Genomic DNA, 71,887 nt, shown 5'->3' with positions numbered 1-71,887 from the left:
CCCCCCAGCAAAGAACAGGGGAAATCCCACTGTCCCCTGCAGGCACTGGGCGCTGCCTCGGGGTGTCTGACACGGGCGCATTCCAGAAGCTGAATTTGTCCCTATTTTTTTTCATAGAAACAGCAAATACCCGGAGTTGGAAGGGACTCATAAAGATCATAGAGTCCAACGGGGTGCACGCACAGCCCAAATGCAGACTTGTGCCGTTTCTGGCACCGTTGATATACCAGATGTTAATTTAAAAAGAAATAGATAAATAAAAAGAAGAGCTGGAGGGGGTGAGAGAAAGGGAGATGAATGAGGTCTGGGGTTTCTTCTTTTCTCCTCTCTAATAAGAAACCGGACCGCTGCACGCTGCCATGCCCGAGCCCCGCACTCTCCCCGACTCGCAGCCGCGCTGCGGCTGGGAAACAGCTTTCTCCCCGTCCTTTCTTATAATAATAATTATTATTATTTTCTTTTAAAGCAAATCTGCAGTTCCAGAGGGGCCGGATAACGGGATCCCTTCGCAGAGCTCGCCCCGCAGCATCTCCCCCCGCCCCGGCCCGGCTGCTCCCCCGCTGAACCTCAGTGCCGCCGCCGGGCAGAGTACAGAGGCTGCGGGAATCCGGGCACAGAGGGAGCCGGGAGCTGCCGTTCCCTTCGGCTTCCCATTGTACTCCATCTGGGGAGGGCAAGAGGGTCTGATTTAATTATTTTTTTCACCCCGCGAAAACTTCTGTCGGGACGACACAGTGCGTGTAAGCGCACATGGGGAAAAAAAAAAAAAATAGATCGATGTGTGTCCGCTCAACTCAAAATCATCGGATCCGCGGGTACGAATGGGGCAAAGAAACACAGCCCCAACGCGGGGAACCGCAGCCGCAGTGCCGTCCCCGATCCCGGCGGTGGGCGCATCCCTATGGGCAACGCCACGGGTGGGAGAGGATCGGAGCTCTGCCTCGCGCTTGCTTCCACCCAGCCCTTCTCATACCCGCACCCTACAGCCACGCACTGCCCCGCGGGGCTCACGCGTAGCCCCATCCCCACGCAGCTCCATCCCCACGCACTGTCCCGTCCCGCTCACGGCTCCATTCAAGCGCGCCGCCCCGTCCCAACCGACGCTCATCTCCATCTCCATCTCCATCTCCATCTCCATCTCCATCTCCACCTCCATCTCCATCTCCATCTCCACCTCCATCTCCATCTCCATCTCCACCTCCATCTCCATCTCCATCCCCGTCCCGCGCACATCCCCGACGTGCGCTCCCCCTCTCGCCGCTCGGCCCCGCACTCACCGCCCCGCAGCCGCTCCACGAAGCCGGTGACGGTGCCGACGGGGCGGGCGGCAGCGCCTCGTCGGGCGGCCAGGCGCTGGTAGAGGGTCACCATGTAGCGGTGCGGCACCACCGTGCCGTTGCGGAGCGCCCCGTCCCTCCGCGGCGGGGAGGAGAAGGGGGAGGCGGCGGTGGCGGCGGAGGAGGAGGAGGAGGAGGAGGCGGAGGAGGAGGAAGGCGCGGCTGCCGGGGGTCGCTGGGGAGCGGCGGCGGCCTGCGGCCCGCGGCGGAGGCGGCAGGCGCCCAGCAGGCAGAGGCAGAGGGCGGCGGCGGCGGCGCGGAGGCGCATGGCGGCGGCGCGGCGCTCGACGCTGTGCTGCTGCCGCCGCCGCTCCCCGCCCGCTTTTGAACATCGTCTTCGCCCGCCGCCGCCGCCGCCGCCGTCGTCGCCGCCGCCGCCGGCCGCCTCCCGCCGCCGCCCGCGGCGCCCCCTGCCGGCCGCCCGCCCCCCGCCCCGCCCTCGGCCGCAGGTGAGAGCCGGGGGGGCCCCCGCGCCCCGGTCCGCCCCCCGCGCGCGTCCCGTGGCCGCGCTCAGTGCTCCCGACGCGGCGTGCCGCGGGTCGGAGCGCGGCCCTCCGACGGCTCCCCGAGCTGCGGGGTCGCTCTCGTCGGGCCTTATTTTGGGCGGGGAGCGCCTCCGGCCTTTGCTTATTTCCTTTGGAGCGCTGCCCTCGCTCCCCGGCTCCGTTTCACGCCCCGCACCTCTATCTCGCGGCACACGTTCCGGGTAGGGATCCCCGGCCCGCGGTACGCAAGGTGCTCCCCCCTCCGCTTGGGGCGATGGGGCGGCCCCGAGGAGCGGACTCCGAGCGGTAATTCCGCCCGGCGGTGGAACAAAGCCCCGGGCGGGTGCGGGGTGATGTTTCCCCCCCGCACCAAGGAGGGTTTCCTTGGTAAAATTCAGATGTTTCCTCGGGCCTCGATTAAAATAACAACTTGGGTATTTACCGGGATGTTATTTCAAGTCTCTTAAGTCCCTGCTTATGTCTGTTGCGATTTCTCCGCAAATACAAAAACAAGTGCCGCGATGATTTATTGGAAGGAATGTAAACGTTTGGCCAAAACAAACACGGCTTTTTTTTTTTTTTCCTCTTCCCTTCCTCCCTACCCCCCCCCCCCCCCCCCACCCCACCCCCAAAGAAAAAGCCAAACTCTTCTCACAAGCATTTATCACTGCAGCCTCTCACGTTTCTTCCTGCTGTCATCCTACAGGTGCTCTGTCAGCCTGTGGGTTCCTAATGCCAACCAACATCACCATCCCACAGAGGTTGAACGCTCAGAGCAGCCATTCCCCAACAGGGAAAGGCAGAAGAGACCCATGCTGTCCCAGTCCCACCTCCACCAGTGGCACCATAGAATCACAGAGTAGCTTGGGTTGGAAGGGAACTTAAAGATCACCCAGCCCTCTGCTGTGGGCTGATAGCCCCCCTCCTGACTGGGCTGCCCAGAGCCCCATCCCACCCAGCATTGAATGCCGTCAGGAATGGGGCACCCACAGCCACTCTGGGCAGCTGTGTCAGTGCCTCCCCTCTCTTTGAGTAAAGAATTGCCCGATGGGCTGTGCCCCAGGTGGAGCTCCCAGCTTCTCATGCGCTCTCTTCCCAATAGGAAAGGAATGAAAGGGCCAGGGGAAGGATGTAATGAGCTTCAGAAGTCCATCTTTGAACGTTTGGGCTCAGTGCAATGGTGTTGGAGCCTCCTTCCTGGATTCCTCCAGAGCAGACAATTTCACAGAGAATAGTGAAAGGTGAAAGATGGTGTCAATGGAGGCACACATTCATTCAAGGTCAGGCTGGATGGGGCTCTGAGCAACCTGATGGAGCAGGTGTCCCTGTCCACTGCAGGAGTTGGACTACATGGTCTTTAGAGGTCCCTTCCCACTCTAAGAGGTCCCTTCCAATGATTCCACACTCCAGGCTCCTCCAAATTCAGGGCGCTCAGATCTGCCATCGCATTTTTTCAGTCTATCTGCTAAAAATTAACACGATACGGACACAACAGAGCACCCGAGTTTTCTTTTTCTCCAGTTTTCCAGCCCCAGAGCAGCACCACACAGTGCCACATTCACTGGGGCACACATACCCACATCAGCACATGGCCCCACGGGCACGTGTGCACACAGCAAATCCTGCCTGGCTGTGCAATCCCATAGCCCACCCTCTCCACTGCCCAGCATCCATGGAGGTGCCGGAGTTTCCCATCTGTTCTCCATTGCAGCTTTATCCAAGCCCTTTTGGGTTTTCTTGAATTTCCATCGGCCCAGCCCAGCTGCAGAAGCTGCCTGAACCACCCCAACTCCTGCCCTGCTCAGAGCACACACTCCCAGCTCTCCCAGTGCAAACTCTTCTGTGCATAACTTCACTCTGGCAAAGGGCCACCTTCTACCAGCCCCCTTCCAAAACCAAATTAGCACGCGGCTGCAGCAGCAGAAATTGGAGAGGAAAGGCTGTAGTTTTATTTTACAACTCAATTAGCAAGTTTATACAGAAAAAACACCCATATAACCACGGGAGATTTTATGTCCATTTGACTTCACCAGCGAGGAGGCTTGTTCCTCTCAAGGGCACTCCCCATTGCCCACGGTGGCCCACCACCAGCATGGTGAGACCCATTCCCTGCTCTCTCTTCCTACTCCTACAAATCCTCCTGGTAACTCCAGCATGAACTGACAAACTGTCCAGGGGGGTGGTGGAGGCATTGTCTCTGCAGGTGGAGATGTGGCACTGAGGGACATGATCACTGGCTATGGTGGGGATGGGTGGATAGTTGGACTCGATGATCTTAGTGGTGTTTTCCAACCTTAAGGATTCTATGATTCTATACTGAATGAACCAGAAGTCTAGAACCTAAGGTGAAGCTAAAGGGCCACATCTGTTTCTGTGTTTCCCCAAGAACCTGTCTCCAGTAAGGCATGCCAATGCTTGTGTACCAGGGATCACCACAGCCTCTCCACAGCACAGTTCTAGATGGGTTTTTGGAAGGAAGGGTACCTTTACACGTGGAGCAAAACCCCAGATGTTTCTACGGAGGGCTGAGTCCCAGGTAGGGTGGGCTCTCCCCTGCCATCCTCTTTTTCACCTGTGGGCAAGGTGCCAGCCTGGGACTCATCCAGCACAAAGGGCCCCCCTAGAGGTGCTCCTGACCATAGGGAAGAAGGAGTTATGTGACATAATCAGAACAGAGCACCCCACCAGGTCCCAAAGGAGGAAAATGAGGCAGAAAAGAGTTCCTCAAAGAATGACCATGAACCCAGTGCCATAGCCATGTTCCCTGAGTGCTCTGTCTCCATAGCTGTTCACCTTCATCAGCACTGCTTGATGGAACAAAATTGAACTGTAGTGACAACTTCCCCCAGGCCTCAAAGCTGGGGTGTTTGTGGCTGTTTCCATCAGCCAAGTCAGCGGGGCTCCACCAAATTTTCAAGTCTTGAGCAAGTTTGCAGTGGTCACGATGTGTAATGCTTGTGGTTATTCGGAAGAATATGTTCTCATGTGGTGACCACACAAGAAGTCTCTTGGGGCTTCACTTAGCAAACTTCTTCTATTGAGATGGCTACAAGTGACAGCAGGGCCAGCTCAGCAAGTAACCAAGAACAGCATCATTTTCTTTCCAAATCTTATCATAGAATCACTCAGGTTGGAAGAGACGTCTAGGATCATCTTGTCCAACCATCAACCCATCACCACCATGCCCACTAACCATGTTCCCAGCAAGTCTTTCCAAAACTTACCAAAACTGAAGCCAAGCTGATTTTTTTCTGATTGTCTGTACAGGGATAGCCAGGGAAGGTAAGACAAATTAAGGTACAAAGTCAATGCATGCAACGTCAGATGGATCCAAAGTCCTGTAGGATGTTTTGCTTCGGGCCCAGAGAGCACACACTGCTCTGAGTTGAATGTCCACCACTTTTTATTTGACCACTATGCTCTAGCTAAGGGCCAGGAGATTTAGAGAAATACTTTGCCAAGAGTTCAGCCATCTCTGGAAAAATAAAGCCCTTTGGAAGGCTTTGGATGTTGTGGATGCCCCATCCCTGGAGGTGTTCAAGGCCAGGCTGGATGTGGCTCTGGGCAGTGGTTGGCGATTCTGCACATAGCAGGGGGGGGTTCAAACTAGATGATCAATGTGGTCCTTTTCAACCCAGGCCGTTCTATGATTCTTATCTTTTGGAAGGGGAGCGAGACCTCCAAAGGTGGTTCCTACAGCACTAACCAAGGAATCCAGCTGAGAGATATTTTCCCTTTCGGTTACCTTCCCATACCTTGGTATTGTTTATTCCTTGTCAAACATGAGTTTTGCTCTCATATTCAATTCAACGCTCCTATTTTCAGCTATAGATCAGCCCAGTGGAGCTACATCAGCTGAAGTCCGTAAGGTCAACCCAATAATTCTCTATATGACAGGGATCTGGCAAAGCAAGTCTGTCCCCTGTAAGTAGGGGATATTCTCTCCTTGTTGGAAATATCCCTTCGGGCAGGAATCAACAGGTGGATCCATCCCTTCTAAGCACAGCTAACAGCATGAGGTGTGAGGTATAAACAGGTGGGAGCTCTGGTCCCATACCAGTCATGCTGGGGACACTGATGAGATGTGGGGGGCAGCGGGGGCAAACAGGGGGCACACATACATGCCACTCCCTGCTTCATCTGCTGCTGGGTTGCTGCAAGGGACCGAGCACCATCACCAAGCCGGGAGCAGCGGGAAGGGTCCGGCTTGCAGCAGAGCTGACTGCCGGGACAGGAGCACCATCTCCTGGTGAAGGGATTCATAGCAAAAAACCTCTGTGTTGGGTGGTTTGTGGGGCGCAGGTGGAGCGTGGAAGGCAGCAGCAGGTTGCGGCTGTATCAGGTGAAGCTCCATCTTGGTTTGCGTTGCCTCAATTCTGTCTCAAAAAGCCCTCAAGTTAACAAATACACGACAATAATTATAATATCACATCTCTCTCAAGGCTCTGAAGGTAACTTGACACAGTTTTACCAAATCTAAATCAGAACAAGATTTTGCCTGAGAGTCTCTGTCCGGGTAGATATGCAGTCCCTGCCCATGTGGTGCTCCCACTAAAGCAGAAGGCAGACCCCTGAACAGGGACAGCTGTGTGTGCAAAGCCAAAGATGCACATTGCAGGGTGGGATGTAAAATGCCCTGTTAGCAAAGACCTCTCTCTCCTAATACAGTACAGTGGCACATGGTCATGTGTACATATCTACAGCTTGCAGCCTGCAGAATGATCCTAGCTGCCTATTTAAGCACCTCAACAGAGCACGTTCCCATAGAAGACAACCATCAGAATAAAGTACACAAGATGCGTATTCCTGATATAGCCAGAAGAAATCCTTGAGCACCACACCACTGCTATGAGTCACATCAGCAATGTATTGGGAGTTCTGTCATTCTTGCATTAATCCCATACATTAATCAGTAAATGAAAAATATGGCATTTGTGGCTCCCTGCGCTGCAACCAGAGTGGAAGTACAGCAGGAAATGATTTGATGTGACTGTATGAGATGAAATGATGGCCTGGAGGGCAGATAGCAGTTTACTAACCAGCACTTTGCTTTTGAAATAAGGAGGTGATAAATTCTGCCTATGTCCATTCTGTGGTGCCTCACCCTATGGCACAAACTAAGCCTGGGCTGGCAGTTTTAATGAGAGCCAAAGGCACAAAGAGACTTAAGGGCCTTCCTAGGCTTTGAAGATTTAGTGATGTGGAAATTGCAAGTGAATCATACTCTGCATCTTCTCAACAGTTCATCTCCTGTACAGTGAACTGTAATGTGTGCATAAGACAGGCTGTAAATGTAAAGGCTGTTAAACCATCCAGTGAGCTCTCCAGGTGGACATGGTTGTGGAAGGAGAACGAGCCATCTGGGCTACATCTATACAAGCAAATTAAATGTAGGACCATTCTTTGGTACCAAGGTGGTTGATATGGACAAGCCTATGTGCTCATGCCTGAGCTCCCTTAGCCTCCAGAGCTGCTGACCAGAGTGCTGGATAGGAACGGTCCCTGGCTTGTCTTAAAAACTGAATTGTCCAGGAACTGCTCAGCACAGTTCTAGGCTGAAAATCATATAACCATAGAATCACCAAAGTTGGAAAAGACCTCCAAGATCATTCAGTCCAACCATCCACATATCATCAGTATTTCCCACTAAACCATGTCCCTCAGTACAACATCTAAATGTTCCTTGAACGCCTCCAGGGACGGTGACTCCACCACCTCCCTGGGCAGCCTGTGCCAGCTCCTGACCATCCTCACAGGGAAGTATTTCCTAATGTTCAACCTGAATCTCCACTGGCACAGCTTGAGGCCATGAAAACACATCAGGAATCCTTTTAATAAAGTCACAGCACTGACAGAGTGCCAGTCCTTGCTCCCAGGCACTGTTTGATTTACTCATGCTAATGGTGCTCTGGAGATGCTAGAGACCAAGGCAGGTTAGCTGATGGGTTTCTGTGTTGAAAACCTAGATCATTCCTGCCTATGCAGTCTTGCAGTCATTCTTTCAAAGCCTTATTCTAGCAAGACTGGTGTGATTTTTAGGTATCTGATCACTAAAGGCATTTCTTTTGATGAAAGAGGTCCAGACAGGGTCTTCATAAAGGGAATCGTTTCCACACAGATGCTGAACAACAAGAGTAAGCACCAAAACCAAGCAGACTTTGGGCTCCTGTTTAAATCCAATCAAATAAATGAACATGGACATAAATATGATTCTGTGATTCTATGATAAATACCTCCAGAGCTTACCTGGTGGGAGTGATGAAAACCAAGGTAAACAACAGCTTAGGTTAAGCATGGTGAAGAAGTACATGAAAAAATTGGCGAGATATTTGGGAGTCTAGCTGTAAATGTGCTGTTGCTGACTGATCTTCACCTTCACCTTTGGGGAAATACTCTTTTCATTGCACATTGAAAAAGGGAGGAAGGGAGAAAGGAAGGAAAGGAAGGGAGGGAGGGAGGGAGGGAGGGAGGGAGGGAGGAAAGAAGGAAGGAAGGAAGGAAGGAAGGAAGGAAGGAAGGAAGGAAGGAAGGAAGGAAGGAAGGAAGGAAGGAAGGAAGGAAGGAAGGAAGGAAGGAAGGAAGGAAGGAAGGAAGGAAGGAAGGAAGGAAGGAAGGAAGGAAGGAAGGAAGGAAGGAAGGAAGGAAGGAAGGAAGGAAGGAAGGAAGGAAGGAAGGAAGGAAGGAAGGAAGTCTGTAGTTTCTACTGCCATTTTTGAATAATATAGAATTATATACACATATATTTTGTATTGCATGGTTTCTTTTATTTTACTTTATTTTTAAACTGAGGCAAACCAGAAAACCTCATCTTTTCTTTCCAGCTGTCTACCATGAATTTTATCCATGATTTACATTGGTCTCCCAAACTTCAGAGACAGGGAATTTTAATTCTAGGACCGCAACAGGGCAAGAGCCAGGTTATCTTTCATCAGGGATTACCTATGGTTTTTATTGGATTATTCCTGACATGGGATCATCATATTACAGGTTAACTGTTTAGAGGAGGGAAAAACATGAGGTATAATGAAGAACAGCAATATAACTCTCCTCCCTTCTTCCCAGAATAAATTGATCCTCAGTTTAGGAGGTGTGTAGATTAGAAGGCTGCTTTGACAGGCTATCAACAGCCTTACCACATCATATAACAACAATGAAATTTAAATCTAGCATTTCTGTTACCTTTGAAACTCACACAGCATTCTGGACTTAATATAAAATCTCCTAGTGGTTTGCATCTGGGTTCTGTAATTGTCATCTTAAAACAAATAGTGGTAGAAACAATAAAGTGACTGATCATCTCACTGGAATCCTATTACTCCAGTGCAGTAATTAAATGATATTGTATTTCTCTCAATATGATGTAGGCTGAAAAAGTTTCATTTCAGCTTTTAAAATGTGTTTTCATAGCCAATTTATTTTGTATGGAAGCACGTTCCCTTGTCCTTGCTTCCCCCCAGCCCCTCCATTTTACTTACTATACCCTATGCAGGGCTTTGATTTCTCCACATCCATGGATTACAAGCAGAGCATTTTGCCAGGGATCCAAAAGTTGGCGGATAATTCCCCTGAGACCTATAAACTCACTGCTGCAGGTCTGTTAGCTTGGGGGAGATGAAAAGAAAACCTGAGAGCTGCCAAGAATCACACCCAGCCAGGGCTGTGCTCCCGGCCAGAAGATAGACGGGACTCTGAGACAGCTTCCAGAGCTGGGTCCCAAAGGGTGAGACGCAGTACGGGGCTGCAGTTAGCACGAGCAACCTGTCATGGTTTATTGGTTAGATTTGAGTGCTCTCTAGTGGACAGAAGAATTAATCCAGAAACGAACAGCTCACCTTCCCTGAGCATTCATCTGGCTGTCTGTGGCATGGAGTCTGCAATACCCACAGGCTTATGCTGAATGTCTGGGCAGGGTCTTCTTGACTTTACTTCTTCCATGGGACATTCTTCCCATTGTGAAGGAAGCACATGCAGGAGCTTCTCCAGCTTGTGCAGCAAGAAAGAAGGGCAGATAGGTATGAAGACAGGAGAGTAGGAACAATTTTTGGTTCTTACGAGGGATTTAGTGAAAAGTTTGGGAAAATGATTATACCAACTCATTTACCAGCCACCACCATATTACTGAACCATATGTTAAAAAGGTATCCCAAAGTCATGAGATCTGTAAGGGTACTGTAATGTAATTGTCATTGCCTATACTAGGTATCACAGTTCTGAGGTCTGAAAATAACTCACCACATTTTCATTTTATTTTTGTGAAATAATAAAGTATTTTTGATGCTGATGGTGAAACTGGAATAGCCACTTCACCGATGAAGCTGCTACATGATCTACTGAGCATCTCTCCTTAAATTCTGTGTTTAAAATCTGCCTTTTCCATTACATTTGTACTGTGGAGAGCTCTTAATGTAGATTTTCAGGATGAGACCATATTTCAGCATGAGCTCCTCTTATATGGACACTTCTGAATGCTCATACATCTTCAACACAAATGAAGTTCCTTTATCCATCTACTGAGCTTAATTACTTCTCTCCTGTTCATTTTTCTCCACTTTCTAGAGGTTGTTGACTGAAATCATACTGGCCTCCTTTTCTTTGAATACTTTCTTCAGTTTGGAGCTGTCACAGAAACATAGAATCATTAAGGTTGGAAAAGACCTCTAAGTTCATCTAGTCCAACTGTTCACCTACCACCAACACTGCCCACTGAACCATGTCCCTAAGCACTCCACCTACCCTTTCCTTAAACATCTCCTGGGTTGGCAACTTCCCTGCTTCCCTGGACTCCCTGTTCCAGCCTCTTCACTCTTTCTGAGATGAAATTTTTCCTAATATCCAACCTGTCATATGAATGGATAAAAATAAATCAACCAACCAACCAAACCAGTCAATATTGAAGAGTTAAAAGGCAGAAAGAAAGACTAGTAGTCCAGAAGAAGGTAGTGCTTAAGGCTGAGAGAGTTTTTTCCTCTCTCCTTTGCTCACTCATAGATGAAGATAAGACATGCTTTCCCAGCATGTCTCCAGCTGATGATCAAGGGCGTGAAGGAATCCCACTGCTACTGTGACTGATGGGTTGAGTGCTTGGTCTGAGCAACACTCACCCATGGCAACATTTCTGCCAGGGGGGAAAAAAAAAAAAAAAAAAAAAAAAAAAAAAAAAAAAAGATTAAAAAAGTCAGTTCAATGGCTGAAATTTTCTATGTAGCACCCAAAGTAGCATGGAAATGTTGCTTTTTTGTAAGAGGCCATAGGCACAAAGTGGAACACAGATGGGTTATGGGCTCTCTTGCCCTGGGTGCCCCTACTTGAGAAGGAGTTGTGCCAGATGGACCCAGGGGTCCCTGCCAACCTCCACCATTCTGTGATTCTGTGAAATCGTACTCCAAACTTTCAGAGATAAGTTCTTTGCTTCTGATAAAGGCAAGATAATTGTTCATCTCCAGCAAACAGCTCTATGTACATCATACAGCTTGCTTCTGTCAGATTTGAGGTTGTTTGTTTGTTTGTTTGTTTATGATTCTACAATTCTGTGATGCTTTTGATGGCATAGGATGTGCAGCCCATCACATCCCTGACTCCTTCAGCTGCCCATGTCTGGAACAAAACCACTAATCTTCCCCTGGGTGCTGCTTCTCCCTCTGGGTACCAAAAGAGGTTTGATTTCCATTTCTCTTTCAGTAAGACACAAAGCTGAGAGGAGTGGCTGACACACCTGAAGGCTGTGCTGCCAGTCAGCGAGACCTGGACAGGCTGCAGACTTGAGCTGAGAGGAACCTGATGAGGGTCAGTAACAGCAAGTGTAGGGCAATGCACGTCAGGAGGAATAACCACAAGCATCAGTACAGGTTGGGGGCTGAGCTGCTAGAGATGAGCTCTGTGATAAAGGACCCGGGTGTCATGGTTGGCTGTGAGCCAGCAGTGTGCAACTGTGGCCAAGAAAGAAAATGGTATCCTGGGGTGCATTAAGGGGAGCGTGGCCAGCAAATGGAGGGAGGAGATCCTCCCCCTCCTCTGCCCTGCTGAGGTAACATCTGGAGTGCTGCGTTCAGTTTTGGGCTCCTTAGTTCAAGAAGGATGGGGATCTCCTAGAGAGAGTCCATCAGACGGCCACAAAGATGATTTAGGGCCTGGAGCATCTCCTGTCCGAGGAAGGGCTGAAACCCCCGCGGTGACACAGCTTAGGACCGCAAACCGGAGAGAAATTACTCCAGTTTCACTGCCAGCTACTCTGCGTGCCGGTGTAGTCGTGGCCGAGTGGTTAAGGCGATGGACTAGAAATCCATTGGGGTCTCCCCGCGCAGGTTCGAATCCTGCCGACTACGTGGCAACGCGTTCTTTTCTCCCGACGCTTCCCAGCGCCCCTTTTGCACCGCAGCCGACACACATCCGGCCGGACCGCAGCCAGAGGGAGGCGGAACCCCGTGACGGCCGCTCAGCTGCCTTCAGCGGCCTCTGCTCCCGGGGCGGGCCGGAAGGAGCCCGATCCCCCGCCATGCAGCACAGCGCGGCGCCCGCCGTGCTGGTCACCACCAGGTACCGGCCGGGATGGGGCGGCGGGCGCTGGGAGGCCGCTGAGGGTGCGGTGGCTGAGGGCGCGGTTCCCCCGGCCCTGGGGGGCTTGGGGCCGGTGCTGTCCTGCTGTCCTGCCAGGTCTTGTGGCGTTCCGCGGCCGGAAGAGCTCCGTGCTGTCATTACAGTCGTTGTAGCTGGGACTTCTAACAGCTTTGAAATTAAAAGCCTGGCTGTGGGCATGTCCTTACCAGCTCCGTGTCTCCGATGCTGTGACTTTTACCGTGATGTTTTCATCGCAGTGCGTTGTGTGTGGTTGATGTTGGAAGCTAAATAAGGCCGTTCAGAAGGGTTTTTCTTTTATTTATATCACGAGTGAAAAGCAGATTAATTTATCATTCATCCTGTGTCTGTGGCTGCGTTAAAAGAAGTCAGTCCGTCTCAACTACCAGCAGACAGATCTATTACTGCTCTCACAACCTTGAGTAACCGCACATCTGTGGAGCGTTTCCTGTACCAGTAGATAGAGTAAAAATAAAACAAAACAACTCCAGAAAAGCAAAAGCCAGATACGGCTTGCAAAAAGGATTAGGTAAAAAAAAATGGGACTCTGCCCTTCTTTGTTGCTGTTGGATTTGCAGAGAACTCTGGAGACGATCTCTTTCAAAAGGTTCTTCAGTTGAAGGTTCAGATTTTGCCTCCCTGGGAAAACTGGAGTTTCAAAAGCACTTGTCAAGTTTTGTCATGACACGTCAAGACTAGAAGGCAGACAGACCATAGATGGCTTTAACTTGCTCAAGAGGCCGAGATTAACCAGATTTAAGGACATTCCTGATAGGTGTTTGTTTAATTTTCTTCAAGAAGCTCCATGGATGGAAACAGCATGGCTGGCCCAGCAGTTTGCTCCAACATGTCTTTAATCTTTACTCTTGTTCCCTGGATGGCTCTTACAGACATAAAGTTGTCCCTGCATCCAGGCAAGTTCCTTATTCCTTTTCTGGCTTCTTTCAGCTCTTGTTTCTGCCTTTCCTGGAGATGCCCAAAGACAAAAGGGAGGTGGATAGGGCTTGAATGGTGACCAGAGCTTTGTTTCAGAGCAAGACGCAATGGGAGATCACAGCATCTTCTTTTCTGCCTTGCAGGGTAAAGCAGCGTTTGTTGGGACTATAATATTCAGAAGCAATATGTGTTATCTCATGTTGTGATAGATGATGTCTGTGCAGTGTTGTATTGCTGCGCTGTAGGGTCTGTCCTGTGCCCTGTTGAAACGGGAATACTGACTTTCTGGAGCTTTGAATTGGATCCTCAGAGAGGGTCATTTAAAAGTGTGTGTGTCGGTGCCTGAGCTGCGTGTGTATTTTCCTTCCTAGGCAAATTCAGAATACACACACTGGGCTGGATTTATCAGTGCCGGAATACCAGGAGGTCCGTGGGAAGATGATGTCTGGCCACGTGGAGTATCACATTGTCGTCGTTACCCGACTGGCTGCCTTCAAGTCAGCAAAGCACAAACCTGAGGATGTTGTTCAATTTATGGTAAATGCTCAATCGGTGCCATGTTAGCAGTCTTTTTTTTTTTTTTCCTCTTTCTTTCAATCCACTTTGATTATTTTGGTTCTGGCATCAGCACCTGTACTTTTTAGATGTTTTGATGATAACTGTAATGTTAGAATGACAAATGTGGTTACCTGGTAGACCATTAGCCTTAGTATATATAACTCATGCTCAATGAGACATAGCTGGTAAATGGAAATGCACGCAGTCTGAACTGCAGATAAAGAAACATCTGTCAATGCTCTGAAAACATCCATGCTGAGGAGCAAATCTCTGTCATTTGTTGCACTCCTTAAGTGATAGACTATGGCAAAGTGCTGGCAAGAGAGACTGTTCTCTTCTCTTGTTCTGGAGGGAACGAGTGGTTCTCTCTCCTGCAGTGCTTCCTTCTTTCTGGCAATGGCAGTTGTCATGTGGCCATTCTGTAGTGACAGCTGGTCCTGGCTAAAAATGGTATTTGGGGGTTTCTTGCTTCGTACTAATTTACACCTGTTTCTTGAGCCTCTGAGTTGCATAGCACTCATCAGTCATTGGTGAAGGACAGGGAAAGGGCGAGACGGGCAGATGAGAGAAGGGGATGTGGAATTGCTATTTCTGCGTGGTATTGTCTGCTTGTATTATGCACTATTTCCATGAAGCTCTGTGAACCTGACTAAACTCAAGGTTTTAAACTGGTTTTTGTTATCTGATACTGTGCTTCACTTAGAAAAAGGAGTTGAAATCAGTTCTTCTACCCAGAGGAGCAGCAAACTTCCTACTGTGCTCCCCCTGCGTGCTGAGGTTATCCACTCCCATGGCTGTTCTCTCTGAGTAAGAATTTTCCGCACTCAGCTTTCTTCTCAAGTGAAGCGAACCTTTCTGATTTCTTCTCAGGTCAGAGCTCCTGACATTTTGTTCTTTATGAGGAAGAAAACTGTGGTGTAGCCTGATGGGAGTAACATTTGTCTCATCTGATACTTTTTTTTCAGCTGACTAAATCTGATATATTATATAGTTTGGTATATGAAAGTAATTTAAAACTCCGAGCTGAGTGGTGAGAGAATGGATGCTTTGCGTCAGTTCATTCCAGTGAGTCTTCTGTATGTATTACTGGAAGGAGCAGAGGGATTCACCTGTCCTAGTTTCTCTCTCTGCAAGTTAGATATTTTAATCTGAGTCTATCACTGCTTTTGTGGTCACTGGGGAGAAGGGGAATGGGGTGACTCATCTTCTGGAAATGCCTCTACTATTTGACTGTAAAGGGAAGGCATTCTGCATGTTAGACAGCTGGGGTGGGGGGCTATGACTTCAGGCTAAAATGCTTGAGGCTCAACTGAGTTGCATGTCACTCGCTCACTGTCTAGACTATCTGAGGTGCCCTGGGGTTTTTCAAAAAGCCCTCACAATGCTGTGAGTCGCCCATAGGTTTTGTGTGATATTTGGCTGCCCCACACACGCTTGGGTACCCCATAGCATCTCAGATGGCATAGATGCCTGTATTTAGGCAGAGCAGTTTGTTTTTTCTGTGGTTAGATGTCTACCTTTGACCAGTATTTTCCCACTGCACAACTGTGGTACTGTTGAGAAGAATACAGCAGAGCATCTATGATGTGGGTGAACTGGGTTTGCCTACTGTGCATGGCTGGTAGTGCCTGAGATGCCTGTGTTGGGTGATGCATTTTGACACAGTATGTAAGGGCTTTCTTTTTTCCTCCTCCTTCCTCTGTTCCTTTCCCTTGTAAATTGGTGTTCCTTGTCTGACTGCTTTTCTGCCTGCTTCCAGTTGAAGTCAATGTCTTCTACCTTCTCATGCCCTAGGTGGCAGCAGTGAAACTCTCTGTGCTTTGGGCTACAAGCAGCTGCAGGCAGCCATGTGCTTGTACAGTATTTTTTGCACAAAAAACATCTTCATGTCCTCTGGGAAAAGATGGTGAGCAGGACAGAAGCATCCCCTAAGCTAGCTCTGAACTCAGTGCTGTAGTTTAGACCACAGTGGATCAAGATGTGTGAGGATTCTTTTACCAAAGCTAAACAAACAGCAGAAAGAGATTTCATATCTGACCTGGGGAGCTACTGTCCTTTGCTGTGGGTTTGAGCAATCCAAAGTTCTGTGTTCCTTGGCCGTAATGGGACTGTGCAAAATCAGCATTTCACATAAAATATTTGTGAAGCATTAACAGAAGAAGAAATCCACATCCTGGCAACCTTCAGATCTACGTTCTGAGAAACAGAAGGGATTTTTTAATAATAAAAAAAAAAGCCATGTGTAAAATACAGCAGATGGGTTGTAGAATTGCTTAACCTTGAGGTTATTTTGGATAATTAAAGGAGAACTCAGCTGCATTTCTTTCAAAGGTCAGAATCCTGTTTTCCTACTGAAACAACAGAATTGGTTTTATCTTTGGTGCTGCATCAAGTAGCAAGTAGTCACTGCTGCAAAGGTAACCTTTAGTTATTGTCTACAGATGTTCCATTTCTGTGAGAAGAAAAGGCTTTGTTTATCTTAAACGCATTTCTTGTAGCCACACCTCACCTTCTTTAGTAATAAGCTTCTCTCTTCCCAGCCTAATTAAAAATCCGCCCAACAGATAGTGCCTTCTCTTTCTATTTGTGCCTGGTTTAATTACTTCTTTTTTACAAGTAGCATTTGTTAGTCAAGTTCTTTCTTTTTCCAGGCTGAGCAAATAAGTATTGGTGTTGGATGGGCACAGCACATTTCGAGGAGAAATTTACTACAGAACTATCTTCCTCTCATAAAGCAAAGGAGTAAAAGCGTGTGGGTGTGTTTTTATTCTTGCCTGTTGTCATATATTGGCCTACTTTCTGTGAACCTTACTATCCCTGAGCTGGGGCTGCTGTTTCCTGACCACACAGGTATGTTGGGAAGATAAATTCCTTCACGTTGTGACTTCTGTGATGGTATAGCAGTAGGTTCAGCAGCTGTTAAGAGTTCGTGTTGATTAAAGAAGAAATACTGTAGTGCTCCTTTTCTGCTGGGTGAAACAGGTAAGAAGAATGAGCAGGTGGTCATGTAATTAAAATCTACTGTAATGCATAACCATGGATCACCAAGCAGCATTAATTCCAGTATTGCTTACCTTGGAAGCAAACAAGTGAAAGCTCAGTTTGTGCTGTCCGTGGCTTTTGATTCCCGTATCCAAAGCTGCAGGATGTTTTAAGGGATAATACTGCTGTACTTCCATTTTCTGACAGTGTGAAGAAGTCGGCTTTTAAAAAGTAGTCACAGATACATATTTCATGAAATACTGTAAAATTAAGTCGAGTCGTTAGTGTGCACTGGCTGGCCAAGGGGGCTGAGTTAGTTCTGTCGGAGGCCTCTGTTTTGCTGAAATCCTCACTGTAAATAGAGAGCAGATGAAGACAAGTTTGAGGCATTAAAAGGAGCTTAGGGAAAGGAGACATTAAATCCCACTAATACTGAGTGGAATCAAATTCTCCTACGCACATCTGAGAGTCCCAGGCTCGTGTCCTACAGGCATCAGTGCGTACTTTGATGCGCGAGGTTTTTGTGGGGAGTTGGGTAAGGCACATGCATGAGATTTGAGGGATTAGCAGCAAACTACAATCTTTCACTTTGAACTTCCCGGTGGTTTTCTTAACCTTCTAGCTATATGTGATCATATTTGACTTACTTATCTGTTTCCTGGTGCAAAAAAAGAAAAAGCCACTCAACCCATCCCTGTCTCTGCTTCAGCTCTAAGTTGAATGTTAATTGTTACAGGCAGACAAGGTCCTGACCTGGCAGATATGCACATGCTTTGCTGTATCTGTGTGATTAACCCTTTGGAAGTTAAGTAAATCGAGCCTTTGATACTGCAACTTGACAAATCTCCCTTAAAGTCAGTGCACTTGAGCTGGCTTCAGCAGGTGGGGGCTTAGGGCAAAGGCAGGGAGGGAGGGGGAGAGGATAGTTGCAGGATCCTTGAGGAATTACAGGTAATGTAAGACAAATATTTTAACATCTATCAAATGGGATCTCGTTAACTGAATAGCATTGATAAAACAGGTTTTAGAGCAACCTCTTGTTTTTTAACCTTGCATTTTGTACTATAGAATCCGTAGCCTCTTTTCAAAGGATTGGGAAGGGTAACCAGCAAAAGGAAGATTTAACTTGCTGCATGCCATTCCCTTGGAAAATTGTCAGAAAACATCGAATTGTAAACCAGGGTTTGAAGCAGAGCCACTGGAGGCAGGGACTTGCTGGGCACAGCCTTGGGCTTAAGTGGGGAACGGTTTGGGCTGCAGGTTTCATATCCTGTGTGTGTGGTAGGTTATCCCAGCAGAGGGCATCCCCACACTGCAGATGTTAGTCTGCATGACGTGTTGCAGGCTTTTGGGCATCGTGTTAGTGTGCTATGAGTATAGCATTATTGCACTGTATATCGTGTTGCACGGTGCTGTGTAGAGCCCAAGCAGATTCACAATGGCTCAATTAGCAATAGGATGTGAGGGTGTGCATTTGCTTTAAGTTCAGTGGTGTAATCAGACATAAATTGAGATTTATGAATAATGCACAGTGTTTGATAGAGGAGGGATGATAATTAAGAGGGGAGAGAAATATGTTTGTATGTCTCATGGTAGTCAGAGGCTGCTGAATTGAGTGTCAGATCCTGCATGCAGAGTGCAGTGTTGCCTACACTTACACATGAAGCAAGTCTAAAATCCTAGTTTTTCATTCCCCAGTCAACTCAGTTCTGTTTTTGTGGTTCTGATCTTTCTTGCAGAGCTGCTTGCCTTTTACTGGTGGACGCTGAACCAGGAATGATCATCGTACATCTGAAATGCAAACATTTTGCAAATTATCTGGGTTGGTTGATCATTACTCTGAAAGGCAGGGAAGCATGAAAGCTAGAGTGGCTATTATTCTTTATGGCTGTGTGTAGCTCAGTGGACTAGCCTAGGTGTGTCTGTGAATGTCAGGGCCTGTTCTCTGGCCAGGAGGCCAGCTAGAAGTCTGGCTGGATCTGTAGTGTGAAACCTTTGTTTTTACCATTCACAATGACTGCAAGTACCAAAACTGGCTACTGAGTGCTCTGCACCAGCCTAAATCTTGGACTGAAAATTTAGCTGAGGGAATACTAGCTGCCTAGGCAAAACTGGGCCAGATGCTATCAGGTTCCAGTAGACACTATAAGGTTCCTATCAGACACTATCAAGTTTCACTGCTGCAGAATATACTCTGATACTGTTAAGTTTGCTTGCATAGATACAGTTTATGGGTTCTGAGTTAGTGTCTAGCTTATTTCCCAGATACTTTCTGTGCTTCCTGTGGGTTAACCTTCTATTATTGCTGTGTTGGTAGAAGTACTCTGCTTTCTTCTATCCCAAGATGGAAGATGTGGTGGTTGTGTCAGTCCATCTCTTATATCTCAGTGTTAATTGGGATTCACTCCATTACAGTTCACCAGGGTATGTTACAGGAGGATAAATGTTCCACCCTAGGAGAGGATCTGACTCTGCTTGCGCTAGATTTTGGGTTGTTTTTTCTTAATCCAACTCTGTATTCATTGAAATATTTTAATAGATTATGGAGCATCAAGATGAATGTATTGTCTGTATAATACCACACTACCATAGCATGACAGTCAATTCCGTTATGACCAAAATATCAATACAGACAGTATGTTTTCTTTTTGTGGGGGATTTTTTGTGTGTGTTGGTTTCCAGTCTTGAATTCTGAGCTGACTGTGGCATAGAAGCCAACCTATTTCTAACCAGCATTCCCATGGTTATCACTTTCCTGCGGTATCTTGGGCCTTATTTCTCCTCAGACTTCCTCTTTTTGTATGCAGAGGGAATGACTCCACTGTTGGCATCTTCTCCCTATGCAAAAACCTGTAGACCATGTAGTTTATTTTTATTTTCTCACAGATAAGGAGTCAGAGATCAGCTGAGGTCTTCACCCTTGAATTTTTTCCTGGATAAATTAAAGAGTCAGGGATCACCTGAGGTCTTTGCCCTCGAATTTCTGTGTTGGGTACTGTGCAAACATGCCAGTTTTTTAAGCCTTCACAGTCAGAAGCACACTGAAACCCAGCAAGGCTGAGAAATGTGTTTTCTGACATGGTGGTAGAAAGATTCATCCTGCTTTCTCCATGAGGAACATACCTGGCTATGACTCCTGTCTTTTGAAGCTGGCCACCACATAGCTTGCTTTTAGCAAACAGGAATTTTAGCTGTCAGAGGAAAGTATCTGGAGCAGTGATCTTCCCAGTATTTAATTAGCTGCTGAGTCAGACAAATGGACGCTGGGTATCTGACAATGAACTTCTATTTCATTAGGGAACAGGTTTTAATAACAGAATTAGAAGACCAGACCAGCAACAGTGCTTTGGGATTGACTGTGTAGATAATAGGCTTTTACTAGGCTATATGTAAAGCTCTTTGGTAATACGTGTTTTTCCACTTCAGATTCCAGGGTTAATGCTTCACAGTGCTTAAACTGCTGCTTGCTGCCCATGTCTCCCCCTTGCCTTTAAAGAAACTTACCCAGACAACACGTTCTATTTCAGGTGTCCAAGAAGTACAGCGAGATAGAGGAGCTCTACCACAGGCTGTCAGCACGGTATCCACATGCTTCTCTTCCACTCTTGCCTAGAAAAGTTCTCTTTGTGGGAGAATCTGACATCTATGAACGAAGAGCAATGTTCAATGATATCATGAAATTCATCTCAAAAGATGAGGATCTAGCAACGAGTCCTGAGTTACTGGAATTTTTAGGTAACTAAAATATGTGAGTGTCCCCTCTCCCAGAAACATGCTTACTACAAGCCTTATTAGGTACTTGCTTTAGGTAGTCAAGAGCTAGAGAATGCCACAGTAAAGGTTATCACTAAAAATATTCTCTTGTGCACCTACAGTGCTACACAGCCATAGAACCAAACAATCATTAAGGTTGGAAAGGACCTCTTAGATCCCCTAGTCCAACCACCTCCCATCCCCACCATGCCCACTAAACCACGTCCCTCAGTGCCACATCTCCACATTTCTTGAACATCTCCAGGGACAGTGACTCCACCACCTCCCTGGGCAGCCTGTGTCAATGCCTCAACACTCTTTCTGATCGTGTTTGTTGTTATTTTCCCCTCTTTTCAGTGGATACGTCTCCTTTGGAAGTACTGATGCCAAAATGGTCACTATGCAGGTGTCATTTGCACAATCTCTGATTTCCCTTAGGCATATATTAAAGCTGTGATTCAGAACATGCAAGTTTCAAAGGCTAAATGATCATACATTGTTAGCAGAGGGATGGTCCCTGAAAGTACAGTGCAGGGCTCCCTTAGTGAACAACTGCTCCATGCTTTGTCTGTTTTTCATTCCTAATAAAACTGCTAGGTCTTGCTGAAGGAGACCCTAAAGCAAATTACTGACAATGACTTTTTGAGTAAAAGTCTGATGCTTTCTTAGCTAAAACCATTCTCTAGCTTTTTTTTTTTTTTTTTTTTCTCCTTAATTTTCCTTAGCTTCACATCCAGTTCTTGTTGCCTCTTCCAATGATTTGTACAGATCCTTTCTTGCATTCTTTGGACATAGCAGCGAGTCAGTGAATGAATGGAACAGATGGGCTCTCTGCTCTTAATTCATCTGAGTGTTGCTGAACAGGGAATACACCAGCAAGGTGCTGTGCATGATTCTTAGTGTAGTGTTAGTTTTAAGGAATCAAACCAAAGGTGCAAGGCACTTGCAAGTCAACATGTGCAAACTGTTTTGCAAAAGTGTGAAGTGTGGACTTCACACAGGTGGGGAGCTCTATGAGACTAGCAAGTGTGCATCCCTGTAACCAAAGCCCTGTCAGTCACGAAACCCATCAAAATCTGCCTTAGAATACTGTGTCTCACCCTACCAAACCAGATGAACTTCAGTACTTACGCTACAGGTCCTTAAATTATTGGAGACATAGTCAATATATGAAGAGGTTTTTGGGGAGAATTAACATGATAAAACATAGATGTTTATCTACATGGATAGCATGTAGATGCTGCAACATGCAGCATCCTGACCTCCACTTTCTGCCCTCACCGACAGTCTCCTTGCCTATAAGGGGAGCGTAAGACCATTTCTTCAGTGTAGACATGCAGGTTTAGTTACTGTGTTCTGCCCTACCTGGTTAGACACATACAGTCATGAAAGCAAGATGAGATGAGTCTCACTTGCCGTGTTAAACAGTCAAAAGGATGAAGGTAGGAATTTTATTTACCAGTAGTGTTTTCAAGCTAGCCTATTTTTAGCTAGTCTCATTATTTTGGTTTCCTGAACATCCAGAGACTCCACAGAACAGAATAGTTATGAGCTCTTCTCTTGCTCTTAGGTTTGCCATATAACAAGTTTGGTCAGAAAACTTTCTCAGTGTTTCAGTTTGCTGAGTTTGTTCAGTTTGATGGACCTTGCATAGTAAAGAGAGTTAGAACTTCAGATTTCATTTCTGAGTGTAAATTGAAGAACTGCTTTGGAAACTGTTTTTCATGCTGTCCAGTGCTGTATTTTAGTCCAAGTTCATTAAATCAGTAACTAAAACTGCACTTTATCTCTTCTAGTTATATGAAGGTTAGTTATCTACAGCAAAGTGGAGCATTTAGGCCCCCTCTGTAGCCAAGGGGAGAAACAGGCACTTCAGAAGGAAGCTTATTGTCAAACAACTGTATTTAGATGTGATGAGTCACCAACTGGAAATTCCATTGTTTCCACCGACTACAGAAGGAACATAAAGGAGATTAGGCATACGCTGCTATGTTTTAGATAAAGTTGATTTCCTCTGTCTTTCTCTGCTTGACAGCTTTAAATCAGTAAACAGATCAGAAATATAGTGACACGGGATTGAACGGAACCAGGGACAATTGGGAATATTGGGAGAATTTCACAAAAGCTGATTGTGTATTTCATTCCTCAAACGAAATCACAAGGAACAGGTGCAAGCCATGAAGTAAAACATGGCTGTTGTCCTGTGTTTTCAGTTTTGCATCTGTAATTGTATTTTGCAGGAACAAAATCTACTGGTGTCATTGACTACAAGGGTAAAAATGTTCCTGACAACAAAGAGAAAGAAGATGAAGAAAATGATGCATTGGATTTTTTTAAAGAGGAGAAGACACCTGACTTGATTTCAAAGCTTGCAACACTGGAGAATGCCAAGAAAGATGAGAAAAAGGAAGAGGAAGAGGAGGAAGAAGATTTAGACCCTCTTGGTATAATCAGGTATGGATGTCGTGGCCTTCGTTGTTACTTAATTTTTTGCCCAATTTTCTAAAAAATAAAAATAGAAATAAGGCTATTCCATGTCTCTGTCCCCTCATCTCAACATTTTGTAACAGAGAACGCTTTCAGTTGTGCTTGACAGAGGAGGAGAGGCCTCTGCTGTATTCCAATAGATAGATTCCTATAGATTCATAAATAAGTACCTTTATGGAGAAAAGAAAATTTGTAGGACCACTTCAGTGCATTCCTCGTGGAATCCAAGGGAGAAAGACATCGTGAATGGCTTGGCTACAGCCTCAACTGCAGTAGGTGCTCTACTAAGACACTGCAGGGTGCTTCCACAAATTGTAAAGCCACCAGACACTATAGGACATGCCACTTTGGAGAGCATGAGGGTTTACCATGTCTGGAACTACTTCTGTGCTGACTGGTGTCTAAAATGATGTGAAGTTATAACAGCACAAAGACCAAAAGAACCAACATTTCAATCATGAGATTCACGTATAGGCTATCTTTCCTTTTGCCCTTCTCTGAAGATATCACATCCTAAATGAATCTAAGACATAAGCAATAATAGCTTGAGAAACTGAGGAATTGAATCAGAACTTGCTAAAGGTTATATCTGGGTTTGTGTCCAATAATTTCTAGATGGATATTTCCACTTCAAGATGGAAATTCTCACTGAATTTCCAAAAGCATTTCTAACTACTGAAGACTGAATGTAAATTTAGTTTTTCCATGTCTGGGATCTTAAGTTGTGACTGTTTTTTTAGAGTGTCTCAGACTTCAGATGACCAAGTAGAGAAGCCCAAAGTAGGTAAGTTCTTGACCTTCAGTAAGTTGCTGATGGATTCAGCTGAGTTGATTGAGCCGTCCACAATCACTAGCCTCTACTGAATGTTCTTTTTTTCTGAAACCAGTGTGGGCTTTTGAAATGCTTCTTTCTAGAAGGCAGTAAGTAATAGGAATGAGCCAGAACACTCTTTTATTGATTCCCAGTTACCGTGAATCGTTTGCAGAGTGGTCATTCACACCAAGTACTATGCATGGGTCTCCCACACTAAAATTCAGGTTGACTATAATGATTTTGCTTCTTCTATTACAACCACATTTAATTGCTGATGTCCAGATTGCATCCTTTTTACCTGAGATATTTCATCCTTTAAACTTCACTGGGGAACTTTAAACATTATTCTTTTGACAAAACATGTGCTTAATTACTCAGAATTTCTCCTTTGTTGAAGAGGTGTTTTAAAAAGTTAAGCAACTATTTACAATGAGAAGTCAGATAACGCAGTACTTCCCGCAGAATGGTCTTTAGTTGGTGGTGTTTATAAAAGAGACTGTCCTTTTTTGGATAGGAAAATGATCTATTGGGTTAGCAAACACAATGTTGTATTTTCAGAGTTACAACAAGTGTAAGCTGTAAAGAATTTGCTGTGCCAAAACAAGCAAGAAGTTTGCTTTTCTGCTCTGCAGAGTTTGACGTAGCATTTGAAAGTCTGATTATTTTGGTCTTTTAATGCCTTGAAGGATGAAAAGATCTGGTATTTAATCCTCATTTAGTTTATTGCTTCCATTCCTTTCGAGAGCAGAATTCTTAGTGAATCAGAATAATTTTGTTTATTTAAGAAGAAACATGGCCTTCACTGGTAGAGTTGCAGCATGACACATCATGCAGTCTGATGGTTTTCTCTCTAAGTCAGTGGTTGGTTTCCTGTATAAAAACTTCTTGGTATGTGTTTATTTTTTTAAATCTCATATGTACAATGTCACAGTAGAAACAAACATGGAAATAAGAATCCTGAATCTCATTTTATATTGTTTCCAATTCCCTCTAACTCATCTAGCTTCCATGGAAGATATTTTTAATTCACATCAGTGGAGATCAGGTTGGACATAAGCATTGCATCCCAGTTTTAAGCCCTCTGGGAATTGTAGATGTCTGTGTAAGAGGACAAAGAAAGAAGCAGTTTTCAGTGAATGGGTATTTCTGGAGTGAACATTTTAGGGTTTCTTTCATGCCCTTAAAGTTGTAGGTGCATGCATGCTTTAATCAAGGAACTCGAAAGACTTAAAGCACGTCTGAGAAACCAAAGCTACAAGTTAGTTTGGGATGGGAATGGATAAAAAAGGAGGTGGTACAGACTGGATAAACATGTTTAGTACTACACAGTTCCCTGCTGCGTGGGTAATTCAGATTTTAAAAAATCCACAGTTCCTTTCCTTGTATTTAAAAAAAAAACAAAACCTTTGAAAAGATGTAAAGTCAAAAATAAAACAGTGTAGTCCATTGCAAGCCGTATCAGTGGCCAGAGTGCTCTGAGTAGCAGAGCTCTGACCTATATTGAATCATGTGCTTGGCAAAATCTTTACATTTTTTTTATTTCTGGAGAAGGATGAAACTGCTCCAGTAGCAGGGGCCTCCATATATTGTCAACACGCTTCATTTGGTAACAACTTTTCCTCCTGGGCCAGAAGGCTGTATCTTGGACTTGGCCCAGCACTGCTGCTGTGCTGCTGATCTACCAGATATCCAGTTCAATGCACTGGCTTAGGGGTAAAATGCTAAACTAGGGTCTTGTTTTTTCTGCTGCTGTATTAATGACGATCATCCAGATGGAAGCTGGTAATGGCCTGGTTCCTTTGCCTGGAGGAGACATCCCAGTTGTACTGATTTTCTTCCCTGCATTCAGGGCTGTGGAGAGTTGATCTTGTCTGGTGGCAACTCACTTTGCCAGTTCTATGCTTTTCAGCTTTTCTTATGCACAAAAGCTTACTTTCTGTATTTGTACAGTGATCATCATCCATGTCTGGGCTGCTTAGCAACAGAAAGATTTCTTTTATCTGAATTAGGACTATCTCAAATATTTACTTCTGATTAAGTTTACACCCTGGAGTTGCACCTTTTAATGCACTATCCTAGAATGAGAAGTGCTCAAAATTACATTATATTTTTGGGATGCAGTGCTAAAATTCACCTGAAATGTGATCACAGGATGTGCAGTGTCACCTTGTCTTCCACTCTCCTTGAGAGTTAGGTGTATTGTTACTCTGTGTTATCACTCTGTAAGTTTTCCTGGATGTTTGTAGAGACCTTTTCTGCTTTGTGCAGAACAGCACTCAGAATACTGAGCAACAGGAGATCAGCTGTGCAGTGGGGAAAGAATCTATTGTACTTGCTTTTGTAGCAGTGGCACTTTTCTAGTTCAATTTCATTTAATTTGGCATTGTAAGCATACAGTTATTTATAACCATAAGCCTCTCTTAGCCATAGCATTTATATTAAAGCCTTTTTTTTTTCCTAGTAAGCCATAATGCTTATAGTATCCCTTTACTAAAATCCTTTTGATTGCAAAATTAGATATGTGTTTTATTTCACATCATGGGAGAAATATTAGATACATTAACTTCTCTTTGTTCTCCTTAAAAGTGAATTCAGTACTGCTATTTATCAGTCTTTAATCCATCTATTTCAACATTTGCAGATGCATATTATTAAGTAACCAATAAACTACAACAGTGCTTTTAACAACATGCCTTGGTTTTTAGAGGTGCATAATCTTTTAACATTGCTGGCTCATGAAATACTTTCTGTTATATTCCCCTGTCCTTCAGAAGAGGTTTGCTGTACCCAGCATGCCCACTGGAAATAGGCATTGTGCCATCTCCTGGGTTGTGATTAGAATGAGTTCGGAGAAAGCAATCTGTCCCATGCCAGGGGGTCACCAGGAACTAGTCTAACAGCTGAATTGTTGAATTGAGTTCCTGTGCTCAGGCCCAAGATATGAAGTGATTACCAATTAATAAACAAAGTATAGCCCCGAGCCGCTCTTCCCCCAGGAGTTAGCTTTCTGCCTGCTGTTGTGTCTGCTCTCTATTTGCCCTAAGGGTTTCCTAGGGTTTTGCTTTCTGTAGGGAATTCAGACAGCCAGTTATGTCTTTTTTCCTTCTGTTTGGTCCAAGAAAGACCACATTAGACATTTCTAGCTCTGAATCTTAAAACAGCTGTAGGAACACATCACAGTAGCTGAGCTGAATTTCATCTCTTTCCTCCGTGGATGAACTGTGCAGTTTAATTGTTTGTAGGCTGAAGACAAGAGCTTTAAAACGCAGTTTAATACTGACGTTAGTACTTGTATTCAGTTTACTCCCATGAACTTGAGACACTAGTTGATTAAAATGACTCAGAACCAGCTCTTCTGAACAAAGCAGTGATGAATTTTGTCAAAAGAACAGGAGTGCATCATGAGTTAAAGCATGTGACAGCCGTGTGCATGCATTTCTTCAGTTAGTTAAGTTCTGAGCTACTGTTTGTTCACCAGCTTGGGGGAACCCACCTTCTCCTGTACTTTCCTGCCTCCATATGCTCTCTGCACCCCTCACCAGAGCCACGCACAGTTCCCTCCCTTCCGTCCTTTCTCCTTTGCCTCCCTAAATCTTTCAGTGACATCCCATCCTCCCTCAGCCTGAGGTTTTTCCTGGCAGACTGCACAGAACCATGAGGTGGGTATTCCCCAGGCAAGAGCTCTTCTGTCTCCTCTTTCTACTTTTGTTATTATTTCAGCAGATTTCCCCTCATGGCTTCTCTTCATCTCCTTTTGTACCTTCCCAGAGGAATAAAGGCACATGGGTAGATGGAAGCTTCACATCTGTTGTGGATAAACACAGATGTAGCTAACTCCTGACAGCAGTTTGGAAGGGATGAGGCCATTGAGAGCTGATGTTCTGTGGGCTTTCTGCCAAAAGCTTTTAAAAGCTGTTCATTGTTGCTGTGGTCAAGCTCAATCAGCCGTGGTGCCAGTGGTTTGCCATCACTTGGTTTGGTTGGTAAAGAGAGTTTTGAAGGACTCGGGGCCTCTTTTTGCTGCAGACAAAGTGGGCGATTGCTCTGAGCAGCAGATTGGTGGGGAGGAAGCAGTTGGGCCACTAGCCCTGACTTTGCCAGAGCCCTGCAGAGCCAGGCTGGCTGCTAGAGGAGGTAGGTTGGTGTACGAGCCAGCAGTTATTTCTGGCTTGTGTCCTAATGGCCACCACACTAGAGTTTGTCCCTTGACATCTCACTGATGCCTTGCTTTCCCTTTTCTTTCCTGTTGTGGCCTAGGCTGTCCCCAGCCTTTTTTGTCTTCGGGGGAGAAATAAGTGGCAAAATTTGATCTCACTTCCTATACCAGAAACTTTGGGCAGCTGAGAACAGTTCACAGAGAGACAGAAATCAGTTCCATAGGAGTTCTGCATTTTGTGCCATGCCAAGTGGTTTCATTGATGGCCTGCCCAGAGCTGTGGTAGGTAGCTGTAGGCACTGTGCCTGGTGATAGATTTTTGCCTCGAAGGAAAGCAAGAATCTGCAGGCTGGAGGAGTGTCAGGGCACAGCTGCTATCCATTGGGCAGGTGGCCTGGAGCAAACCTGTCAAAATTTATGTGTTCAGCTGTTGTGCCTTCTGGTCCTTGGTCATCGGGGTTGTGCTCTGAGGTGGTGCTTCCACTCCTCAGGCATTCTGCTACTCCTCAGCCACTTGTAAATTCACAACTGTATTTTGGTCTGGCCATGTGAGTTCATGGCTTCCCCTCTGAATCCAGCAGGATTTGGGCACAAAAGTAGAAACACTTGCCTGGCTGTCCTAACAAGCTGAGAGAGAGTGTACATGTCAAAGAAGAGCGAAGCTACCGGTTGTGTTTTCTGTATTGAAATTCAGATAGATAAAACAATGAACAAGAAACAGAAAGAGCCTTGTTTTGCTAGCAGTGTGTGCATCCGTGCTCACAGCTGTGAAGCCTTTGGATATTTAAACAGGCAGATCTTTATATTCTGTGAAATGAGTCACAAGTTTAGGTTGCAAGCCATGCTCAACTGTCACTTTGCCAAGTGACACAAGTATTTGTTTCAATTCCAATCCAGCTGCTATCCAATTGGCAACTTATCGAATCTCAGTAAACAACCCTTCTGGTCTTCCACTGAAACATCTCTGGCTGTTGAATTTTTTTCTTGTAAACTGAGGTCATAGTCTGATACAGTGATCTTCGTCATCAAAGAGAGGAAAAAGAAGAAAAGACAGCAGAAAGTGTGGATCACCCATGCAAATAAAGGATGACTCTTATTTGCTTTTCATGAAATTATGTATTCTTGACCTTTTTAAGGGCAAACTTACAGCCTGTCTGTGGAGCTGGTGTAACTAACTGGATAGGGAATAAAGCAGGATGGCAGGATGCTGTCCTTGCAGAAATTCAGTCCTTCCAGTTTGCCTGTCCTGAACATTGTTTTTGTCTATAGACGCCTGGTGAGCGTTCATTTCCCATATGCAGATGATGCAGTGGGCTTTCATTTGCCTTCTGTCTCCAGCCCCATGTTCTCGGCACAGCTTCCCACATTTCTTCTGTGCCAAACTTGCTGTCCTCCCACAGATGAAGGGTTGAAGGTGATTGAAAGAAAGCAGTAGAAAACAAAAACACGTTCAGCTATTGAATCTTGCAGAAGCATCCATATTAGTTCAGTGTTGCCTGCTGTAAGTGTTTGCTCTGGGGTCCAGGAAGATGTTTTCCTTGGAAGAAGTCTACCAGTGGTCCGTGTGGTGGAGCTGGGAAACTTCTAGCTGTATTTTCCAACTGGGGGCATTGGGGTGTGTGTGTGAAAGACTCAGCCCTCTTCTCATTGCTGCTCTCTGGCAGGTTGCTAACTGCATGAAAGTGCACTGAGGAAAGCTGAGATTTTCTCAGTGTTTTTGTACTTGTTTCAGGTTACATCCATAAGTGCTGTTTCAGCAGAGCATATTTGACAGATGAATGTGAAAAAAAGCTCCTGTACATCTACTTCTGGTGATCACAAGGAGCTGTACATTGGGATCAGAGCTAGGGCATTCTGACAGAGAGGTTTGCAGAGGCGTAACTCGCAGATCTGAAGATGGCTGCTCAGTGTTTTCTTTTATTCTAGAAATAGTCACTTTTCCGGCCCAGGGGAAACTTGGAGGAGTCCTCCTCCATGTCAGCATTGTCCTTATCTGCAGTCATATATCCTGTTCTAGTGTTAGATTTTTGGCCCTACACGATTATGCAGTCATTGTTTCCCTAGGTTTCCTTTTGCATGTGGAAGCAATTGCCTCAGTTAAACTTCATCGATGAGTTTCTGTCATGGCTGGCTTGCGTGATTCCAGTACACACACAGCTGGAACATGAGCATCCTTTGGGAGGGAGTTAAAGTAATTATTTTAATGTGCTTCATTTTTTTTCTGATTAGAGCACTGAATATATGTAAATAGGTTTTATAAATAGTAATTTTGTGTTCATACCATCATCCTAAACCCAGAGGACTGCAAATAACTCTATATATAGTCTGTGTAACGTTACAGCTGTGCATGCCAGCCAGCAGCTTTCTGGTGCAGAGCACAAGTGTAACTACACCTGGGGTAAAATGCAGCAAGGGCTTAATGGCTTCGTGCAACATCAAGCAGTAAGTGGGGAATACATCATTCAGCTCGAGTTCAGCAGGAGGAATTGTGCTGATGTGGATGTAAATATCCAGCTTGGAAACTTGACACACACTGTTCTGTAAATACAAGAATTTTGGAGCCAAGTAATGTCAGGGAACTGGTATGAAATAACATTGCCACTAGCTGGCACCAACTTTCACGTAATTCCCATAGTCCTTTCAGTGAACTCTCAGCTTTCGATTTTCCCATCCTCTCTAACAGCAGTGTGCTGTCATTTGTAGCAATGCCGAGTTTAGCAGCAGTGAAGGCGTGTAGAAGCTGCCACAAGCTATTCTGCAGGCATACTAAGCAAGCCCTTAGTTAACTTAGACAGATTTCGTAGGAGGCAGGAGATCCTTTAGAAGGGGCAGAGGATAAATTTGCGACTAGAATCAAAAATGGTGGTGGTTGTTTTGTTTTTTTTTATAATTTCTTCTTTGGAAGAGGACTGAACATGATGTAATTGGACAGATTTAAACATGTTTTGTTGCATGGACTTTACAATAATAGGATGACTCAAGCCCTTAGAATAAAAAAGCATTACCTCATCGATTAGCCTGTGCCTTTCACCAAAGCACAGGAAATCTTTAATCAGCAGCCCCGGAGAACTGCTTGTAGATGGGACAGACTGCTAATGAGGAATGGATTCAGAGGTGCACTGTTGTTTTTCTGTTCACTGAGTGTAAGAGAATTGCTTGCTCTGGAAGAAGCTGTCTGGGGCGGGGGTGACAGAGTGCCCAGTGAGATGGGAGATTTGCTTCTCTTTTCATCTGATGCTGTCAAGTTCGTAAATCAGCAGACTTTATAAAACCACTGTTCCCTTCTCCTCATGGATTTGCTGCAGATGTTTCTGTCTTGGTTTCAAAGGATCAAAGAAAGGGCTTTTGGGAAACCATTTTTGGAAGTAGTCTGTAAAACCTTCCAAAAATTCGTGAATTAGCCATTGTAACTATAGGCTGGTACTAATTAACACACTTGGGGAATCACATCCTATTCTTCCTGCCTTTTGCAGTAGCTGGCCAGCTCTGGAGTCATATGAAGTGCCAGCAAATAGAGGAATGTGCTTACAGACAGACACATGTCTGGGACTCAGCAGCTCTTCATTCTGCCCTTGAATTTCTCAGGTCACATCTTGGGCACAGTGATTGCAAGTTTCATCTCCATTATCTCTTTGATAAAAGAAATAAAACTGATTCCATCAGTCTGCCTGGGGAAGAGTTCATCTTTGCAAAGAAATGTAACGTTCAGGTGATTGTTAGTGGCATTGTCACTGAAGTGAAAGAAGAGCTTTCTATTCCTTGCTGTAAATTCTGCATAAGACTCAAAACCTTTCTTTTCCTATTGCTTGAGATGCGCAGTTGTGTCCATGTCCAGGGGCTGGATTTGTCAGCACAGTGATGTACACAGCTGTGGAGGCAATCTGACTGTGAGCAGACTAGTAAATAAAACTGGACAGGGCATGTAGTCTTGTACTCACTGAATGATGACTAAATTATAGCTAAAATCTTCTGCTCCCCAGACTAAGCTGGCCACCTCTTCTACAGCCAGAGCAAACCAGCTACATCCAAAATGGAAAGGACCCTGAGCGTGTACTGAACCTTAAACTGTGTCCAGAGACACAGTTTAATCTGGGAGAGCATTAACTAACCTGGGACAAATTCATGCCAGGAAGCATACAACTCACTGGATGACCGTGGTGTGCCAAGGGTGTTTTGCAGTGACTCTGCAGCCTGGCTATGGTGCTTCATATCGGGCAGTGGTCTTTGCGTGATGGAGGGCACAGCTCAGCAGCTGGCTCAGGGCTGCATGGGTGCAGCCTGTGTTGGAGAAGAGTTTAGTCATCGTACAAGCCATGGTGTGTCAGTGGGCTGGGAAATGGTCTTGACTTGGGTTTCTGGTAGGATAGGCTATTTTCTGAGGTCTGCTCTCTGAACCATGATTCTTCTGTAATAACTGCTACTGATTTAGCACAGTTCACAAACTGATCAGAGTGACCTGAATGGAAGATTTCCAAACCTCTTCTGTGCCTTGCTTTATTGCTTTTTGTCTATAATAGCATCTGAGGCATTTCTGAAGGCATCATTAAGCACAAAACACAATGTCTTGCCCTCAAAACCACCTTACAACATTATCTAGACCCGTTTGCTAAAGATGTCTCATTTTTCATCTGTGTGATGGGTTATCTGCCAGCATTATTGTTCCTGTGTATAACAGTCTTGTCCTGCAAACTTTTTCCCGTGCCATCCGTCTTTCTTGTCTTGGTTGTGAGTGACAGAGGCTTGGCCTCACTGTTCCTGTAATATATATTTTTAAAAAAAAAAGATATGTTCTTATGAGGCTTCTGAGGGCTAACACTCCCTTCCTCTCTCGGGGGCTGTTAAAGCAAGCCCTTATCTAATCTGAGTTGTTTTTATTTGTTCAATGGTGCTGCCAAGAGACAAGGGCAGTGCCACACAATGCAAGATGCTCAGACAGGAAGGGGAAGCATGTGGTCCAGAGCTGCTGGCCAAGTTCTCAGAGGAATTAGTTTCAATTCTCCTTCAAAGGCATCCTGTTTATGCTGTAACCAGCTCACTTCTGTTTTCTGGAACCTTGTTTTGTTCCCAGTCTGTAAAAGAAGAGTGTTGGCATTCCCTGCTGCAGAAGGATGCAGTGAGAGTCAGCTCTGAATGGTTGTGTGGTGATTGGGTGCTATCCAAATGTTGCTGTCTGCTGGCAATAAGCATCCTCTCCATTGCCTTTGGGAGGTGGTGGGAAACATAACCCGACCTGTCGTACCCCTTACTGTGCTACCCTCATGGAGGATCATGCTCAGTTTGCCAGGCTCCTGCCAGCTGTTGGCATAGCACCATTGCTCAAGGGAGGGGAGGCTTCGTGCTGCTCTGTGCCCTAGAAATGGATGTTACTGATGGATGATATGAAGATTGTCAGGATATCCTTAAGCCTTGTGGACAAATGGAGGATATGGTGGAGGACAGTCTCCCTGCTGCTCTCTGCTTATCTGTTCTCTGGGCTGCTACCCAGGACCTCACACAAGGACGTTTCCAAAAGGCAACATGGAGAACACTGCATCAGGTTTGTCTCTGTACACAGTCCTCTGACAGAATCTCATCAAGCTTTGCACCTTCAAACACCAGCACACACCTTCTTCCTATGCCTCGGGCACATCATAAGCACCCTGTGTTTCAAGCTATCACTCCGCAGGGCTCTAGCACAACCCTCATGTTATTTCAAGCACTTTGAGGACTCAGTGCCAAGTGCATGCAAAGCCAATCTTGTTTTGCTGAGCAGGGTAGGTGTACGTGCTGCATCCTGCATGAGGGATTCTGCCAGCTGCAGAAGGTGGGCAGCCTCAAACCTCTTCCTTTCACTGCAGAGATCTCAGGCAGGTAGCAGTGTCCTCCCTTGAGGGTGTGAAGGAAGATGAACAGAGCCAGAAGCAGCAGACAGGAGAGTGCAGAGTGATTTGCTGAGAGGCACAAGGCAGCCCCAGGAATCAGCGCCCAGCAGTGTGTCAGCACTTGCTGGACTGCACGTTTACAGCTCAATATGTTGGTTCTCTCTCCTAGGCATGCGGCATGTGAAGGAGCTGTTGTATCATTCCTCCTTATGAACCCAGGTCCTGAAGTATCCTGGGGATATGTTTTCAGTCTGAAAATCATCATTCTTTCCTCCAACATTGCCACAGGCATTGTAACAGCAGGGAGTAGAAGCTTCAAATGTTGCACAGTTATTTGTAATTGCTACTCCCCTGCTGTCAGCAGCATCGTTTATCACTCTTCCACTTGCCCCTCTTCCTGACACAGTTCAGTGATAGAATTCCTGCTCCCTTTCTTTTTTAACAGCAGATCCCCCTTACCAAACTTCAGTTGGTTTCTCTCTGACTAACTGTATGGCTTAATTGTACTAGATTCTCCACAGATAAAAAATGGCATAACTGATATATTTTGAGTCCTGTCAGGATTTGTGAGTCAGTGTGCTGGACCAGAAGATCAGGTTGCATGCCCAGGTTCACACCTGAGTTAACAACAGCTAATTCTGAAAAGAGCTCTCTGGGGGCTAATCTGGGGACCCTCCCTGCTTTCCAATTCTTGTCCCTACTCAGGGCTGAAGCTACGTAGAATCACAGAATATCCTGAGTTCTAAGGAACCCACAAGGATCACTGAGTCCAACTCCTGGCTCTATACAAGACCATCCAAAAACAAACCCTATGTCTGAGTACGTTGTCCCAAGGAACTGTGGCAAATGAGCCCCTAAGTTGCACTCCTTGTTCTATTTTGTTTGCTGCAATGCATGGATCCCCACCATTTCTAAGTTGGGCAGCCCCAGTAGCTGGCAGTAGCACATAGGCAGCTAAGTGGGAGCAAGGAGCAGGGCCTGTAATGAACAACTTGGGTGGAGCCGTGGGCTCTGGTTGTATGGAGGCAGTTCTCTGGGGATATAAAACGATGGAGGCCTTGCTGAGATCATCCATGTGCAATCTCTGAAAAGCACTGTGGGAGTAACAAGCAGTGCTGCAGGTGAGCGGAGTTCTGAGAGATTTTTGTCAGTAGGATTTTAGAATACTGCTGTGGCAGTATTCTACACCAGCATACACCAGCGCTGAGCTGGATCTCATGCATGAGCCAGAATGCTTGTAAAGGCTCTTGATGTCTTTTGCATTCAGTGAGGTGTTCGTGGATTGCTCACCTTTACCAGTTTTCTGTCATTCAGTGCTGACCTCTACAATGTGCTCACAGTGCTTCCCAAGCAATGCCCCCCCCCCATGGCACAAAACAGGGAGCTGCTGAGTACACTGAGCACAGAGCTGAAATCACTTGTGTTGCAAAAGCTTGGGTGCTGAGAAGTCAGGGCGGTTAGCATCAACCAAAATCATTAGCTATAGAAATGTACGTAGGAATACAATTTTTAAATTGTATTTACATACAATTTAATATATATTTAATACTGACATGTCAGTATGTCAGCTATTTTTCTGTTGCAGCAGAAAGCCCCTCGGCAGCTGCCTCTGCACAATCCCAGTGTCTCGCTTAGGAGGGGAGGTCTGTGTCTCTGCTCCCCAGTGCCTGCAGTCTGACCTCCAGCAACGTCTGCAACATCAGAAGGAGCAATTGCTTTGTGCAGTAGGCATATCTATGGCCTAGGAATATTTCACCCAGAGCAATTTTATTTTACCTCTGTTGAAAATAAAATAAAAAAAAATACTAAACCATCTGTAGATGGGAAAGCCACATTTTATTTTTATGGAAAAGGCTTTGATCTCACAATCAGCAGGAGGGGCAGCAGAGGAGCACGGGGCTGTATTTGCAACAGTATCACTTAGCTCTGACAGTGGCTCCCTCTCTCCCGTGTTGCTCCCCATGGAGCCAGCTCCATGTCGTGCTGGTAGGTTTGTGTTACCCACAGCACCACAGGCAGAGCAGCACAGGGAAACAGTGACCTCTGTAACAGCAGGATAGGGAGTGCTTGGGGAGGGAAAATAATGGCAAACCAGGCTGAAACCTGTCTTCATTCCTCAGGCTCAGTGGAGATGCTTCTGCAGTGGTCTGCCTTTGAGAACTAATCCTGCTTGGCTACTGGTGGGGTCTGCTGAATGCTTTGGTAACCAGCACTTTGGATGTTGCAAGGGGGGATTCACCTGAGGCAGCAGCGGAGTGGGAAGTATCTGCTGCTGAGGAGTACAAAATGAGGCCACGAGGCTGCCAAACACAGGTAGATGGCAGGAGGGGCCATATGGTAGCATTCTGTTGGCAGGGAAGATAAGGTAACACAAAACAAAACCTTTGCAGAGTAGATATAGAATAGCTACAGGCTGCTTATCCTTGGGAGGGAGCACCAAGGTCTTGCAGGTCCTGATTGTGAGTGCCCAACACTTCTGGAGATGCAGCATCACCTCCTCACCTGTTCTGTGCTTTTCAGAAATTATTCACGTGTATCTAACAAGATACTATGGTGATATATTCCCATGTGATGGCTTTTTTTTTTTTTTTCATCATTTCAGCGTTGAAGAAACCAGTTACTTCTCCCAAACAATTGCTGTTTGCATTTGTCACTTTTAATTGCTGATTTTTAAGAATTCTTATGACAACATTCAAGGTAACTTGCTCTAAATTCAGACACCCCTGGGTGTCCCAGCAATCTGTTTCCAAAATTTAAAGTTCAAAAGTATCTGAAGTATAGAAATTCAAAAATTGCCAGCGTAACCACTGGTTATCGCCCACATTTTGGGTATTTCATTTCCATAAATTCCCCATTTTTCAGGCCCTTTTTCTTGTTTGCTCCTGAATTTGTTGAGCGTGTGACAGATACATGTTCACCAGCCAATTTTTTTCACATCCTCTTCATCAACGTGGTTCATTTTGATTGTAAATGTCTCATAAAGGGACAGTGTTGACAGGTTGATCTCATTACAGTTGTCATATTTACATTCTTGTCATGTGGCACATTGCATTGCTGATCTATACTGAACATAGGCACCACTTTACAGGCATGCAGCAGAGTACCTGCTCACAGATTTCCTGTTTCAGGAGCTACAGACCAATAGCAATTATTAATCAGTGCAAGAGAGTGTTTTTTTTTTAGTTAAGAGTGTAATTTTTATAGGGTCAAAACATAGATCTGGGGCACCTTAAAAGAGAGAGATCAAACACTAATATCTAGTAGAGAGCATTAAGCCCAAGCTGTTCTTCCTAAGGTTTTCCTTATAAAGCTTTCTTTCTCGTTTTTGTGTTTATTTAAAATTAAACATGAAAATGAACTTGTCAACATCCTTGTTTATTTTTGGTGCTGAGCAATTACATCTGGTTATCATCTTTGATCAGCTTCAAACTCTTCCTTTTCTCTTCCTTTGATGATTTGCCTATTGTTATTTATGCTTAATTTCATCCTTTTCTTTCCTTCCCCTCCCTCCTGTTTTTCTCCACTTTCCCACTGCAGCATCCTGTTTCCCCTTTACTTGCAGCCTATGGGCTTTTTCACAAGCCTGATTTGTCCAACAGTGGAAATCCTTAGAGTTGAAGCGGAAAGAGACTGGAGTGGTCTGGAGGAAAAAAGTACATGATGCAGATGAGGGGAGTAGAGCACTAAAGATGACCAAGAGGCCCAAATGTCCATCTGGAGGATAATGCAGTGCTGCAGTTCCTGGAGATGCAGCAAGAAAATGCCTGATACTGGCCAGAAACTTGGAGACATGGATTGAGGAGGGATGACAAGGGGAAAGAGACAATACTGGACAGAAATTCTGAAGACTTGGCATTGGGAAAAGACAAGGTGCTCCAGGAGAGGGAAGCAGAGAAGAAATCAGTATTTCTTTTCTTCTGTTGATTTGAAATTGCATCCTACCAAGTGTACAAATAGAGAATTAAAGGCATAAAAAAAGTGTTATGTGCCAAGCCCTGATGCTGGTTCTTACCTTGCTGCTGTTTTAGTAATCCATAGGCTGCTAAGCAAGACACAAGTTTCTCTCCTCCTCATTCCACCACAGCAGCATAACAAAAAGAAAGCCTTCTGGTTTCATCCTTCCTTGCTCGATGCACCTGAGAGCCTGAGTAAGGCTCTCTCTGCAGAAAAGCAAGTCTCAGCAATACTGCCATGAGCTCCATGTCAGTAGATGGTGGGTAGCAGTGCTCCCGTTGTCCTGGTCTTGTTTTGGAGGAGAAAAGTGGAAAGTCTCTGTCCTTGGATAAGGTACCATTATTAACCAATCCTAATGTCATAAAAAACAAAGCAGCAATATGATTCTGGCAATGCTCTTTTAATTACTGACTGTATCTCATATATCTTTGGCTTTACCCAGCATCATGGCAGTGTTCATCAGCCCGCTGTTCCTTGCCATGTGCTGTCCTAACACTAGCTGTAATTTGAGCCCTCTGTAACCTCCCTGAAGTCTAAAATGTGTTGGGTAGATATATCGAGGGTGCAGAAAGATGCTTGGCCTTTTTATTTTTTCCCAAAACACGCTTGTGCATGTTGCCTGGTATCGCATATTTGAAAACATGCAGCATTAACATGGATGTTAGAATAAGAACTGTTTCACTGCTGTCAGGCACCCTGAGGGAACCATTCTGCTGCTTTATAGATAAAATCCCAAACTCTTGTGAGTATTTCTGAATTTTTCACAGCATTATTGGTGCTATTGGCACCCACTTTATTATGGTTGTCTTGTTCTGAACCAGTGACCTTGCTGTAGTTTAATTTGGTCATATTGAAACTTGTTTTTTGTTGTCTGTAAAATGTTGAAAACAACAAAAGCTGTCAATCTGTGATCTTGTTGCCCATTTTTGGATTACACTGAAAAAGGGTATCACCAGAAAGTGTAAGGACAGACTGTAGAAACTGTGTGGCTTCTTTTATTTGAAGAATAGGTTCTCCTGGGTGCAGGGCCCAAAATTCTCTTCCCAAGAGCAGGTCCGTGGATGGGAGCTGAAGATGTAGTCCTTCATGCTTTCTTTCTGTCTGTTGCTCTGTTGGAACAATAGCCCAAAGCTCACCTAATGGAGCAGGAGAAGCTTCCCTTGCAATTTCATGTTCTTCTTCCACATGATTGCTAATGGGAGATTTACTCCATCTATTAAACCCTATCTTATTTTGGGACATGCCAGGGCCATTTAAAGCACTGTAAGTCACTACGATGCCTACAAGAAGAAGATTACTGTGTGAGGTGAAATATCCCTGTGGCCAGCACTTGTCACGGTTGCTTAATGCTTCATGCCAGGCTGTGCTGAGCTAGCTGCCTTCAAGTTTCTGTGCTGCATCCCTTGCCCAAAGCAGATGAGAATGACCCCTTTTGTCCTGTGTGTTGTTATCAGGCAGCTAAGGAAAATGAGCACCGCTGAATGAAAAGAAACCAGCAGATGACATTTTGTTTTCTGGGTGTGCTAATGTAGAGGATCTTTGTTTTCCCAGAAATGGTTTTCAAGAAGATGTGCTAATATTGCTGCTGCTTTAGCAGGAGATCTTTTGTTCAAGCTTGAACGAGGATGTGTGGGAGCTGGGGTGCATTTGTATCACTGAGCTTCCTTGTAAAATCTCATGGATTCCTAAAATGTATGTGTATTTTGAGTAAATCTTTTTTCTTTTTTTTTTTTAATGTGTAACATTCCTTTCCTGGAGCATAATCTTATTCCTGTAAAAAGAAAGAGTCATATTTTCAGGACAGTAAGTTCAGAGCGTTTTTGTCTGTCTGTGTTCTGAGATTGCATTTACTCTGAATGCACAGAAGGATGAGTACACACAGTAGGATCAGTACTGCATATATTTTAACTCAGTAGTGAGAATGGGTTGGGGACTTCTGTGCCAACCACAGCAGCCATGCAGAGTTGCAGAGCACAGCTCTGTGATTTAAGCTATCTGTCACCAAGAGTTAGGTATGGAGATCCAGCATTTCAAAACACAGCAATTGCACATGGAGTGTCTTAGTCATCCTCATTGCTGTTCTCTGCAGCTGACCAGAAAGCTTTTCTGCATTATTGATGTGCCAGTGAGACAGAGAGGCTGCCAAACAAGTGACCTGCATTGTGTCTGTAAACAATAACAGGAGAACTGCTCTGAATAAATGGGCTACTTTTGAAAGTATCTCCTGCATCCACAGCTCTGCTGACATTTTCACTGGTGACAATCACATGGAGGCTGGGAGTCTCAGCTGCATTTTCAAGTGTACCAATAACCTGACTAGAAGCATTCACATTCCCTAATTTTTGGTCATCCAGTTTTTGTCCACATCAATTCAGAGGCTAATCTTTGCTTACATTTATTTGTGAGACAATTTTGGCTCAAGGCAGCAGACTGCAGTGTTACTAGAGGCACTCTTGTGGTGCTTCATGTATAGAAAATAGCGTGTCCAGTTGGGGAAATAAGCATAGTTCCAGAAATCTCTTCAATTCAATGGAGGTTTATGACTGGTTTGGTTTTCATTAAGATTCTTGAAGTTAACTGCAGTGATCTTTCCATCGTTCGCTTGTTCCAGCAACACAGAAATAGCAGTGATATGGATCACTTTATGCCAGCTGGATGCAGGTATTTTCAGCATGTCTAAGATTGGGAGCATCACGAGCCTCAAGGTGGCCATCCTTGCAGCATGCCCACCAGCATGTAGGCTCATCACCAGTGCGTGGGCAGGCAGAACCACGACTTGCAGCACACGCTCAGGCCAGCTAAGCCGATTGTGAACGCAGAGCCCCAGACAGATTTCCAGGCTTCTCACACCCCCTTTCTCGTCTGTTAACCTCTGCTCCCAGCGTACAGCCTGGATGGGCACTGCTAAATACAGAACCGTGGGAATCTTGTTTCCCGGTTTGAGACTGACCTCCACGGAGGCCCTGTATGGATATGCTGGAATGACTTGGCAGCCCAGCTGTGGCTTCCTTAGAAGGGCACTGAGGGGAAATGACTTGGAGGCAGAAAAACAACTTCTTCATGTTCCTGCTGGTAGCAGTTGGGCCCTGTGGGTTTGGTCTCATGCCCCGTAACTGTCAGTGGTGTCTCTTGGCAAAATAGAAAGCAAGACAGTGTCTGTAGGCTGGTCTGATGACTAGATTCAACAGAGGGTTATTACTAAGGCCCTTGAGTCCTGTTCATTTTGTTTTACGTCTTATTCCTTTATGGTGTTGTTTGATGGTTCTCCACCCTTCCCTTGATGTTTCCCACCATGCTGATACTCTCTGCTGCTATGTCAGCTAATTGTCAGTTAATTGCTGATATACTCCTTGCTAACTTCAGTGGGGTGGAGAGCTGTTGCTTGGACATCTGTTAGCTCATGTGTAAGTTCCTTAGGCATCAGGAGAGCTGCAATCACACTTGCACAAGCAAGGTATCTTGCCAAAGGCTTTTTGGTACTCCACAGGTTGGCAAATCTTCATCTATGCTATCAGTCACTTCAAAGAATACAATGTAAAGCACAAAACCTGCAAAGATTGTTCTGTCCCCAGTAGATTGGATTGTTTTGTGTCTACTAATTCTACTTTGAATCAATTGGCCAGCTCTCTACAACTCATTTTTAATGTTCTTCTTGTGTTCTATATAACTAATCTCATTTTTTACCTTTTCCTTTGATGTTTAAGCTCATCGGAGTGATAGATTTCTTGCCATAGTTAATAAAGCAATAACTTTGAGTGGAAATATGTACTGAAAGCTCTGGCTTGTAGGTAATACTACTTTACTTTGTGTACATTTTTGGAAGAAGGCTCTTTCACAAATGCTTTGGTTTGAGACAAGTGCTTGGATCCGACTTTTCAAAAGCTCAAATTCAGAAGTCACTTAAAGCATATCCATAAAGAATATACATAGAAAAAATTAAAGCCATGGAAGTGTTTAAAAAAGGAGGGAGGTTGTACTTTAAATAGATCAGCACACTATCACCATCAACTGCAGATACCTTTGGTGTATTGTTGCTGTATTTCCAAATAAGTCTGTATTTCAGTTCTGCATGAGGCTTGCTGTTAGGCCTCTGAAGTGTGGCCTTTCCTGTTGCCAGGAGACAGTGATGGTAGCAAAGTAACATCATCCATTAAGTTCTGTTTTGTTGATAATAAACTTGTGGAAATAACTGAAAGTAACTGGACTTCACTCTGCATGTAGCTGTATTCAGACAAGAATTTTACAAGGTTCTTTTATGTAGCTGGAATGTATGTGTAATCTTTTGACCTTAGTTTGCAGTTTTGATGACTCTGGCATGTTAAGTGCTGATAATTGGGTTTGCTCTAGGCTGAAACATGACCCACTCTCAGCAAAGAAGATCAGATCTTCCGTTTAAGAGGCTCTCTAAGGGGCTACCTTAGAGGTGCTGAGACCATTTATGCTAGGAATCAAGATCTCTAAAATACGGCCAGTTCTTGGGAAGGATGTGCTGTCCTGAAGAATTCTATCCCAGCTTAGTTTGGATTGGACTTTTCATCCAAAGGTTTCTGTTCTCAAAATTTTCTCTAGCTGCCCTACTTGAAAGCTGCCTTGCAGTGGCTAGTGGAATGTAATTCCTATATATGAGAGCATTAGATGCATGTTTTTTGTTCCTGTCCTTGTTTAAGCAGTGTTCGAATGATACCTCTAATCCAAAGCAGTTTTCAGCCTCCTTCTCTATCCAATGGGAAGGGAGGGGCAGATCTTCAGTATCCAAATATCAGTGTTGAAAGGTGAGGGGATTAGTTGTCCTGTGGGAATGTTCTGTCTCTTTCCATTGAGTAGAGAAGAAGCCTAAAAATCTACTTTGTCTCACTGTCCAAGTGTAGAAGGCTGAATTTAGAGGCAGTTAATCCTACCCTTGGTTTGGGGAAGTACTGAGTGACATTTGTAAATTCTGCAGGTTGCAGTCTATCCAAAAAACTGTCTTCCAATCCCTACTTTCTTCAACCTAAGGGTGATGTAAACTCTTTTTTGAGGAGGAGGGTGTTCTCATAAAATGGCTGACACTGTGATGAAAAGTATTACGTAGATGTCAAACACAGAGTCAGTGACTGGAAGCAGGGCAAAAGGGATCAGTGCAGTTTTTCAAGCCATCCCTTCTCTGTCTCTCTATGACAGTACTGCTGAAGTTGCTGCTCTTCCTTATTTTAAGCTTCCTCTATGAGAGAAGTAAAACTGTTAAAAACAAATGTGATCAAGTGATAGTTTTTGAGGTATGGCATTTTTAGCCCTAATCTTCCACTTCTCATTGAGTTCCTTGGTAGTACCTAAGTGTGAGTACAGTTAGAGTGTGTCATGCTGACTACCCAGCTCCACATCTTGTTTCTGCCTGTGACTAACAGATGTGTATATGTACCTTCCTCTAATACTTTCCCAGACTCCCATCTATTTTCAGCATATGGGACTTTCTTAGCCATAAATCTTTCTTGTTAAATGAAGAATTGCAGTTGATCTTCTTGTCTCTTATGTTTTTAGAACTAAAAAAGTAAAGAAGGCATCTGTTCCTCCAGCCAAGGAAGAGAACCACAAATTAATCATTTTCGAAGAGGAAGTAGACCCAAATGAGGGATTGTTTGGCCCAGAGAAAGATTTCTCATCACTTGGTCCCAAGAAGAAGATAAAAGAGAGTAAACCTTTGCTATATTTGTGTATAGAGAGTTTGTTTTGTCTAAAGCATGTGTATGATTGTATTTTTAAAATACAGTGATGCAGAGTATACAGATTAGATTATGTCTTGGAAATGTTAAGGCAAATTTTATGTTAAAGCGTTAAGTCAAAGCTAGGGCAGAATCATCTAGAATCATTTAAACAGGATAAATACAGTTTGGACTATACTGTTGTAGTTCCCCTAGCTGCTCACTGTTTACATTTTGGGTTTGGGTAATATAGATTTTTTGTAGTTGGCTGTCATGACAGTGGCAAGAGTAGTGTGACCTATGTGCAAGAAGAAAAGCAGATTTACCAGTTCCTGAGAGCATAACATATTACTGATGTGTTTCCTAGTACTTTGTGGATTGGAAATCATTGTATCAAAGGAACTGTCTGCATGTTTTTCATCCCTCTATTCAGATTCCTGGTTAGTATTACTGTGATTATTGTTCTGTGTAGTACAGTTTAACTACACCTTTTACTGGTTTCCCTTTCCAGATGTCAAATTATTTGAAGATCCAGACCTTGGTGGAGTGGTGAGATTGGGCGACTCACTGCTGCTGCCAGCTGCCTGTGAGAAAAGGGAGCACATTCCAAACACAGGTCCTGAGGAGGACACTGAGGAACTGCTAAGGTATCTGTTGTCTAACATGGCACTTCTGCTTTCTCTGAGCAGTACATGGGGGTTAAAAATAGCTTCCAGTACAAAAAGCAAAAAACTGAGTTGAGATTAACACCCAGGAAAAAAAAGAGGAATTCTGCTTTAGAGAGGCTCTTACACTTGCCTGCTCCCTTGTAAATGTAGCACAGGAACATCAACACCACATGTTTTATTCCTGACTTGACTCTCACAAGGCTAGTTTGCCTGCACTGATAACAAGCAGGATGCCAGTTCTCTGAAAGACTGGCATCACCAGGGAATCTGTGCTGCAGTAAAAAGTCAAATTCGCACTGTCTGGATCTCAGGCCAACATCTGAAGGATGAGGCCAACCTATTTCAAGCAGCAGTTCTTCCCAGCAAACTTCTGTTAGAATGTATGATTTCAACAGTAGGTACTAAACCCAAGGGAGAAAAGCAGTGTGTGGTTTCCTCTCCTGAAGCAGATAATTTTGCAAGTATTGCTTTTTACCCATACAAAAGTGCTAATGATCTCAGCACTAATAACTGGCTTAATTTAAACAGAGGTTAAATTGGGTTAGGTGCCATCTCACATTATATCCTGGCAGCCCACCTGACGTTTATGAAAGCTGATAGGGAAGGACATGACCTAATTCAGTACTGTGGTATACTGGAAGCAAGCATTCTGTGCTTGCAGTGTTTTCATGTGTGCGTTCTCTTCTGCTAGCCATCTCACCATGCATTCAGATAGCTTATATGGCTAGAAGTGCCTGTTTTCATGCAGTCATTGTATTCATTAGTTGCTAGTGGAAAGAGTTTCTCCAATTGAGTGTTAATGTCCTTTGCACTGTATGTTTTCCCTTTCTCTGTGGTGAAGAAAGGTCTCTGAAGTCTACTCCAAGACCAATAGACTATGCTTTTAAATTGGTTCGGGGTCATCAGTGTTAGCAGCACACCCAGATGATAACAGAAAACCATGAGAAAAGATTCTGTTTCTTATAAATTCTAGTTGTTTTCATTTATTCATGATTTGTCCCAGTGCTTTCGGTAGTTGGCAAGTCATCAAGATCCAACTGGAAGCGAATACATGTAATGAAGCAGAAAATCATGCCTGCTGTTCAATGGGAAAGTTGCTACAGGAGTTTAGAGGCAACTCCTCACTGTGCCAGAGGAACAAGCAAACTTGACCTATTTAGATGCCTAATACTCTCTGAAATTGCCCTGATAAACCTAGCTCACAGTGTTATCTGTACATCCTAGAGTCTGTGGTAGGTTCAGAAACCTTAGACATGTTCGCTATGCACAGATGAATTAGCTAAATAAAGCAGATATGGTAGCTCTTGACTGACTTAGTGCACATCTGCGTGTACCACACAGTCTACTCGTATACATGTGATAGGTCTGAGAAGTGTTTGCCTTACTGGAAAATGTACTTTCCAGTGAATGACGGGCAGAAATAGGGGAGCACTGTACAAGACAGAAAAGGGCAGAACCTTCTCCTTGCAAAGCAAGAGATGGGAAAAAGCTGATGGTCAGAGGGGAACACAGGAGCAATCTAGTCCTTTGTGATCCTTGTAATACTTGAGCAGTTGTAGGAGCAGTTGCACCACAGCATTGCCTGTACAAGAGTAATCTCCCCCAGCAGTGACTTGAAACTTACGAGGAAGTGACTGTTACAGAGACAAATGAGCCTGCAAAATGTGTGTGGGCTCTGCATGTCACAACATAAGGGAGAAGAGAATATGATAAGTGCTCTCATTGCAGATGAAAGACTGTGCTATCTCTGGATGCATGCTCAAATAAAAGAATTACTATTTTAAGTAGAATTATGCACTTTAAGGAGTGTTGAAGTTTGAGAAAGACCAAATTCTCTGCAAATGCAAGGAAAGGTTTGTGGTTTTTTTATGGCAAAACACCCACATGTTTTCAAACAAATATCTTCCCTCTTCCGGTCCACTGACCAGCATCAACTGGTTCCTAATTTCTCTGCCAACCAACAAACATTTTGTGATGGTGATGGAGAAACAAGGTGAGCTACCTCATTCATCATAGACAAAGGCACTCCTTCCTACTCTTGGGTCTGCTGTAATACTTCAGTTAGGTACTTGTATTTACACATCTCTCCAGAACTTGTGGAAAAGAGATAAATTGCTGTGGCAGGAACCAGCAAGGTCAAATACCAGTGTACTGCCTTCACAGAAGAAAGGCACATCCTTCATAGGATACACTTTGCAAAAGAGAGTGATAGGTAACCACATCTTTTTGGCTGATCTCTTCTCCACAGTGTATTCCTGTGGAACCCAAACATCTCCTGAGGAACCCAAACACCTCCAACAAGTCCAGGGTTCCATTGTTTTCAACTCTTCCAAGGTACAATGTGGCCAACTGCAGTGAGTTGAAAGGTTAACTGACCAACCCTTTCTCAAGTGTTAGAAAAATTACCCTTGGAAAGGGATTTAGGATTGTGCTTTTCTCATTTCCTGGCTTGCATCACACCATATTCCTTCTGGAATCACATCCAGATTCCTTCTGGATGCATTCAGCCTTTTATTACCAAAGTTCCTGCTACAGAAACCAGTATCCTGCAAACTCATACATGATGCCATCTTGTTTCCTTATCTCTGTCTAGCTAGCAGCCACAGATGTGCAAAGTAAGTTTGCATGCAACAGGACTGCAGCTGACCTCTTCTGCCTTGTTAATCTAAATCATGCCTGCCTGGTGTGATGGATCAAGCTTTTGTGAAAAACCAGTGCTAGAATTGATTGTCTGAATGTGGAAGAAGCTCAGTGGCCCACGGAATTACGTAAATTACCGCACATCTTAACCTGAAATAATTATCAGAGTTGTCTGAGCAGCCTTTTAGGAGAGATTCAATTTGCTTCACCTTTGATAATGAATAGGGTGTTGAGATGGAAGGAAGCAGCTGTCAGCATAAGATTTGTCTTTTTCTAGTGCTGAGAATAGTGTCATCTAGGGACCATCCAGCTCTTACTTTTGTGCTGAAGCTGCCTTATTCAGTCCATGCTCTTAAAAGATACACGTTGTCTGTATTTACAGGCTAATCTCTATGTACAGCTGCAAGTGATGCAAATGCTCTTTCTGGAGCACGATATTGTTAGAGGTTTAAGGTGTTTGTGAAACTGCATCCTAACAATGACCATTTCTAGCACCGTTCAGTCTATATAGCTTCCCAAACAGGTTTGTTAGGTTAAGGTTTGGCAAGAAACATCCTTAAAGCAGAGTTTGTATGTTCTTCATTCAGCAGGCCACTGGCAGGCACTGAATTCAAAGGGCAACACTGAGACCTTAAGGCTAACCGGAAGTGATGTGGAACACTACCTCCAGCTGCATATCATGTGAAATACTTTCTCACTGTACTAAGGGAAGTTGAGCAGAACCACAGGTAGAAGAGCTTTGAAAAACTAGAGGGTTTAAATCTAGATCCTTGGGCAGAGGATTGTTTGGGTTGTGGACCGGTGGTAGAGGAGGCTGCAACAAGTGACTAAGAAATTTCCTGACCACTCCAGGGCAGTTTCTGTGGCTTGCTGGGATCTGGCAAAGGGGAAATAATCTTGTTCTGCTGCAGTAGCTTTCAGCAAAAAAACAAATAACTACACTCATTTTTTTCCTCCATTTTGATGTGTTCTCTTTGCTGCCCAAGAACACTTTCTGTAATGGTTTTCAAACATTTATTTTGTTCCTAACATTTTTCCCATGGTGCATAATAATGCTACCTACCAACAGTGGAAGAGCTACCAAGTGAGCTTGGCCAGCAGAATAGAAAGGCTATTGCCAGATAGGAAACATTAATTCTTGCCTTGCTCTTAGTTACATGTATGTGTTTTGTGAAATAAAGCAGAGCAGTGACCTAAATTCCTAGTCCGTCTAAGTATAACAAGAGACCTTTTTGCTAGGTTCAAGTCAGCAGATTTCAAACATTTTGTCCCAGCATACTTGCATTTTTGACAGCCATAGACACCCAGAAACTGTTCTCCCAACTGTGCCACAGGCTGGTGACAAGGGAACTGTTTAGAGAAGGCAGAGAAAAAAGCTTGAGCTTCTTCAGGGTAGGGAAAAATGTAACCAGCTCTCTGGTTCAGATTGTAAAAACAACTGTCTCCTTTCTTGGGTGGGTGACCTAATCAGTAGGCTGTTACCCTCAGGGAGCTTCTTGTGAGTATACAAGTGTAGGACTTAGGTGTACTAATGAGCCTGTTCTCCAGCCCTAGGGCAGGCAGCACTGTCAGGCTGCATCCATGCTTTGGACTCATCAGTTCTAGAACAAAGAGACTACTTGTAGCTGCAATGGTCCCTGTCTTTTGCCAGTCCACGAGCTACGCCTGGAAGCTTTTTGGAAGAGGGCTCATCTAACCCAGACCAAAACTGTGCTGGGGGTTTTTCTAACAGTTTAACAGTGCTCTCGTGTTCCAGATACATCTTCTGGCACTGTTTCAAGTATCAATAGGAACTTACCTGGAATGGACTGCAAGGGAAAGCAGGAGCAGTGGACAGTACCTCCTGCACAGCCCCCTGTGCTGTCCCCTCCTGTTAACTCCAGCCTGTGTGATTTCCAAGGCCATACTGTCTCTGTTGCCTGTTCTAGATGTAATGATACTTCAGAGCCTTTTCTCTATCAAATATGTGATTTTACATCTCTCCCCCAACACTTCAGTAAAGAATATGTTGTGCACAGAATTAACACCAGACAAAATAATTGTAGTAAGATACAGAAAGATAAAAAGTCTGTTCTGCAAGAGCTGTTGTGAGTTGCATAACACAGCTTCCATTTTGATCCTTTTGGATACTTTAGCAAATTATGGCAGTCTTTGTCTCTTGCTTTCATTACTAATTCTCCTCATTAGAGCATTCCTGGCAGGTTGAGGAGGTCACTGCTCTCATCATGCTAGATGCTGCATGCACGGATTGTTGTTCTTGTCCCAGAAGTTTTGTCCAGACAGAATGGAAGACGAGAAGTGACATCTAAAATGCTGATATTCTGATGGCAGCTATATCTTTGTCTGCAGCTCAGAAGTCTTTCACTCTCTTGAAGTCCACATGCTAGCAATTATACTGTAGGGCTTTGTGACAGTTTTTCTTTAATAGGGGTTTTGATTGCTTTCTGTCCAGAAACAATGAGATTTTCCACCAAAAAAAAAAACCAGTCTGTGAATCAGCACAACAGTATGGCAGGAATTTTAAACAACTGTGGTGCTGCTTTTCCATTGTAAAAAAAAAAAAAAAAGAAGAGAGAGACTAATTAGAGAATGATTAATTACATGGATTCTGTACCTGATTGTCTGTAACAAAATGGAGGATGGAAGCAGGAAGGTTCTTCCTTTCATCTGCTTGTTACTTTTAGAATATTTGCTTGATGTTTTTCTTCTACCTCCTTCTCGCCTGGAGTTAAATATGGTGGTAGTTACGCACTGTAACAATTCATTTGCTTCTCAAGAAATAGGAGTCCTTGTTTCTATTTTTGCCTGAGGCATTTTGCATTTTACCTCTTTAGTTTTCCAAAGACAATGGTGTCTCACATGATCAATCAGCAGTGGATGAAACAGTTTGCCTAATGCTGCAGCATGAAAAGCAGGTTTTGAAACAAAGATCGCATTATTTGCTGTGTCCCCTGTAGAAGGTTTTTCTCTCTTACAGAGCTCTTTCAAAAATCCAGGCCAGAAATGCAGCTTTACACTCTCAGTTTCCAGACTGAAAAATCAGATCTACAGAATTGATGACCAGCAAGCATATTGCCAGCAACACAGCAAGAAAAAAAGTATCTGAGCTGTATCTTTTGGAGGTGTTTTGTGACTGAGGTTTTGTTGCTGTGGTTAGCACAGACATTAATATAGAGCCACGAAGGAGTAGGTAATTCAGCAAGCTGTGACTTCTGATCAGGTTAATCAGCTGTGTCTAGTGCTGCCCCTGCTTGGCAGATCAGCTGCCCGTCTCAAATACTTCAGCTGGCTCAAAATCATGCCGGCTTCATGCGATCTGTATGTGTATGTCTGCACTGTCCATCTGCTTATTATGGTTTCTGTTCTTTCTGACCAAAACTTTATGACGTGGACACTGATTCATTCAGTATTTGTTTATGCCAACCTGGGAGGCATCAGATTAGCTAAAGAAAAGTAGGCTTCAAAAATACCAGCTGTAACATGTCCTGTTTGTTATGCAGCATAGAGAACAAGAACATGTCTTGACAATGTGATCACAGGTGTGATATCTCTTGGATATCACAGTTTGCAGCAAATATCTGGGCTTAAATGAATTAATTTCTTCTCTGTAAATGAGAGATTCAGAAGGAAGCAAGATACTCACAATGTGTTTTGTAAGTTAGGTGGGATATAACACCTACAGGGAGTCATGGGACCCAAAAGACATCATAAATCTTATTATGAAATTAAAACAGAATATAGTCTCCAGAATTACTTGAGGGTTGAAATCTGAGCTAGACAACAGCAGAAGCACATGGAATACAAAGTGTACCAGTAGAGCTCATAGTGCAGAGTTCTGAGACAGTGGTTGTGCTCTGTCCATGTGTTTATTTGGTTAGGTATTTCCCAGATGTATCAGTGACCAGGCAGTTGATTTTACAAGGTGGTTTAAGCTGACCATATTTGGCTTTATTTGACAGTTACAAAAAGCTCTGACTTCAAGAAAGCTGTTACAAACAGCAAACATCCAGCTCATCCTTCCTGCTGGGAACACTGTGCCACCTCCTGATGTAGTGCTGTAGGCAAGAGTGTGGGCTGCACAGGTACAGCAGTCTCCTTTCTCGTTTAAGGTTCACTTGACAAGACTTTCTTATCCTCACAAGTCCTGTAAGAATGAACAAAGTAAAACTACTCAAGGGGAACTTTAGCTCAGAAGAAAATTCCAGTCCTGTTGGAATAACTTCTGTACCTTAATTTTCATCATGTAGTTTATATCCTGTTGGGCTGCCCTATCTTAGGCTGTGGTAGAAAGAGTTTTACTACAGGCGCTGTTACAGCTTTTTAATGAGCTGTTTCAGTTGATGTTGAAGTTTGGTAAAAACAGTTCTTGTATCAGTGCTTGTAAACAAGCAGCTAGATTGTTTTACTGCTTCAGACACTGCAGTCATCGAGTAAGCATATCCCAGAGCTGGAGTCTGGCATGGAGATGCTGTCACATTACAAACCTGGTCCCTCATGTTCCTCCTGGTCCCTCATGCATGTTTTTGCTCACACTTCTTACAGTTAAGCTTTCTTTAGTTTTTATATGGTGCAATAAGGGTAGAGCCTTTTGCAAATCCTGTGTTTTGTAAGCATATATGAGGTATGCATTTTATCAGGGGTTTCACTTCTGTAGCCAGTCATTACAGAGCTGATTATCTGCATGGATTACCATTTGGGTTTTGACTGCTTAACAGTGATTGATCAGTGAAGGCTTTGGGAAATCAACAACTGTGTTTACTCCAGATGGCATTTGGTTTGACCACTGTGCTCAGCGTATCAAGACAAGAGGCTGTTTGGATTCAGAGCAAAAGTTGCCATGGCCTGTTAAGACTTCTCCAGCTATGTTAATTTTACTTGGAATCACAGAATCATAGAATGGCCTGGGTTGTAAAGGACCACAATGATCATCTGGTTTCAACCCCCTGCTTTGTGCAGGGTCACCAACCAGCAGCCCAGGCTGCCCAGAGCCACATCCAGCCTGGCCTTGAATGCCTCCAGGGATGGGGCATCCACAGCCTCCTTGGGCAACCAGTTCCAGTGCCTCACCACCCTCTGTGTGAAAAACTTCCTCCTAATATCTAACCTAAGCCTTCCCTGTTTTAGTTTAAAACCATTCCCCCTTGTCATCTTTTCACCACATCTTTCCATTCACATCTTTTCATTCATATCTTTTTGAAGTACATCTCTGTACTTCCTCTTTCAGAGATATGGTGTATCACACCTTACTTTTGCTTTCCTTCACATATCTACTTCCTAAAGGTAAGGTAGCCATCTCTTGGAGTCACACCACTGTCTGTTGTAAGGGTGCTTTCAAATTCTTTAACAGCTGCAATGAGAGCAGAGTTGGGTGCACACAGCATGCTGTGCCTTTGATAAGGTCAAACAATCGAGGTAGAAATCAATCTTAACTGTTCCAGATGTTCTGGTTCTGTCACTATGAAATTGTGAAAAATGGTCACCAAAAAATAATTGTTGTACACAGTCACAGATTGCAAAACTCCCTCAATTTCTTGGAATCAGACATAAATGCAGTGCTTCTAAAGCCATTATGTTTTCCAGTTTCTCGTGACTGAGCGTGTCTGTCTTGGGGAAGGGAAAGAGGAAAGCAGAGCAGCAGATGAAAATGTTTGCTATCCCACAGATACTCAGCTCTTGGAAAAGCAAGCTATCCTGTAACAAATCAAAAGCTTTTTTTTTTTTTTTTCCCCAAAACTAATGTCACATTCTTCTTATTTTCATAATTTCAATTTGTTTTTAGGTTGAAATCATGCTGTAAAATAAATTAGTTTACGTGATGAGTTGAAAAATCATAAAAAAACCCTGCAAAGAAGAAGCAGTTCCAAAATTCCAAAGCTGAGTCACTGAGGAGTTTCTGGTGTTTTCTTTTCATTCCAGAGTTGAAGATGATTTAGAAAAACTCTTGAAATTAACCTCCAAACCCAAACCTAAGGTACCACCAAAACCACCATTGCCTCAGAAGACAGCAGTTTTGCCCAGGAACACAGATTCATCTCCGCTGGCAAAGCCAAAGCAAGACAAAATTCAGACAATGAATGAAGTGGACATTCTCCAGTATATCCAGGAAAATGAATCCATCAATGACCAAGATACAAGCCTTTTCTAAATAGATCTATTTTTAATATGTGATCAATACCTTCTTGGCCCAAATTCCTTGTGAGCTCAAATGACACTATCTGGAATTGGCTGGATCTCCTTATTGCCACTGTGCTCTTTTGTGTACCACGATTCAGAGGGCACCAAATTTGGCTACCAAAGGCTCAACATCATGTTTTCAAAACAGTGCAGTTGTAGTGCAGTGTTGCCTTAGACTTTCAGGGCTTTAGAAAGTATGGACAAGGGCACAGCACTACAGATTATGCCACTGCTATTTTAGTATCAGCATAATAAATTTTGTCCAATTTAATCCAGACTACGTAATTGTATTGCACAAATGGCAAGTTGGCAAGTATGAACAATATCCAACAAATGGTCAGGGAGGACAGGATGCTTTTCTTGTCATTTTAGGCATTTCAGCTCACTGGAAAGGTAATGTTGATTTTTTCCTGTGCATTTTTATAGCAGCCTTCTCGTCTGGCGTTACAGTAATTTATAGCCAGTAACTGTTAAGTATGATTAGCAGTTCCTCTCTAGTTCAGAGAAATACTGAAATCCCAGCTAAACCTGACTGTTCTGCTGCCTTTGTTGCATAAATGCCAGCTTAGAGGAGAACTTGTGGAATGGCACAGTAGACACTATGCATCTCTGGCCCCTGGGGGAGATAACAAATGGCTGAAGATGGCTAAGGGTGCAGCTCCAAACATACACATAAGTTGCAGCATATAGGAGATGTGAATGCTGTGAGACTCTTCTGAACCTACACAAGATACACAAGGGCTATTTTTTTTTTTCTAGACATGTCTTCCTGGATTTCTGCTGTACTTAGCAAAAGGAAAGAGATTTCTGCAGGAGTTGATTCAGTGCAGGTGTCCTAATACATGAACTCTGACTTGGTGTCTGCAGTAACTCTCTCTCTTTTCCTTCCCTTCTCCCATGAGTTCAAGCAGGATCCATGGTGATTAATTCCACTACATTAGAATTATTAAATATTTCATACATCATTAAATATTTCATCAACAGCGATATGTTCCTTACTGTGGCAATCTTTGTAAAGGGAGGACAAACTTGGGGTTATCCAAAATAAAAACATAGGAAGAAAATGTACCGGAGAAAATTTAATGTGCAGGAAAAGTAAGAAAAGCGTGTTAGAATAGGAGTTCCATACTACTCTTCCCCACCTCAAGCACTCTGGTTGAATGGCTGAATTTACACCCATTGTGGGTTGATATGTTGTCAGGTGGAGATTCCTGAACTCATTCCACATGCTTCATATCCGAATGTGAAGGCAAACTGCCCAGAGGGAAAATGTTAATATATTTAAGCCACATCACTATCCCCAAATTTGCCTTTATAATATAGAACAAAATGAATAGAAAGCATTATATATATATATATATAAAATAAATGAAATTATCTTTTTTATTATTTCTTTTTTTTTAAGCCAATGGAAAATATTATAATAGTATTTTAGTTTGATGGAACAAGTACAGTGTAACCATTGCCTATGTAAAATATGTTTCAGTACAATAAAAAAAATCTGCTAACCTGCAGAAATTACCATTCTCTAGGTTTGTTCTCTAGGTTGTGCAAAAGCAGCAGATTGGATTTAAAAGATGGATTCCATGGAATTAAAGTGCAAGCTGAGCTAAAACCCTGTGTAAATAAGTATGAAACCAGGAATGTAACTATGCTCCTATTTCCTTTCAGAGCAGCTAATGGTAAGACTGTACATGGGCAAAGGAAGTACCTGATCCTGTCTGTTCTCACGGAGTCCTGATGCAATTAGGAAGCTTGTTTAATCCCATTCTGCAGATGGAGAGCAAAGGCACAAAGGAAAGAACAAATGACTTGCCACAGACATTGGAGAGAGTAGCAGAGGACTGAAGTCAGGACAGCCTTCCTGTTGCACAGCCTGGTATCATGAGCCAACCACTGCATATTTAACTGAGTGCTGAGGAATCTTCATCTCCACTTGATGGAGCACTGTGCAGGAAACTGATTGTATTTCTGTATTTTTGGCCTGCAGCCTGGCACTTGACCTGAACACTGCTAAAGCTGCCATATGGAGGGTCATGAATTTAACAATCATCAGACTGAGTGCAGATCTTCACCCCTAATGAAGGTTCAACACAGGAAAATTGTTAAGATTTCTTCTAATAAGTTAGCAAAATAAGAGAATGCAGACCTGGCAGGGGTCTGTGAAGACCAGTTTGTCCTGCCTAAAGCCAGAACATCTGGCCTGTGACCCACTGGTAGCAACTCTTACTGTCATGGACAGGTTGTTACTGGTAAGAGGTTGCTGCTGTAACGTTTGGCAGGGGCCAGAGCTGGAAAAGGTGACTGAACATAGGCAGACTGAAGAGATCTTTGAGCATGGCCAGTGAATTTGTCTTGCAGTGGCTGTAATTATACCTGTATGTTCTCTCTCATAGTCATTTTTCTAACCTGCCTGTAAAAGTGTGGCTGGACAGAGTGCTGGAAATGTCATAGCGTCCATGGGGGTTCTGTTATGGTTCTTGGCCATCCTATTAGAAATCTTTTCTTGCTGTCCGATATAACTGTGCCTTACTGGAACTTAAATTTGTGATTTCTAATTCTCATTGGCACAGAGGAGAACAAATACGCCTCAGTCTGTTTTCTACACTGAACACCCACCCAGTGAGGGAAGCAGCAAGCCAGGTCAGGACATCACTACAATACCAGCTTCCCATGCCTTGCTGTATCCTGGCTGAGTATTGTCATCTCGCATTGGATTTAGAATTGCTACATACTCACATACCAATTTGCCAGCATCCCACACCCCTTCCTTAACACTTGTGTGGTGCCACTGTCTGCAGCCTTTGTTCTAGACAGGATTATATTTTGCTTTCACCTTTCCTCATGGCAGTGGCATCTGTCAGCCTGCCACCACCACTAAGAAATGGCTCACGCTTTTGCAAAGCAGTGGGAGGGCAGATGTTATGCATGGCTGTTATAACCATGGGAACGTTCCCAGTAATACTGATGAAACAGCAGTATAGCAATATCCATTTAACCTGAGCAAGGAATATTTGGTCTCAACCCTTCCCTAAATTGTCAAATTACCCAGCCAACACAGGGAAGGAAGAGCTGTTAATTGTTTCCTGTGGCAGATTTTTAACATGATTTCAAGGTCTGTTTTACTTCAGAAAAATCTCTCTTTTCAATCAAGGAACTGATGTAAAAGGATCCTTCATAAATCCCCATGTTACGCATTTGTTTTACAATGCAAATGCCTAGCTCCAGTAATATTTATAGGCACTTAGAGGTGAGTTATAGTCTTTGAATAAATTATATATAATGAATCATTATTATACGGGAGAAGAATGCCAGGCAAATGCAGCTCAGAAAAATTGAACATATTATTTGAAATGACATTGGGAAACCACACAACATACTTTGCATCTTGCCAGACCAGAGCTTTTTTTTCGCATGCATCACTCCCAGTAGCAGCTATTTTATTAGACTCCTCTTGACAACTCTAGAAATTCAATTACGGACTCCGGTGTAGTTCTTGGCTGACAGGCATCGCCTTTTGACATTAATAACAGCTAGCTCATCCGAAGATCTGGAGAGCAGTAGAGTTAAATTTAAGCCCTGTAAAGATATTTTCTTTGGTAATTAGGGCTTACAGTGGATATCTCTGTAGCTCTAGAAGCTTCTGCTTGTTTTGCATAACCTTCTGCTTGTTGTATGGTACAGCACTAATAACATGGAACTCTATATACATCACTATTTGGGTCTCAGTTAAAATGCTGATTTCACTAATTTGGGTATTTCACAGATGAATGCTGAATCATCTGTTCATATTAGTTGTGTGCTACATTTTTAGTAAAGCTAATTCACACACAGTATTTAAGACCTAGCTCAGGCAGCAGCGATTTTGGCTGGATCTGAAGAAATATATTAATTGAAACTGATAGTTCTGCATTGTAGCTGAGCTTGCTACACTGGAGTACACAAGGCAGCCTGTAATTTAGGGTCAGGAAAACACAGCATGCTCAGGGGGCACTTAGGCATTACCTAATGAAAAGAGACTGTAAGTGACCGATCCCTGTGGTTGTTAGATTTAATACAGAGTACAGAAAAAGCATTTTTCTCTTAGATATGTGTCAGTAATCTCATCAGGGATTCCTGACTATTTGGGCATGTGCATGTGTGTACACACGCGTGTGTCAACCACATTTCCCATCAATCACTATGTGCTCTTAATTGTGACAGTTTGAACCCCTCAGTCATGAAGAGGGAGGGATTTTACTGTGACTTGTTACCTATATTCTTATTTTACATCCCAACAGCAACATCTGGACTGCGTGTAGTCAGTTACTTTCCATATTGCACCGGTTCTTTGGTTCATTCTTAAACCCCCGATCCAATTTTTCAGCCCTTACTATATTTCTGATCTTCCTTGTAACCCTTTTACATTCTGTTGTTACGAAACTATTTGAATCCAATGAGAAGTTAAAGTGAAGGAAAATCACGTGCCCATGTTTCTGGACAGCCATTTGTAGAACACACCTCTGAGAGTAAAAATAATAGCAATGAAAGTTAATGACGACAAATTAATAGTAAGTATTGCAGTGGGAGTTCAAATATAAATGGAGCTGCTTAAAGGATTGATTAGTCATAGATATTTGGAGACTAAATTTGATTCATGTAAGGATGTCGTGGATGCTAAAAATTTATTTATATGGAGTCAAGGAGATACAGCTAGACTCATGAAAGAGGAATCTATCAGGGTTTGTTAAAGACGCCTCTTACAGTCTGGGAAGTCCTTGAGCTACAAGTTGCTGGAAGGAGAATATTCAACAAATATTTTCATACTTCCACGCAGTCATCTGCTTTTGGCTGTAGTGAAGAATACCATACTGATCTAATCCAAACCTTGTACTGAGTCACTCAGTGAGGATATGGTGACATAAAGTACAGAACATCTTCAGTGCGTGCTGCTTCCCTGCACCCTGAATAAGATCTGCCCGCTGGCTGTATAACAACAAGGTCATTCTTATTTACTGTTACTCAGGAGAGATTCCCGAAGTCAGTAGAAATTCTGATTTGCAGTATAGGTTTTTTTAAAGAACTATTCTTGACATGTGTTATAACTGCAGTGAGCAGTAGAACTCTCATTGTATCAGAGGAAGACTTCAGCCATTCCTTGGTGCTCCTTCAAATGCCTCCTTAAAAGGTAAGATGAGTAGATACCCTAATTTGCCTAGGAAGTCAAAAGTAAAAGATATCTCAAGGATGAGTAGGTAACAAGCATCATCAAAACACTCAGCAAAGTTCAGTGGAATAAGCCTTAAATAAGCCACTGATATTAGCACAGAACCATAGAGGTTGGAAGGGGCTTCTGGAACTCATCTAGTCCAGCCCCCTCCTAAAGGAGCTTCTCTACAGTAGGTTATTCTATGCTCCTTTTCACTGAGATGCTCAGGAACCTCAGTTTGAAACCATCACCATAAACAAAAACTTGGCACCTGCTGCACTAAGAGCCACCATTGTTTGTTCAAATATACTCTCTCTCCAGTACCTAGGAATCATACCACATTCGGGTGTTTGGAACTGTTATATCCATGGCTTGGCTCTGTGGTCATAGTGCCACATTAATGTGGGAATTTCAGTCACCCAGCCAAATCAGGATGATTTATGTTACCACAGCTCAAGCCTGGTTGGTATGGAGAGCACCACTGAGGATGTGAGAAATACGATGGTCTGGAAGAAGGCATCTGCCTGTTCTCTATGCAGTGCTCAGAGCCTTTTTCTTCCCCTGAAGGACCAGTCCTGTAATGATCTGTTTAATGGTCCTTTGGTGAGATGACCCCCATGGTTTTTCAAGTGTACATAAAAGCAAAATAAAATTACTAAATTCCTGGGGTAATTACTGAAAGCTTGTTTCTCTGCTAATTTCTCTGTGCTTTTTAAGTTTGTCCAGGGGATTTGTGCTAATGATCCCAAGCATCTCCGACTATTGGCTTGTGATAATAATTTAAGGCCACTGATTTCACCTTGGAGAAGCAGATAGAAATGGTTCAGTTTAACAGTGTCTGGGTATATTAACAAGCTCTTTCTGTAAACAAAATAATCATTTCTTTACCTTGAATGCTGAGAGTCCCAGCTACCCAGTGCTTTCCCCCATTATGCAATCAAATCTGCAGGCTACAGTGATTTACTTTCCTGCCTATGCCTTCCTGTGCCTTGACCTTTAATAGCTCCCATATTTAATCTTGTGTGTGGTCCCCCGGAGGAATTTCTTGTGTCCAGATCTGCTGGCTAATTATAGTTGTAATGCCTTACCTGAAAAGAAAACATATTTCTATATTGAATGATGTGGTAAATTCATCTTTATCATGGGGAATGAAAAAGAAATACAGGCCTGTCTTCATCAGTGGCTCAGCGTAGCATGGGGGGCACTTCCACTGCTAATCTTCTGATCTCCATTTCCCACGTGTAAGTCCCACCAGAGATGCAATAGAGCCATCTGGACTCTTTGGTCCCGAGGACCCAACTAGAAGTAGGAATAACTTTCCCAAATGTGTACATGAGGGCAGTGGGTGGTCACCAATTGCTATTTTGCTTTGCAAACCTCTCCTATTGCATGCTGACAGTGTGTGTCTGGTGGTCAGTTGAGCCCCAGATCCATCTGGCTCCACCTTCTGCCTTTGCTGGAAGAGGCTGTGCTGCTGTAAGCAGAGAGGGAGGGGGCAAAATCACAGGGAGCTTCGGGTGTCCTCTGCTGTGCTGGTGTAGATTTCACAAAATCCCTTCAGATGCCTTTAATATAACAGCTTGGTGGTACCGTCTCTGCTCCCCATCTTACAACATACAAATTTCCTTAAGCAATGAGACAGGACACTGTCCCAAGCCTGGCTCAATGCTGCTTCCTCCTATTTCCAGGCTGGCAACATGCAGACTGGGTTGGATCGGGCAGTGGGCTGTTTGTGTGGCTGTGCTCAGAGCAACAGTTTTGGCTGAGACAGGTGAGCAACAAGGCTCTTCTGAACAGTACTGCACTTGCCAGATTAACCAGCTCAATTTTCCCATGTTTGCAAGGTACACATTTGCACGCTCAGTTCTGCAGAGCAGTTAGAAGTGGGCCCATTTCCTTTCAGGGCAGTCATTACCAGATTGACTGCCATCACCTTTAAGGTACTGACTTGTAATGCCTTGTGCAGTAATCAGTGAGAATGAAACCTGTATCGTCTGCATTTAGCATGATTTTTTAAATCCTTTTATGCTGCTCTTTCTTTTTTATTTTTCCTTTTAACTGTTTCCTTTTCTCTTTAGCCCACCTGAGCTGCCCTTAGCTGGCTGGGTGTTCAGCGTGTGCCACTGGCAAAGACCTCTTGCCTCCCTGGGCTCTTCCAGAGCAATTTTGTTAACCTCCATTTCAAGGAAACAATACTCATTTGTTTTAGACACCTCATCAGGCACCGAGATCAAAGAGATTGGAGTCATTTATAAGCTCTGTGTTTCTGTCTGATAATAGATATGTATGCAATACATATGACAAGATGGAAAAACTATGGAGGGTTATTTATCTTCCCACAGTTAACCTGGGACTCTGCAGTAGAGCCAGCCAAAAAATTTGTCTGGTTTCCTATCTTGGCCATGAACCTTGAGGCTAAACTAAAAATGCTAAACAAACAAAGTCTCGTGGATTAAGGGATTTTCATATTTGTTTTCACTTTTTTTTTCTTTTTTCTTTTTTTTGTGGCATGCATAAGGATAACTTGAAATACTAACACACACACATAAAAAAGCCTATCTTTCCCCTGTATTGTTAGAAATTTAGGAGGATGTTCTGACTGTGGAGTAGCCGGAGAGCTGGTAATATCAAGTTGCACCAGGGGAGTTTCGAGTTGGATATTAGGAAAAACTTCTCTGGAAGAGTGGACAGGCACTCTCACAGGCTGCCCAGGGAAGTGGTGGAGTCACCATCCCTGGAGGTGTTAAAGAAACATGGAGATGTGGCACTGAGGGACGTGGTTTAGTGGGCAATATTGGTGGTAGGTGGATGGTTGGCCTGGATGATTTAGAGGTCTTTTCAACCTATGATTTTATGATTAAGCATAGAAAACAATCAATAGAACAGGATATTGTAGAATTGCTGTTTCGTTTTAAAATGTCTAACAGTGTTTGTGAGAAAAACATTTTCTGGGATTGCTAATGAATTTTCCCAACACTAAGGGTGTGAGAATCTGAATTTCCTCCCATTTTTTCCAATGAAATATAAGAAGGAAATGAACAACCTTTACAAATAAATGAGGAAAAGCTTAACTGTTTTCTTTATTATGTCAGCAAAACAAACCCAAACTCCAAATTCCTTTAAAAGTCACCTTCCTCTTCCATGTCCAGTCTCGAATTTCTGGCACAGCCACAGTCAGTGGGAATAAATCATTTGCTGGATTTGGATCAGGTAAGACAGAGCTTTAAAAAAGAAACTTTCTTTCAAGATTGCTGTTGACTTGTCCCAGCAGAAACCTGAGGTGCCTTCAAAGGCACAACAGTTAGAAAGGATTAAACACTAGTACTAGCTACTGCAATTTGCTAAAAATGAAAACAGGTAGTAGGTACCTAAGCCCCATTTTGGAGGCTTTTCGTGGCCTCCAAAAAGCAGGGCTGCTAGCTTAACAGGAAAGCATTTCTGCTCCTTCAGTGTGGGCATGGATGTAACCAGGCCTAAAATGGAAACTGTCAGCAACAGCACTTGAAGTTGAATATTCCGAATGTCCTGACAGCATTCCCAGTTCTTAGGAACATGGTTGAAATGCTGGCAGCGAGCAATTATATGCTCTTCCTGGCAAGTGAAAGCAACATCAGTGACTCAGTGCAGAAGCTTTTGGGTCACTGAGGCATGGCAGGTTGAGAACAGTGGGGCTTTCTGCCCCTGGTACCATGTTAGCGGTGTGGCGGGGGATTTGTAGAAATGAGACGTAGTGGTATGAATAAAAAACTTTCTTTTCTGGGATCTGCTTTGTTTCTAGCAGTTAGAAACTTCCTGTTACTGTTTCCTTATCAATTATATGTTGTAAGTGAGAAGGTCATCCCATTTGGCACGTGGTTAAACCAGTTCCGACAACAGAATACGACTGCCATTAGTGTGAGATGAGTTTTAGTTCCTTAACCTTTGTTAGATTTTAATTGGGATAACATTGGACATGCTCAGTTATTTGGTTCAGTATGGAGTCCATCAGTCTTCAGATGAGGAAGCAGAACATTCTTCTTTCGGGCTAAATAGAGCCCTGTAAAGGAGAAGGCCTTGCAATCCCATGCCTTCAAAGAGGGGTTAGGAAATCGGTGTAGAAAACACTTGGATGTTAGAGCTGTGCCTTTTGCTTTATTAGTTAGAAGCAGACAAGTAAAACCCAAGTCTTCACAAGGTTATCTGCGTGACAGAAGGCATTAAGTGGATATTAGGGAATATTTCAGAAGTGGTGATGCATTGGCACAGGCTGCCCAGGGAGATGAGGGAGTCACCATCCCTGGAGGTGTTCAAGAAAAGGGTAAATGTCACACTGAGTTTGTGACATATCGAGAGCAGTCACAGGCAGGGGCTGCTGGCTAGACTAGGTGATCTTAGTGGGCTTTCCAACCTTAATGATTCTGTGATCGTATGTAGTGTGTGTGCTGCCAGGACTGTAACACTATGGCAGCTCTGTGAATTTTCTTATGAGTGTGCCCTAGTGATTGTGCCCACAAGCAGCCAGCCCATGCTCCCCCCACATTTCTCCTTAAGCCCTGTGCAGGAATGGGCTGAGCAAGGCTTTCCCTGTGAGCTGCTCGATTCCAGCTCCAAAGGGGCTGTGGTGCCAGCAGCAGATCTGCTTGGAGCAGGGTGTGCAAGAAGGAGGTTGGGCCAAGCAGACATGGTGCCCATGTTTAAGCACCTGAACTGGAGAGGCGAGGCTGTATATCAGAGCAAGAAGCTGTAACACTCAACAGAAACAACTGGTGCTTCTGGGCTGCTTCTTCTGACTATCATATAATGTGGAGCAAGACAAAATATCCTCTGGAAGTGCTTGTTGGCCTCCAGGAGGGAACCATGGCCAGTGAGCTCAGCCGCAGGCTGTGGGCATCTATACTTAGGTGAAATGGATCCTGCCTAGGGAGGCCTCCCCACAGCCATGCTGGGCCCCTCCTGTAAGAAGGGCAGGCTGTGGCCCGCAGCTGCTGGGAGGGATTCCAGGATGGGCTGATGGGCTGGAGCCACGCCATGAGCATTATTTTGGGCCTGCAAATGTGTTTCAGGTCATTTGTTAGCAGGCAAGCCAGCCAACATTGTGCTGGCAGCGGGTACATGGAGAGGTTTGTGGCCAAGGCAGGGAAAACGGAGTGCAGGGTGTTTGCCCTAGGTGGGACTTGTATCACCAGAACTCTGTCCTATCTGCTGTGTGCTCATCTCACATCAAAAGTGCGTGTTCACAAGAATTCTTAGAAAAGCAGTTTGTACATGCAGGTGCAGGGAAAGCTGTAGTTGGACATGCAGAGGTGTTGGGCTTGTCCTTAGGGAAATCTGAAGGCTGCAGAAAATACCTTGTTTCAAATTGATGCAAAAAGGGCAAAATCTCAAGCAGATAAACCAAAACTAAAAACCAAAGCCATAACATAAATAACATCGGCCATTTATTTTGAAAAGCGGAAGTTCACTCAGGAAAAATGATTCTGTTTCCATCAAGTTTAATTTTGGGTTGTTAAAATTGTACAGTGAAGCAATTTCCTGGTCTATTCCAGACCTCAGCTGCCTGAGGCAGGGTTGTGCTCAGAAGGATGTTATTGCCAGCCCTATTTCAGCACAGGATAGGGAGCCAGGTGCCATCTCACAGAATCACAGAATCATAGGGGTTGGAAGGGACCTCCAGAGATCATCGAGTCCAACCCCCCTGCCAAAGCAGGTTCCCTACACCAGTCCTCAGGACTTACACAAAGAGATGTAGCCCTAAGTAGAAGAACAGAAGGCTCCTAGGCCTTTGTCTTGTTGTGAATTTGCACTGCTGCATTTACACCTAAGAAATAAACACCACTCTGACATCCCTCTGCAAACAGGTTGTTGGAAAGAGGTGCCTCTATCTATTTCATTTCTCCAAAGTGTTGTTCTTCATTTTGCAAATTATTTGGTGTCACCCTGTGCAGCAAAAGATAGGAGCTATTTATCTCCTGCAATGATTCAACATTTAATTAACAAGTTATCCTAAGGGCCCTACACCCACAGAAAATCTTGGGTGCGTAACATTAAGATCTTGCATTTTTGTACCATGTGCCATGGTACAGAATCTCCAGGCTCACTGCAAGCAGTGCTTAAGCTCAGTTTGTCCAAAAGAGCACAAAGAGCCCTTCATGCCTCCTGCCACACCAAAATGGATCTAGCCTGATGCAGACACATGGTTCCTCAGAAAACAAAACACCTCAGTCCTCCTAGAGAAGTGCAGAACAGCAGAGATTTCAGCAGGATGCTCTGATCTCCTTTGGATGCGTCTTCTCTTGCCTCCAAGGGAGCTGGAGGCAATTCCATATCAGCACTGCAGGACTGCGGCACCAAACACTGTGACAGGCATATGGCCTCAGCCAGGCTGTTCTAGCTAGGACAGGAGTTATGCTCAGCAGAGGATGCAGAGGGAGCCCTTGGCCTTTCTTCCATTTTCACATGCCTGCAAAGAAACCCAGCCCCACGTCCTGAAACACTGCCTTAAGCAACCAAGTGAAATCAGCGCAACACACTCTTGGCATCAGCATCGTGATCTTGCCTTCCAAATGAGAATGGAGATTTGGAAATCATTGAGCTGAGTTTGTTGTTGAAGAGCATGTGTCACCTGCCAGATCCCTCTAGGGCCTGTGTGGGTTACATATGAGCCGACCTCCCAGCCCTACAGCAGCTATATCCTGCTGCCCCAAGGAGTGAAAGATTTGCTTGGTAGTGCTCCTGCAAATCTGCACTCTGTGACAAGGAAGGAAAAATCTGGGAGGTAGGTGCTGAAAGCAAAGGAAGCTGTGATGTGTTTGAAGTGGTATTGGTGAGAAGTGTGTATGGGGGATACCTTGGACTGCTTTGAGTGAAGGCCCTTCAGGAGTGTGCTCCAGGGCAGTTCATTCATCCAGAGACTTCATTAACTGCACTGGGACCATTCCTGGATATGAGCTGAAGTAGTAAATGGGGAGAATAGAGAAATTCACTTCAAAAGCTCACATTTGATCTCAGGCAAACAACTTCGGTAAATGCACCCAGGTTTCAACCTCTGCTGACTCCAGTCAGGAGGCTCATAGGAACATGGGCTTGTACATTTCAGCTTTGTAAGCCGTATGAGGAAGGTAATATTTTGATGCTTGAGAGCACCTGTCAACACCAACGTAGTGCCACCAGGGAAGTGACACAGCTAGAAAAAAGCAAAACCCAAGCACTTCTTCTATCACTGGTGCCCCTGCTCCTCCCCACAGCTTTTAAGGCTGATGAGCTGTGGGTGCTGCCTTGGAGTCTTTTTCATCTGCTGCAGCAACCACAAGTTCCTCATTCTTCTCTTCATTCTTCCCTTCCCTCTCCTCCCCTTCCCACCTGCACAACAGGGCTGGAAGGAGCACAGTCATTTACTGTTTGGCAGTAATTTCTCCCCTCTGCCTCATTTTAACCTAATTCACTATGCTGAAGTGTTCTGGAGTTTGATATTCCCTGTAAACATGAACATCTCCTAATGATTTCCTGTCTTTGTATGTGCAGAAAAGTAAATATTCAATGGGCTGTGCAGTGCATGCAAATAAATACATCTCCATGATCCAGACATGACTGTATGTATCTGATTTCAGTCCCCTCTCAGAGGAAGGAGAGGTTGTGTATTTTACACTAGCTGCCCCCTGAAGCAGGATTCACCTCAAGTCTCCTCACTCCCGGGTAGTACTCATCATTCATGCCCTCTTTCCTTCCCTCTATCCCAGAAAACAGGAAACACAGCAGCATCACAGGAGAAACTTCTGTATCCCCGTCCAAGGTCTCAGGGCTGTGAAGCATGGATGGAAAATCACTGATCTAAATGTCAGCATCTGAGCAGCCTGCAAACATCAGGTGTACCAGGCAGCTGATGGGGTTTCAAAGGTTGAACTCTGAGGTTGCATCATTCAAATGGCATTTGAAAAGTCTAAGAATCACTCAAGTCTTTTGGGGTGTCATAGTCAACTAAGATTCTGAATTTTATACCCATCTATCTGTCTGCCTATTTCACTGTCTGTCTGTCTGTCTGTCTATCATCTATCTATCTATCTATCTATCTATCTATCTATCTATCTATCTATCTATCTATCTCTTTCATTCTTTGGAGCAGGGGCTCCAAGGCCAACTTGATGAATTCCTGATCTGTAGTTGAATGCCTGTGTGTGACCCAGCTCCCCATCGGTTTCCATCATTCAAAGAGGAAAGCCTGACAGTGCCCTGGGGTCTGGGAGCAGGTGATGTTGGGGAGAAGGGATGGAGCCTTACGCATTGCCAACACTTTCTCATCTCATTCTTTTCTATATCTTTATAAAAGTGGTTCTGTAATTCACCATGCAGATTGTGTGTGAAGCAGAGCAGACTGATAAACAGGAAGAAAGCTTAACGTTCCCAAATGCCCTAAAAAGCTGCACAGGCTCCATTCCCCAAGAAAGAAAATCTGTCTGTGTAGGGCTGAGCCTTTGGGATTGTGCAGCAGATTTTCCTGCTGAAGGACAGCAAAGGCCTTATATTGGTTTGTTTTGCATCTGATCAGTGGGCTTTTTCGCTCTTTTCAGTATGTAAATTGCTCCATCCTTTTAAAGGCTGTTCTGCCTATGGTCTAAGCAGCTCAGGCTGTCTCCTGCAAAACCCTGTGAGTACAAAGCAGGGCCACTTCTCCCTTTAACATCACTTCTTCTGATAACGTCTGGAATAATCAGTCACCTAATTCCTCTCAGAAAAAGAAGAGCACATACATATTGACAACCCAAAGGAAGCGATGACGGGAGCCAAAAGGAAGCCATGCTCTGCTTTAGACACACCAGAATTTGCAGCAGTAAGTCACAATCCCCAGTGGCTGGGGATCAACGATAAGCAAGGTCAGTGGGCAATATGGCACTGAAGGTGAGGCCTTGCTGTAAGTGGCCAGGTCTTCTTGTGGGTGCTGCCTTCTTGCCTTCTCTTGTTTAACACACGTGCACAAGAACTGGTACACCAAGACCTGGCTGCTCCCCTTCTGACACCAACTTGACCTCCTGGAAAAATAAATAAAGCAAATGGGACAGAAGCTTTGTGAGAACCTGAAACTTGTCATAGCTTTTAAATAAAATATCCGTGGATATTTTGATCTTAAAGGGATTATGGTGGAATTTTTGTATCTCAAACAATTATTTGGCATTGCTTTCACTAAATCGTAGAGGAGAGACTGGCATTTAATTTAATTCAAGCATTTGGTGGTGAATTTAAGAACAAAGAGACAGATCTGTATCTCTGTTCCCAGATTTTCTCCAGTGTTGAAATGTTTTTCCTTTACAGACGCTGGGAAAAGCCAGAGTTCAGCCCCTGCAATCCATGTGGACAGATCCAACACTGGTGTGATTTGTGGCATTATGCAATTAAATGGCAAGGAACGATTTACTGGATATTACTATTGTTCATTTGCTCCTGTAGCCAACCTCCTCTTTCCCATAGAAGCAGCTAGCGATAGAGAATCTAATCATTTCTGAAGTGTTTCCCTGTCCATCAGGATAAAACTGCTGGGTTGAAAGGTTAGATTAAAAGAGTTAGGAAATTGCCTCAATAAGCTGAAACTTCTGTTGATATTGAAACCTTTCAGAAACGTTTCCTGCATTCTGCCAATTTTCTCCCTAATCTGAGTAACACATCTACTGGGTTTTAAAAGAGAAATGTCATGCTGACAGTGATGGGGTCTCTCCAGAAGCTAAGAGAGCCCGCTGCTTGCTGCTTGCTGACTCTAATCCATGGCTTTGTGCAGGGCTGTGCTCCAGGCCAGGCCAGGCCCTAGAGATTATTTACCTCTGCCCTCTCCATCTGGTAGGAAATTGCTTATCCTAAAGCCACATGGAACAGGCTGCTCAGGGAGGTGGTGGAGTCACTGTCCATGGAGGTTTTCAAGAAACATGGAGATGTGTCGCTTAGGGATGTGGTACAGTGAACATACTGATGGTGGATCAACAGTTGAACCAGATGATCTTAATGGTCTTTTCCAACCTCAATGATTCTATGATTTTATGTCCTACAGCCTTCACTTCCTGCTGGTGCATGGCTACCTTTGGGTAGAGGTAGAATCCTCCTCACAGAAACAGAGACAGCACACTTGGTCTGCTAGCACACCAGGAGGGTAAAGACATCATTACTTTGATATAACATGGGGCTGTAAGTTTACTGGAAATAATGCTGTGGGTGGGAGCCACCCTGTCCATTCCCCCATCCTTCACATCTCAGATTCAGAGCACAGGGCTGCTGCTGGTAGCACTGGTACTTGCAAAGAGTCTGCACTTCAGTTGTCTTTGCCTATGAAAATGTGTGTTGTTCCTAGTGTCTACAGCAAAATTGCTTTTTTCCCTGTGTAGACTTTTATACCTTTCAACTGCAGGTTTCACCTGGGCTCATGGTACTCCTTGTTTATGGCAAAGAACTCCCTTTTCGTGGCCACAGCCAGTCTGACCCTTTGTCAAAAGTATTTCTCAGATCTGATCTTGGATTTACTCGTGCATAACCTCAACAACACCAACAGTAGAATGGCAGGACTGATAAAAGCAGGAGATGCCACTGACACTCCCGTGTGAAAAGACCTCTGCATGGTCAGAGCCTTGCAGCATCAGCCTTACATGTTTGAGCACACATGTCCCTACCTGAGCAAATGAAGCCAGAAGACATCCAGAGCTCTTTCAGCAAATTCATTGAATCGGCTACAGGGCAAGGTGGCTTCTGGAGTGCTATGGCTTTGGTAGGAATGCCTCTAGGTTCAAATGCAAAAGCTTTGGGATGGGATACCTGGTGGTGGATCAGCCAAGGCCCAGGTAGCTGTGCTTAGCTATGCAGCCGCCAGCAGAGCAGAGGTGAGGCAGAGGATTGCACTGCCGCCTTCTTGAATTCCTACTTGCTTGGCTTTAAGCCCCTTTGCAACAGGGTGGGTGTCACTTCTCCTGGCAGACACTCTGTTCTCTCACAGTGGAAAAGGAGTGCAATGTCAAGCTCATTTTTCCTTTTAGAAATACAGTGTGAAAGAGTCCCCCTTCAGAAGACAGATTAAAAATAACCCTGTGAACTGCAGTGACTAATGTGCTCATCCATACAGAGCTGCCTCCCCTTCCATTGCTGTCTTGTGCATATCTGTGGTCCGTGACCTCAGGGGGACTGCAAAGTGAGTGACAGATTTATGTTCATTGGGGAACATCCGTTGTCAGAGATATGCCAGGGTTTTAACTCTTCATCTCACTAACTTAAAAACTGCTGCAATCTGGTGGGAAAGTTGTCTGGATCTAGCAAACCTCCTGCTCACAGGCCATAGTGACCATAGTGACCATATGATGTTGTTCAGTCTCACAAAAGAGAGAGGCACTGGTTAATAAATGTAAATGAAGATTGACTTGTGTGGGCAATGTTAAAGAAAGCTCCATGTCCTTTTTTTAGACACACTTTCTCCTGTTGGCATACTTCAGCAGGTCTGGTTGCCCTCTCTTGGGGACTGTCATTTCAGCAATGAAATATCTTCTATGCTTCCCTCCCAGGTTGGTGAAATCTCAGCCTCTGTTGAGGAAAGCCTGACAATACTGTACAGCTCAAGCAGGGTGAGAAGGTGCCTCCTGGCATGAGAGCAGTGCAAATCACTCCAGGCTCCTTTCAGCCTTCATCAATGCTGTCTAACTCTTCCTGCTATGGGCAGTGCTACTTCCAAATTTCTTCTGGCTTGAGACAAGTCCAAATCTGGTGTTCATGGACAGGTTTTGGCATGCAAACCAGCACTGATAGATGTGTTGAAAGGCAGAACATTGAGAAGGTAGGTTTTCGGATCCACAATATTCTTGGGGAGGAAAGAAGAGGTAGGTTAGCAAATGATCTGATCCTAGTCCATTAATATTGATAGGAACATCCCACACCTGATAATGAACAGTTTCCGAGTCTGCTATGGACCTTATTTTGTGAGATAGGTAGGGAGTGCTCAGAAGTTCTTTGAAAAGCATCTTACAATTCTAATCATAGAGAAATGACTGCAGACATCCAGAACCAACACCAGCCGGCACAGGAGCGCCATACTATTGTAGGAGCAGTCTGCGCTATGGGCTGGCTCCCAGACCTGGGGATGCAGTGGGGGAACTCCCTGGGCTGGGCCTGACACATGCCAGGACCAGCAAACACCTATGCAGCAGAGGAGGCAAAGTCATTGAATCACAGAACCATAGAATGGCTTGGGTTGGAAAGGACCTCAAAAATCTAGTTCCAGTCTCCTGCCATGGTCAGTGTTGTCAACAACTAGATCGAGTTTTAGATCAGGTTGCCCGGGGCCCCATCCAGCCTGGCCTTGAACACCTCCAAGTCCTTCTGGTGCCCAGCCACCAAGTGCTGGGACAGCAGCTTTGCTGGGGCATTTGCTGGAAGTCACAATGTGTGGTGAGCACACAGCAGTTCTCATAAATGCTTTTTTTCCTGATATGCTACATGAGCCTTCTATGTTGACTCAGTCGCAAGGAAGATTCTTTCTAAATAAAAAAAATTCCTCAGCTAAACATGACTTTCCAAAGCATGTTAATAAAAGATAAATGTGCTGACCATGACAAAAGATGACTGGCAAGGACACGTGGAACATAGTAAAACCATCTAGTGGCACGTGAGCTCTGAAGGAAAGATCTGTTTCCCATTACACAGCCCGTTTCCCATAAATCTCAGCTTGAAGCATTTATTTCAATGAATGCCAACCAGGCTTGTATTTTTTCCGGTCTGGTTTTGAACAACAGATGACTAACAGGCCTAGCCTGGCTGATAAGTGTGCAAAGAGCTCAGTGCCGATGTGCTGCACCGGTGAAATTGACTTTTATGGAGTTGCCCCAGATTTACCCATGTTAAGAGGCTCCAACACGTGACTGTAGACTGGCAAGTCATCACACAGCACCTCGGTAGCAGCAAGTGCCCAAGTATGATCCAAGCCTTGGCTCAGAGGTTAGCTTTGACATCATTTAGCTTGCAGCGAGAGAGGATACAGCTACGCCAAATTGCCTCATATCTCCTGAAGGCTGAAATGGTGATGCAGTCATCACACCTCACACTGCACATGGGAAAAAACATGCCAGGCCTTCTCTCTGGTGGAGTATGCCTCCCATTTTGGGGAGCTCTTCATACCCATTCCGTTGCTCATGACTACTGATATCCAACACCAAAAGCTGCATCCAACCCCAGTTGTGAATAAGGAATGGGATGTCCTCCACTGAAAGCCTTGGGCTCTTGCAGAAGCAAATGGCAGTTCTAGATGAGACCAAAGCCACAGATGGTTCTTGTGGGCAGATGGAAGAATGCGCTTTCACCTGCTTGTTTGACATCAGTGAGAAATCAGTAGCTGCTGAAGGTCTGTGCTGCCCATGGGCCTATACCCACAGCAAGGGCTCTATAAAACCTGCTTCTTGCTAATTGACCCAGCCCTGATGGTTTTCATACAGTGCCTCATCATCTGTGATAGATGAACTGCACTGGCTGTGCGATGACCTGCCAGAGACCCTTCACACTGTGCAAACACCCGAGGCTGTTTCAAGAAACAGTCCTTTTTTTTAAGCTGTAACTAATAGCAAAGGTACATTTAGGGTATCTTTTCACCTACATTAGGCAGTTGGTGCTGCAACTTTAGATGCAAAGAGGAAACAGGAGAAGCAGCAACGATAGCAT

The 71,887-nt window shown here is 44.2% G+C and overlaps 2 protein-coding genes across 2 annotated transcripts in view; one reads left to right on the top strand and one right to left on the bottom strand.

Annotated features, from left to right (window-relative positions):
* The window catches only part of GDF7 (growth differentiation factor 7), a gene marked incomplete at both ends in the record, with an annotated part of 2,929 nt that extends 1,324 nt beyond the window's left edge, over positions 1 to 1,605 (bottom strand). Inside the window, one exon of the mRNA XM_079550832.1 lies at positions 1,278 to 1,605. Coding sequence (XP_079406958.1) covers positions 1,278 to 1,605 — 328 coding nt within the window. The remainder of the gene's footprint in view (positions 1 to 1,277) is intronic.
* Positions 1,606 to 12,314: 10,709 nt separating this feature from the next.
* On the top strand, positions 12,315 to 53,026 carry HS1BP3 (HCLS1 binding protein 3; the record flags this gene model as incomplete). Its single annotated transcript, XM_079550243.1, has 7 exons — positions 12,315 to 12,355; positions 13,702 to 13,867; positions 20,398 to 20,605; positions 22,864 to 23,077; positions 43,413 to 43,564; positions 44,085 to 44,220; positions 52,798 to 53,026. The coding sequence occupies 7 exons, from the start codon at positions 12,315 to 12,317 to the stop codon at positions 53,024 to 53,026; spliced, it is 1,146 nt and encodes a 381-aa protein (XP_079406369.1).
* Positions 53,027 to 71,887: the final 18,861 nt, after the last annotated feature.

The sequence above is a fragment of the Tetrao urogallus genome (assembly GCF_951394365.1).
Source record: "Tetrao urogallus genome assembly, chromosome: 2".
Taxonomy (NCBI): domain Eukaryota; kingdom Metazoa; phylum Chordata; class Aves; order Galliformes; family Phasianidae; genus Tetrao; species Tetrao urogallus.
The sequence above is the reverse complement of the archived record's forward strand: the minus strand, read 5'-3'. Positions and strand labels throughout refer to the sequence as shown.